Consider the following 72089-nt stretch of genomic DNA (forward strand, 5'->3'; position numbering starts at 1 on the left):
ATATTCATACATTCAATATTTCCTTCATCTTGATGCTTGTCAAAATTTGAGAAACCATGGAGAGGAGCTAAACTGTTATATGACTGGTTTAAATAGCTATTCACAATACTATAGTCCTTAAAAATTTTTAAATGCTGTGAAAATATGAGGTCATTATTCTGCATTATAATATTCCACATGCTAGTGGTATTTTCAACTTTACCTGTGGAGGAGACTGTTCAGATAGAAATGTCAGGCCACATTCCTGAAGCAGCACAACCAGGCTGGGACTTCGGAAAAGCCAATGTCAGCCTCCATGGTGAGGTTTCTCAAACCACACACTATGGACATCTTGGGCTCAGTGAGTTTGGGTTGAAGGGAGAGAAGCCACCCTAGTTCCTAGGATGCTTATAATATCCCTGAATTCCACCTAGTAGATACCAGTGGCATCTCTTCCTCCATGTGACCAACAAAAAAAAATGTCTCCAGATATTTTCAAATGGCCCTGGTTGAGAGCTACTGGCACAGAAAGAAAATGATTGCATAAGCAACTAAACATATGAATATGAATTTATGCTGTTTCACATTTTACCCGTATAATTTCCATTTCTCTGCAGAGTGAATAGGACTGATCTACATTGTTCTATCTATTGGAATAATCCTGCTGATTCCTAAATATATTTTAATATTCCTCTGGTACACATTTTTTAAAGAAAGCCCTGTGTCTACATCATGATATTGCAAATTATTAGCAGTGCAATTTAAAAAAAAAACTGGCAAATGACTCTAGTCTCAAATTTCATGCCCCCAAATATTAAAATATTAAGTAATTATTTGAATTAATAAAAGTGCTATTCTGCCAAAGAGATCCAGCAGATCTTTTACACTCACATTATTTCTGTGAGGTAGGCAGAAGTTTAATGCTATGTATGTACCATCATTTGAGGGGGTGAAGTATAAATTCAAAGATATGCAACTTGACAGCAGCAGCATATATTGACAAACAACCCATGTGGCTTTTCCTCCCATTAAGGTTTGTGACTCAAAATAACTAAGAGTAAAAACACTACTTACTTTATATTACAATATATTAACATTTCAGCCTTTTTCATTCTATTCTAAAATTTAGAAATTAAGATAAATTATTTTAAATTCATAATATCATTTTATTGTCTTCAGAATTTTATCTGGCACTCTTATGTGTTTGTGCAAGTAAAAGTGAAAGTTCCAAATGTCACAAAGATATATTTTGCCATAAGGAAAGTGGACAAGAATGGACGTATTATATTTCTTATTAAGAATATTGCATAACCCCTGCACAGTCAGAGAAAAGAAAAAGTTACTTATATAATCCAATTTTGATTTCCAAAACTGAAGCACTCTACATACATATGCATTTAAAATTCTTAAATAATCATCAAAGTTGCATGAAACAAACAAGATTATGTCTTCTTACTCCTTAAAACATTATAGATTCACAAAGCTTGAAGTTAGCTTTCAAATATAGGAATTTAAAAAGAGTATCTAAATACATAAGAGATTTATAAATGTATAGTTAATTTAAATGTGATATGAACCTCTTTGCTTTAGATAAATGCTACTTCCTATTTTACACATATTTTAATGTCAGCTAGCAACCCTAAATTTACAGGGCATGGCTTCCTAAACAAGATAGATCAGAAAATAATCATGAAATTATTGAGTTAAAAAACATTTGTATGTATCTAAATATTTCTCTCATTTTTTGTAAAAAAAATTGAAAAAAATTAAACTTTTAAACAATATATAATATGGGTAATGTAGAAAAAATAAGTTATTGATGAAATCATGTAACCAGACATAGCAAAATAAACAGCTAAGAAACTTTAAGACCTCTACTTGATATTTTAAAACATAAAGCAAACGACATATTTAGTAAGTCTAGAACTGGATGGATGAGATTCATAGCTTAGAAATGTAGTCATAGTTATCTATAATTTAGCTTTTTAACTATATACTAGAATTTTGAGATTTCTAAGCATATGTGCCTTCGATCAATTTAATTGACTTCAAATCAGTTGATACTCAAAAATTCAAAACTTAATAGCCTGAAGTGTAATTATCTAACTCCACATAATTTAATCATTTTTAAAAATATAATATTCTCAGATTATCAAATCCCAAAGTACCTATGTCAAATGTACTTTAGTCAGTACCAGGTTCATGGGAGTTTATAATTTCTAGGCTAGGACTTTGTGAACTGGGGGCTGGGGTGGCATAATTCTTGTTAGGTGTCTCAAGATAGTCCAAGCCCAGGGCAATAGAGCCAACAGGAATCCAGGAAGGCAGGCACCAGTGACGCTACCAACAAAATCACAGTCAGCGGTTCAGAATCCAAGAGCTATAGTTTAAGAAAAGCAATAGGGAGAAGTAGCCAAAGGCCAGGAATCTCAGAAAGACACCCAAAGGCACAAGAATAGATGCAAGAAGACCTTGATCACTGGGTCCCTGTTCTGTCCCAGACAGGTCACTTCTTGATCACCTTCCTGAGCCAAGATCAGTTCCAAAGCTACTATGAGCTCTGGGCTGCACCAGGATAAAAAGCAAAGATTTAGACAAGACAGATTTATCACTTCATTGCTCTTTACAAATAGAGTGGTAGAAGGGAGAATAGTTCTTTTTCAATATTAATTGCAACTTTGGTGAATACAAAGCTTACATGCTAGCACTAAAGGCATGGAAAATATTTTCAATAATGCCCCAAAAACATGCCTTTGGCCAACAAGTAACACAGGTACATGTGTGTATTAGCCTTCCAGCCTATATGTAGTCATAACTTTCACAACCGTATCTTCATTGAAATAAAAGTGAGAAATGCTGATGCTGAAACTCTTGACTCCAGAGTAGCATCAATGAATCAGTATGGAAAGAGAAGAAAGTTAGAACTTCTCTTTAACAAAAAAGTATTGCCCCATAACATGACAGACAAAAGAAAGACAGATAGATCTAAATCTGATCTAAATATCCTAGAAAACAGAATCGAGGCGTTATTTAAAATTATCTTGCTTTGGAGGTGTTTCACAAGCGAGTCCCATTGACCTTGCCCCTCTGATCTGTGAAGTTCAATTCAATATGGTTGAAGGCAGGATTATCAGTTCCAAGATCCTCCACTGGATGAGATTTATAGCTTATATCATGCTGCTTCTAAAAGAAAATGTGAACATGGTGATTAGGAAAAACAAGAAACTTCGTTTGTTCAATGACAAATCATTGTTACTACAGTTTCTATTTCTGCAAACCAGCTTTGTAATCTACCGAGGGAGAGATGTACAACGGATATAAACCAGCAGATGACAGAATGACACAGACACACATGTAATTGTCAGAGGATAAGATAAATACCTTCCCTGTCCATTTCTGTTAATAAAAAAAAAAGAGGCTGAGGACTAGTGTTCTATTCAGGAGATAAAGCCCAGTTTTCTAATTTAAGGTAAATGAAAGTCAACTTACTTTTTTGAAAATATCAAAATTGGATAAAAAGTCCTGTTTGGTTAGTAAGAATCTGGGGTCTAAGTTCTGTTTTCTTCCCCCTGGAGGGAAAACAAAAAAACATGGTTATATTGTTAAAATGATATTGCTAAAATGATACCTATAACTATATCCCATCATACAGGCATTTAATTTATAAATATATATATATATTCAACTCTGTGGACTCATAAAAAAATGAAGAGAAAAAGAAACTTTCAAACCATGCTAAAGATTTAGCCCACCGTTCCCCTTCAGTCTCTCACTGTGATAAATATGGGCCTCATAAGGTGAGAGAGGGGAAAGAGGGAGAGAGAAAGAAATAGATAACTAGCTCTTAAAATCAAGGCAACTGCTTCAGCTAGTGCTCAACAAGAGAGTCATCTGCTCCTATTCTGACAGAAAAACTGGCTTAAAAGTATCCTTCATGATCCACCAATAAAATATCAAACCATCTGTCTCTGCTTGAGCTAGCAGAGCTGCCTTTCCCCAATTTTATGGCTACAAATACTGATGTGTGAGAAGAAATGCAGGAACAGACTGGGGTTGTGGCTCAGTGGCCCAGCGCTTGCCTAGCATGTGTGAGGCACTGCATTCGATTCTCAGCACCAAGTATCAATAAATAAAAGTCCACTGACAACTACAAAAATATTTTTTTTAAAAAAATCAGGAAATTATGAACTGTTGAATAATTAACTGAAAATTCATATAATTACTGATGTTTGATTTAAATCCTCTTCCCCAAGGTTTTGCTTCATGAAAAATAATTCTTTATTTGGTATTTTATTTATGGCTCAAGAGGATGCGTTTAAAAACTGTCTATGGTTCTCAAATAATCTCTATCCAAATCATCTAGTAGATGTGCTTGGTATGCAGATTTCCAGACTCCAGTCTGGACTGACCAAATTAGAACCCCTGTTGCCAGGGCCACTGAATCCTGATTTCTGCCAAGTTTCCAAGATAATTTTTATGCCCTTTAAAGTGTGCGAACCACCACTTTGGTGTAAGTACTAGACTTTTAATTATGAGAATCTGTATTTTTGGAGATAAGATGAGCTTTAAATTCATCCATTCAACATTACTGAGTACCTACTATGTGATAAGATTCTACTAGCTGCTGCAGAGACAGAGTAAGACAATCACTGCCTTCAGGGTTCATGGGCTATTTACAAAAATATTTGTCCACATTTAACTGATGAACAGTATGTTTTAAAATATATTTCCTAAGGAACTTTAGAATTATATGTTCCCAGGTTTTTCCAAGGTGCTCACTGCTGGTGTTGAGTAGGAATAAGTCATTTATGAAATTAATGAAGGTAATTTTTTTATTATTGGATGTCTGCTCACCTGGATAAAGTTTAGTTTTTAAAATAAAATACATACCTGTGTACAGTTATCAATGTATTTGAGGTGGGGAGGGATTCTGTGTACAGAATCAATGTATTTAAGGTGGGGAGGGAATATTCAAAGGGAGTACTCTGATATTCCATTTCCTTTTTTAAAAGTGAGGGTAGACTAAAGTTCAAGGTCAAGTAGTATAAGAAGAGAAATTATGTTTATTCCAGGTCTGAATAACGGTAATTAGTAAGAAAAGTTTAAAATATGTCTTAATAAATATCAAAAGAGGTAAGGAATAAACCTACTGTGTTGGTGGTTTTTACTTAGAAAATGCACAATACTTTGGGAAAAGAAAGAGAATACTTTAAAAGAATCAAGGAGTAACAAGTAGTAACAAACTTTATAATTAATACAATGTCACAGAAGTTTGAAAGACAGTGCTATCCAGGTGTCAAAAAATAACAGTCGATAGTATGTTTTAAAAAGTGGCACAGCATTGACAGCTTTATAGCATAAAGCAAGCCAAGACATCAGACAGATCTGGACAGAGTATAAGATTTCAGAGTATTTGTAACACCTTGACAAAGAAGGCAGTGCAGGCTTCCCCTAATTTGGGTGCTAAGGATGTATGTGTGGGAGGGGATGTGGGGAATTAAGGAGCCCATCTCTTTCCAACTACTACCCCAGCCAGAGTCACTGGAATGTCTCACCTGGATTACTGCAATAGCCTCCTGCCTGCCTCATTCCCCACAGACTATTCTCAAAACTGGAACAAGTATACCTTTGAGAATTACTGGAAAATTAATTTTAAAAATTCCACAGTGGACCTAAAAGACACAGAGATAGAAAATTGGAGAGAAAAGACAAGAAAATAAGAGGAACTGTCCATCTCAAATATTTGACTAACAGGAGTTTCCAGAAAGAGAAAACAGAAAATGGCAAGAAATTACAAAAGAAATAAGACAAGAAAATACCCCAAACTGGAGGACATGGTTTCCAAAACCTCTTCTATTGTGCTAATTCAACGAAGGAAGTAAATAAGAATTAGAACTAGTGGGATATAAGCACCAGGGAACCCAACATAGGAGGGAAGCCAAGAGAATTCACATAATAAAGATAAAATAAATTTCCAGGATAAAAGCTCTATAGCAATTTATACTTTGTGTATTATCAGTTGGATTTTTTGAAAAAATGTAGATTTTTTAAAATTCTATGAACATTTTTAGAAGCTTTTATACTATGCTTAGGCATAAAGATTATAATTATTATTCCTTCATGTTTATACCTTTTTACAGCTTACAAAGAACTAGTATGGGACAATGAAAAGATTCTGGCATAGGGTTGCTATAAAAATAATGTACAGAATCCTTATCTTTGTAGTAGCTACTATATAGTTTTTTCAAACACCTTAGTTTTCTCTTATAGCAATCTATGAAGTAGCCTGGTTAACTATTATCCTCATTTTGCACATAAGAAAGCTAAGTTTCAAGGTAGTTATGTGACTTGCCTAGGTTCATGCAGCTACTAAGTGAAAGAACCAAGATTCAAACACAAATAGTCTTCTGATTTCAAATCTGGGCTCTCAAATTTCTCATGAGTAAAACAAAATAATTAAACTACTTGTTAGTAAGATCACAATAAGATAACATTAATAGCTATAAAACAGATATGGGAAAAACTGATACCCAGGCAACTACAAGAATACTAATGTTAAGATAATTACCTGTTGATAAACTGATGAGCATCCCCACAAATATCGTTGTCAAAGTTCCAAGAGTGCTGAAGTACAGATATGATAAAGAATACCAATTATCCATTAGTGGAGTCCTAAAAGATAGCAAAAGCATATCTGAGTATTTCATGTAGGGCTGGGGATGCAGCTCAGTTGCAGAGCACTTGCCTAGCATGCACAATGATTTTATGTAATACTAGTAGTACAACCTAGTAGGGTTATGGTTGGATATGAGGTGCCCCCTCAAAAAAACTGTGCTAATGCAGGAATGTTCAGAGGTGAAATGATTCAGTTATGAGAGCTGTAACGAATCAGTCCGTTCCAGTTTGAATGGACTGACTGGGTGGTAACTGTAAGCAGGTAGGCATGGCTGGAGGAGGTAGGTTGCTGGGGGGCGTGCCCTAGAAGGATAGTCTTCTCTGCAGCCCTTTTCTCTTCTTTTTCTCTGCTTCCTTCCTTCACCATGAGCTGAGTAGTTTTCTTTCACTGGGCCCTTACCCCCTGATGTTCTGCCTCATCTCGGGCCCAGGGCAATAGAGTCCACCATCTGTGGACTGAGACCTTCGAAACCATGAGCCCCCAATAAACTTTCCCTCCTCTATATAAAAGTGATTATTATGGTACCAGTCACATATTAAGCCTTGGCTGGTTTATTGGTTTCAGTAATCCAAATAACCATTCTGCCTTAGGCTTTTAAATTAAAGGAGATACTTACAGAATTGGGGAAAATGCCAAGAGAAATTCAGGATGTCCTCTTCTTTAGCTTCCCGTAGTCTCACTCTCTTTCTGACTCTAGTGACTTTCCCAGCCCCTCCCATTAGTGCTCTCATCCTGGTCCAGACTGCCTCCCAAGTTTTTTGCCTCTGTCCACATAGCACCTCATTTTGACAGCCAGATGTGCCCCAGACTCTGGAAATACCTTTTCTCTCTACACTTGAAGAGCTTCCCTGCCTTGAACTCCGCTGGTAGTCCCATTAGCAAGCTTTCTCATAGCTGAATTCCCTCCAAGACAAGAACGGCTTTGCTAATAATGGCTGTGTGGCAACGTTCTTTATTCCAGGAGTGGGTCCATTTTAAGAAGAAGACACTTGATCTAGACACTTAAGCAATGATTCTCTAATGCTGTTATTTTATGCAAGCTGGCACTGTGGCAACACTTTGGGGACAGTGGCCTTATTTTTGCATTCCTCAAAATTATCCACAAGATTTGTGCACTTTAAGCCTGTACTTTTACAAATTCTTGCCCTCACATTGTTGTCTCTTCAAATAAGACACAGATGTATATTATTTCATTAAGTATTCATAGGCTCAAAAATATACTACATACCCAGCGGCTTAGGAGGCTGAGGCAGGAGGATTGCGAGTTCAAAGCCAGCCTCAGCTACCGAAAGGGGCTAAGCAACTCAGTGAGACCTTGTTTCCAAGTAAAATACAAAATAGGGCTCAGGATGTGGCTCACTAGTGCCTCTTAGTTTAATTCCCGGTACCAAAAAAAAAAAAAAAAAAACAATACACACACACACACACACACACACAACTAAAAACTCCAGCAAGAAGGTCACAGCTGTAACTCATTGGTAGTGTTTTAAAGATTCACAATCTTTCTTTAGTAAGTAGATATTTTAGGCAGCATTTTTGCCAGTATGACCAAAAGACCTGATAAAAACAATTAGAAGAAGAAAGGTTTATTTGGTTTCATGGTTTCAGAGGTCTCAGTCCATAGATGGCCAACTTCATTACTCTAAGTCTGAGATAAGGCAGGATATCCTGGTGGAAGTGTGTGGCAGAGGAAAGCAGCTCAGAACATCTTATAAGGAAGCAGAGAAAGACTTCTGCCCTCACCAGGGACAAAATATATACCCCAAAGGCACACTCCAATGACCCACCTTCTCCAGCCGCATCCTACCTGCCTACAGTTACCACCCAGTTAAATCCCTATCAGAGGATTAATGTTCTGATTGGTTAAAACTCTCATAACTCAATCATTTCACCTCTAAACTTTATTGCACATGAGCTTTTGGGGGGCAACTATCTAAACCACAGCAGTAAAGGATCTATTTCAAAGATGTATAAACAATATTTTTTTTATAATTGAGTTTTTCATTGTAAAGTTTTTCAAAGAGAGAGAATTCTTTAAGCAGATAGAGCTGGTGTTTGGTAGAGTTTATCCATAATAGAATTTTTAAATTAATATTCAAGTCTGGGGCTGAGGTGGTAGCTCAGTGGTAGAGTGCTTGCCTCATATGTATGAGGCACTGGGTTTGACCTTCAGCACCAAATTAAAAAAAATAAACAAAATAAAGTTATTAAAAATATATTCAAGTCTCCTTTAGATCTTTCGATAAGACAGAAATTGTTGTACAAATTAAGAAAATACCGATTTTTCTTTTGCGATTGCTGAATAAGATGTTACATTACAGCCAGAAAGCGACATGGGCTATACCCATTTCAGAATCAGAAAAAACACAGTGTTACAGTCTAGACAAAAAGCAACTGGAGTTCTCTATTTGTCATATAAATTTTAAAGACAGATTTTAGAACTTAGTACCTTTCAGTGTTGTGTACTTGAAAAGCACTAGTAGAAAATGGCATTGCAGTGGCTGTCACCAAATCTGTCCTATTGTACGTGCTGTTGCAGCCATAGGTTTCCAGAGGTAATGGCAGAGTTCTCTCAGGAAGGGGAGGATAAAGTTGAGCTCCAATTCCAACCCATAAGGAAATGGCAAATCCAGCCAAAAGGCCCAAAAGTGCTCCCTAGAGAAAGAAAATGCTTTTGAAAGAAAAATACAGAGTGCTTTGAAATGGGAATTAACATTAAGAAGTTACGTTCAACATGATCCAAAGCCCAATTCACCAGCTCCCTTTCTAAAACTCAACTTCCTCACAGGATTGCTGCCTTTTGTCATGGGTACCATTGGCCCCTGGTCCCTCAGTCCAGACCCTTGTAGACTCTGTAACCCCATTCCCTTTTCCATATCACTTTTAACCAATCATGAATTCCTACCCATTTTTCTTTTCAAATGTCACATACTTTCATTTTTTCCACTATTCCCATGGCTAGTACTCTTCTCTGGCCTTCTCTTTTTCTCATATTCAAAAAATGAAAATAGTCACATAATTGACTGCAAGGTAATTGTCACCTGCATTTCATTTAATCTGAGCAAATGGCACTCTACATGTGCAAAAAAGCATATCAGGTTTATCCTTACATTTAACAACATGCATGAGTGTAACTGAGCTGTAGGACAACTAGGGAGAAACTAGCAAACAGTTTTTACAAATAATTGTGATAGTACCTTCAACAAAACCAAGACTTTCTAAAGGTAAATGGAGACAGAGAGGGGAGAATTTGGTCAGCTCTTCCCTCTGAAGTTATAAGACTCAGGTACCCCCTTTTCACCGGAAATCCAGTGGTTCTGTTAGCTCTTGAATGATTTAAGCCCTGGTTCCAAATGACAGGGACAAAATTAAACCCTGAGCTGGAAAGACCTTCCCTCTGTAGTAAAATTTAGGAATCATGATCAGTGAGGGTGGCCTGAGCCTTAGGCGCTTCATGGAGAGGAAAGGCAGGAGCATCTGAAGTTAGGGGGAAAACAAAAGTGAAATCACAGTGTAGGAGATAGAATGGTGTGTGGATAGGAGAGTGGGAGGGTTGTTGATCAGATCAGGAGATTCATGTTGAGGGCAAGGATTTTCATAAGGTCTTTCTTTAATAAGATGAGATTAGCATAGTTAGTGGCCATCTGTGGACAGGCCAGACTTAGCTTACTCTTAGTGGGATACATGGCTTGATGTTATATTTTGGGTATGAGGTGTCCCCCAAAAGCACCTGTATTAATGCAGGAATATTCAGAGGTGAGATAATTAGATTATGAGAAATATAACCTAATTAGTCCACTCCAGTTTGAATGAATTAAATGAGTGATTAGGCAGGTAGGCCTTGCCTAGGGGAAGTAGGTGTGCTCCAGAAAAGTTTAAATGCCCTACAATCCCTTCCTGTTCTGCTTCCTGGCCGCCATGAACAGAGTGGCTCTTCTGCCACACATTTCTCCCTTGGAACTTTGCCTCACCTTGGGCCCAGAGGAATGGAATCAGCCATCCGTGGACTGAACCCCTGAAACTGTGAGCCAAAATAGACCTTTCATCCTCTAAGTTATTTTTGTCAGACACTTTGTTCACAGCAATGAATAGCTAACACCCTTGATCAAGGATCCACAAAATTATAAAACTCATGAGGGAGAAATACCCAGAGCTCTACTCCCGAGACAGTGTTCAGCCCATTAATATTCACTGAATGAGCGAGGGGGCTGGAAGAGAGAGAGAGAGAGAGAGGAATAAAGCCTCTCCAAAAAAGGAAGGCGGATAACCTATGGTAAGAAGAGATACTTCTGTAGGAAGAAAAATAGTATGTTATTCTCCCCACCTCCTCCTCAAAAAAGGCAAATAGGACCTAGTCATCTACAGCTCTTTTGGAGGACATTTGTCAAGAACAAATGTCAAGAACCAAAAGCTGATCTTTCTTTTTTTCTCAGACACTCAACAAACCATTATGCATTTCATAATGCAAAGACTTATAAAGCTTCAACTTTCTGAGACAAAATACACTTTAAGTGTGTGAATTTCTACCAAACTAGCTTTTTCATGACACTTCATTGAGAATTTTATTAAAATTAATAATAGCCCTTAATAATATCTGCCAATTGCCCATGCCTTATAAGGAAAATATAATTCTGTATGTTGAGTCATAGTCCAATAATCACTCTATAAATATCTGCAATAACTACACATACATTATTATTTTTTCTTGAACTTCATCATATAGCAGAACTGAACCAATGAACTTTCTCCTCTCAGAGAAGTAGCTTTAAAAGAAATAATGTGTATTTTATTTATTCCAAATAAAATTTAGATTTTCTAAGCCCAGATATGACTATGTAGGAGAACAGAGATATTACCTCTTTCTGGATAATATTCCTAATTATAATCACCTCTTATGAGCTAGATACCAAGTTTTGATGGTAGTTTTAAATATCAGGTGTACAATCTTCATGGTAAAAGTGGTGAAAATCTTATTACTTCTCTTTCCTGTATTATGGCTACTCATAGGTATCCTCAGTTTTATTGTCCTTAAAACTCTCATGTCTAAGCCTACTGATTTCCTTCCTTAAATCCTGGTCATTAATTCTTAAGAAGGGCAAGAAAATAAATGCATGAAAACTCTTTCTTCTTTAGCTACATCATGGATACTTAAATTTTCACTGTATGATTCTTGAAGTTTCCATTCAGCTTTATACACACAAGGTCCCAATGCATAGCCCTTCATTGTACCCTCCTTCAAAGCATCAAAGTCAAGTGAGCAATTTCAGTCACCAAGACAAGTAACAAATGACAGATCTCAAAGCAACCATATATTTACAACAGGGGTCAGGTAGAATGGGATGTAAAACTACTTCTTTAGTTGGAAGAGTAAACTTTTCACATATTAATTTTTTATACTTACAATTGAGTTGGCAAAGGGAACCAAAATGCCCAAAGAAAACAAGCCCAACAGTGGTCCACCAACCATGCCGAATATGCTGAGTGCTGCCTACAAAAATAATATAAAGTTAGCAATTAGCAGTTTCAAATCCAAACAAAAATGTTGCAAAGGAATTTCATTATGATGAGGATTTGAAGTATTCGATCCCTCCTGAAAATCAGAATCGGATTCACGGCAGCCTTATCATTGGCAAAAGGTCACTGGGACTTGGAAACTTCTGCTTCTCAATTCAGTTGTCCACCTCTTCCTTCAGACATCCTCCAAAAAGGCAACAAAAAGCAAGAAGACAGAGTCACGAGAGAGTGGGAGCCCTCCAACGGATGCCCAAGTCACAGATTATCCTGTCGTAACTGGCTTCATCAGAACACGATGTTCTGATGGCGGGCAGCGCTCGCTTTGCTCTGATAGTCTCAAAACACTCCTCAAAGCAACACTGTGGATAAGCACTGCTGTTGAGCAGTGACGGGGAGGAAACTCATGTGCCATTCCTCATCTGGTTCCCTAGGGATGGGACTAGAATGAAAAATATGACTAAAACAAAGATGAACCAAATGAGGCAGAAATATATTTAAAATCTAGTTGGATAACTGTAACATTTCCTTTGATGTAGAGATGCTAAAACCACGAGAGTGAAAAAGCTTGACAATGTGAAGCATGACGACATGCAAATAACTGAAGCTTCCAAGACATGCATGTCCTCAATAGTGTTTCTGAGTAGGGGGGAGGGGAAGATAAGGAAAGGTTGGTCAGTAAGCACCAAATTAGAGTTTTATAGGAAAAATAACTTCTAGCATCCTGTGGCACAGAAAAAGAATGACTATCGATAATGATATGACAATGAACTGTATATTTCCAAAAAGCTTAGAAGAAATGGTAAATACTTGAAAGGATAAATATACTTACCCTCATTTGAACATTACATAATGTGTACATGTATTGAAACCCCATAAGTATATACAACTTTACATATTAATTAGAAATAAAGAATAAACAAGACCATAAAAGGAAGAACTGAGGACATTTTGGTTTGTCTATAGGAAAGGAGAATAAAAAAAAAAAAGACTAAATCAAAGAGAGAAAATACCAAGTCAAAGAAATGCTAAAAATGTATGGACTGTAGTCTTTGATTAAAGCAAATTTTAAAGACTGTCTTGTGAGGTAGAGAAAGAAGGGTGGGAACTAATGAGAGAGAAGTGGTGTTTGCGGGGATATGGACTCAAGGAAGCAATCAGGAGTGGGTTCACAGCAGAATCCATTAGGCTGTGAGACAGACTCCACTGAAGATGCAAAAGATAATCACACAACCCACGAAGCCAGTTATGACAGTATAAAGGCTGATATTTAAATAAGAATGTGATAGAGGAATAAGATGGTGGTTTGCAATGAATTCAGGAAGAACTGGCTTGGGGTTATAATGGTTCTGCCACAACATCTCACTGCATACAATCAGGACAGAGCCAAAAGTACTGGAAAAAATGGGCAACGCAATAAGAGCTAACAGCAGTAATGCTGGAGAAAAGCACACTCAGAATCAGTTTATTTCATTATGGTTAGGTGTGCTTATAGGCCTGGAACTTCTGTACCAATTCATTTTCTCATATAATAAGGGACAAAATCAAACTATTTTGACAACTTGTATGCTCAAAGCAGCAACCAATCAGAACAGACCCAAGCCTGAGGATTGAAGCAAGATTCTGGAGGGCTCCAATTTGCTCAGCATTAACCTTTGTTTCTAGATCATAAAGAGGTGCAAAAGTCCCAGAGGAGGAGCCCACAGAGTCAAAAAGTACCCAAGGTGATCAGAAAAGTGGGTATTTATGTGCCAATAGCTAAATAGGTACATTCAAGCTGAATTTGCTAACTGCCTACTTTTTCCTGGGCACTGCAGTAGGCACCAGATGTCCCATACAATGGTGAATAACAATGATATAATCCTCCCTCTCATGAAATTACAGACCACTTAGTAAAACAAACGTCAAACACATACCTGCAATAAAGCATGATAATGGAGATGATAAAGGAATTGCTAGCACTCTGGTCACATTTAGCATAAGCAAACTTAAACTTAGCTGGGTAACAGAAAAGGTCTGTTTGAATAAATAACGTTTAAGTTGAAGGATAAATAAAACTTAAGCAGTTGAGATAGAAAGGAAGGTTACTCTAGGCAGAGCAGGGGGCCAGTGCTGGGGCACATGTGCTAAAGATGTCAAAATGCACACCAAGTTCACACACACACACACACAAAAAAAAAAAAAAAAAACATTTCAAAGATCAGCTATCTTCTCCATCCCAACAACGCCCCAGAAGCAGGAGGGAACTTTACAACCCAAAATAATTCTCCATAAGAATAAAGTTAACAAGGTTGGACACAGTGGTGCATGCCTATAATCCTAGTAGCTCCAGAAGCTGAGGCAGGAGGATTTTGAGTTCAAAGCCAGCCTCATCAAAAGCAAGGTGCTAAGCAACTCAGTGAGGCTCTGTCTCTAAATAAAATATAAAATAGGGCTGAGGATGTGGCTCAGTGGTTGAGTGTCCCTGAGTTTAATCCCTGGTACCCCCTCCCTGCAAAAAATAAAGGTAACAAATGCTGCAGGAGGGGAGGGACCCTTAGGTTAAAACAAAACAACAACAACAACGAATATAGGTCTTTTCACTTCCAAGAAGATAGAGTAGACATATTCTTTTCTATTCGACTTGCTAATAAAGCTAAAAATCCTGGACATTACACATAAACTGAACATAAGAAGAAGAACATGAAAGGAATCTGAAAGGTGAGGGAAGGAGACAGGCTACCTCAGGGCCTGACAAGCAACCTGGTGAATTCTCTGGGTTTTCTTTTTGCTTTATATACCCAGTCTTAGGGCTAAGGAAATCAGCCAACCCAGAAAGAGCTCTAGGTACAGGAAAAACAAAACCCAAAAAAAAAAAAAACCAACTCCAACAAAATCCTGCCCTCTGTAAACATAAGACAAGAAAAGGAATAGCCTAGAAAGAGAAAACTTAGACACCAAGGGCTGCTTTCCATCCAACACCACAGAATAAACTGTCACCCACTCACAACCATACCAGTAAAATCCAAGTAGATTGCCTATAACAGGGTGCTCCTATGTTAAAGAATATCACAGAAAGCCTAGTGGAGAATCAGGACTTTCACCAGTGTCAGCAGGAAAAAAGCTAACTCCGTCATGGTTTCAGTGGACACTACCCTACCCTATCATGTTTTGGGGTGTTGGATGGTCCTAGTTCACCAGCTTCCCTGAGGTTGACTGCATTATACATTAAAGATGAGGTTCGGGAGGCTGAGACAGGAGGATTGCAAGTTCAAAGCCAGCCTCAGCAATGCGAGGTGCTAAGCAACTCAGTGAGACCCTGTCTCTAAATAAAATACAAAATAGGGCTGGTGGTATTGCTCAGTGGTGAAGTGCCCCTGAGCTCAATCCCTGGTACCCCTCCTCCCACCAAAAAAAAAGAAAAAAAAAAAAGATGAGTCTTAGAAACCACCTCAAGCCTTCATTCCAGCTGCATTCTTACAAGTTAGGTAATGGGAGCAGGTTGGTATTATGGGACAGAAATATTTAGGGGGTCAGATGATTAAATGACCTAAAGGTTCTCTATCCTGAGACCATTTTCAGAATCTGGGGGATTCTTCTCTCTTTCTTATACAAAATGCATTCAGTATAGTTACTAGGTATTTCACAGAGGAAGTTGAAGCTATTCTTGCAACAGTAACCTTTGTTCTAGGGTTTATAAAAGTTGTATTTGCTGAGGGGATTTTGTTTCTTGGAAATCCCCAGGCCAGGTTGCATCATAGTGCTAAGTGACACATAGTATTAATCCTGCAAGACACTTGAGTGGGCTTATGGTTGTTATTAAGCCACGATAAGTCTCATAGTGTACTACATTCCACCTCCTGACCCTGAAGAGGTCTATAACTTAGAAAGTACCTGAACTTGAAAGTACACTCCATGGCCATTCAAATCTCAAACATATCTGCTGTTAGCACACTGAGGAGGAGTCAGTGGCATCCTCAGAATAATCTGGTAGGAACCAAACTGCATGATCAGCAGAGGGCATAGAGTAGGTCCAGTGTCCAGCTGAACAATTAAGATAAGGAGAGGGGAGTTCAGCTGTAGACCTAGGGCAGACTCTCCAATGGTGAGGGAAGTTTGTGGTTCAAAAGTAGTTTCAGGGTGTTCATGAGTGGCAGAAGGTCAGTGAAGTCACATCCAGCAAGCTGAAAGGTTGGCCCCTGGTAGGTGACCAAAATGACCCATGGCGGAGGATGACGATAACTTCAATTCCAAGTGATCAATGAACAGTCTGGGAAGGCACAATTAGATGTGAAACATCAGACTGCCTGGAACTGGAAAAGGCAGTGGGCACACTGGGGCTTGGAAAAATGGCCACATGAGGATGTAGAAGGAGTTGAACAGACCTAGTAGTAGCAGGCTTGGAACTGCTTCATTACAAAGCAATGGCATGTGGAAATGAGTCAGGAGGATTAAGAGGACTTGAAACCAAGCAATAGGCTCTGGAGATACTGTGTGTGCTAGGGGGTGATATCAAAGATGCTTGATCTTGGGTAAGGTCCAACCAAGCCAAAGTTTGAGCCTTGTCCATCTCAAATGGCTGCCAGTCTCAACAGCTGTCTATTAGGAGTTGGAGGCTATGCAAACAGTGGTGGAGGAGGCTCAAGAGACTACTGGGCAAATACACCAGTAAAGGCCTTACCAGGTGGCAATGTAGTCAGGGTTGATGGGTTGGTCTGTGCAACCCTCCCAGGTATAAGGCAGCAATGTTATCTGTGAAGTCATCTTCTAGTAGATGGGAAAATTGGTGCTCAGGTGTGTGGGTCGGTGGGTGGATGGGCCCTGTCTGCTTAAGTATAATCAGGAAGAATTCATGAGGTCTGTTGGAGATGAGCCAATCTGTCCTTATTTCCCATGGCTGGATGGGTCTCATTCCATGGGCAATGGGCCTGGGGAGGCTGGAGAGTGGACCCTGGTGTTATAACTCCAGCTTCAAGACATCCTTCCGGCATAAATACCATCCTCCTCTTTGGAGACTATCTGCCCTTACTAGGGCCAGAGTGGTCTTAGTAACAACAGTGGCAGGTTTTGCCTGGTGGCACTTCCACAGCAAAGGCATGCACAGGCGGCAGCAACAGACCAGAAAGCAGAATAAAAATCACTCACTGTGAACGTTCCACAGGGTTTCACAGATGTCTTGATCAGAGACAGTACCTAGCTACTCTCTCTCGATTCTCCCATAGAAATGAGTGTTAGTACTCACCTGCTCACTTAGTTATTCCATCCTAATTGCCAGGGGGTAGTCCTAGTTAACCCACTTCTTCTATTCAATTTGCCTTAAAGATGGGTCTTAGGTACTCTCTTACAGTGCTATTTTTTTTTTCTTTTGAGGACTTTATTACTAATAATGAAATTCACCATAATACACATTTCCTATTTACACAGTCTAATTCTTTTTCATGTATAAATACTAAATTTGAAGTTTGGGCCCTTTTTTTAACCCTGTTAGGTAGATAAAATGAAATATGTCACTTACACTATTTTTCAATTGAGATTCTATTGAATAAGAATGTTAAGAATGCACAACTTGATCCCCATGATCTCTTGTTTGTGACTTAAATAGTAAAAAGACAAGGTATAGGTGATGAAGGGTTTTACAGTGCTCTTACAAGATAGCAGGGAAAAAAAAAAAAAAAAGATAGCAAAAGCCAGCCAGCGGCATGGGCCAAATACACTCAGGGGTCAGACCAATTAGGAGAGTGTCCATCCAGAGACCCTTCTCCCCCTTCTTATATCTGTCTTCAGTCTGGATCATTTACTGGGTGTTTCTTTTGCGAAGGGAGTCTAAGCTATTCTTGCAAGGGTAAATTTTTTTTCTAAGGTTTAGGAGAGTTGCATCTGTGCTGAGGTAGCCTTGCCTGCTGGAAGTCCCTGAGCCAGGACTGGAAACTCCCAGGAACAGGTTGTCTTACACTGTTAAGTGACACATAGTATCCACCCTGCAAGACACTTAAGTGCCTATGGCCTACCTTTAATCTTAATGCCACCACATGCGTATGCTTTATGGAGCATACACACCAGCATATCAACGAGCTCCTCCCTGAAGAGCTAACAGGCCAAGTGGGGAACCTGGACTTCTACCTCCAAGTGGCAATGATGCAGTACTCTCCCTCGTGCTACTGAAGTGATATCAGAGAAAGACAGCTGAGACAGATGTTGCAAGATCCAAAGTCACATCACATAGTACAAAAATTTCCAGGTTTCTATCAACATTCACTTTTAAGACCAAGAACAAGGAAGACCTCAAGAGGATTACAGACAATACGATTTAATTTATACAACATTCTTGACCTAACAAAATTATAGCACTGGAGAACAGAATGGCGATTACTAAAGGTCAAGGAGGGAGTGAGACCCCAGAGAAGTAGGTGTGGCTGTGAAGGTGACCCCTGTTGGAGGGTCCTTGTGGTGATGGAATTGTTCTGTATCTTCACTGCACCATTGTCACCATCCTGGCTGTGATGTGGTCCAATCAAGAAGTTCTCATTGCAAGATGTTTGTGCAAGATATGACCATTGAGGGAAACCCAGTGAAAGATATACGCAATCTCTCTGAATTATTTATTATAATTATATGTGGATCTGCAGTTATCTCAAAATAAAAAGTTCAATTGCAATTTTTTTTATAAAATAATTTAGTCATCTCTATCCCTTGATACATCCATGTGTAGATATATATTTGGAGAAAAGTCTGGAAGGATGATCATATGAACATTAAAAAAAAATAGGAATTTAGTGATTAAGACTTTAACCTTTGGGGGTCAGCTCTTACCTGTAACAAAGTTCCCATGAGTGACGCCAGAGCAGCCATTCCAATACACAGAGCTCCATACAGCACACCTAGATGCATGATTTAAGAGGCAGGGGTAAAATTTCGACCCAGATAACTTGAATTGTCAATAGAATAGGCTACTGCATTTCTGAATCAAAGTGAATAATATGACTAAGGAAAGATGGGCCACACGCCTTGGAGCCAGCAAAACAAGGAAAGAGGTATTTTCCTACAAGATCAGCAGGGTACAAACAGGACAAATAAAGCCCTTCTATTGTGTCTCAGGATTAGTTATATCAGTAGATTACATAAGGAAAGAATCCCTAGAATTAACTACAGGGATTTTAAAACTAAGAACTATTGTGTTATTAATTTAATCCTCCATAAACATTTGTCTATAAAGGAAGGCTCAAGTTTCTGTGTTCAGCCTGCCAGATCTCTGATCCGGACAATAAGGCAGGAGAGGAGACTCATAAAACATCAGAAATTGGACTCTGCCTACCTTCAGCATTCATTTTTCCTGGGAAGGGGCAATCCACACCAGGGGATTGAAATCTTAGACCCTCATAATCTCCATTAGCATCCCCAAGATTTTCTTGTTAAACTTGCAAAGCAAGGTCACTTCAAGAAAAATATATTTCCTCTTCTACCAACTTATTTTATCTAAATTTCTTTATGGAAATTCTCCAGCCACCACCAGTTGTGTCAGGCTGTGCAGGCCATGGGATTTTTTTTTTCTTATTTTGATTTTTGGTATTTTCCATATTTTCTCCAGGTACATCTGTTGCTTTTAGAACTAGGAAACTATTATTCCCTCAAACTTTCTTATTTTGAAAAACTCCATCCAGCAAAAATTACCTGAAATTACCATATAATTTCCCATGCTCAAATTCAAAATATAGAAAAAAAATGAATGGGAAATTTCTTATCATGTAAAATTAATACATTCCTTATGTTTTGTTATCCTATCTTATTTATACTAGTACCCACTACTTTGCTAAGTACATTAATTATTTGAAAAGAGTTTCTATTGCAATGATTTTTCAGTGCCTCTCAGTCCTGATATAAATAGTGTTTCCAATATGTTTAGCTTGATTCTTCTCCATTTATAGGTTATGAACAGTCACCATTATGGTCAAAATTATTGAAAAAACATTCAAATTATCTGTCCTGTTCTTGTTTATGATGTTCTTAAAGCTTATTACCAACATAATGAGTTCATAAAACCATTAAAATTGAATGAAAAAAAAGAATGAAAATCGGACATATGTTAGCAAGTTGATTTGTTATTAATCATCATCAAGGACAGCCAAATAGATCCCTGGGAATTGTTCTGGATGATCCACCAACAATTAAACCTTTGAAATATCTCCCAAATCTTGGTTACAAATATGGTCATGTCTGCATTAAGCCATAGGAAATACACACACACACACACACACACACACACACATACACACTCAGAGGTACTATATTTCTTCAGATGAAAAGAATTTCTAGTACCTCAAAAAAGTAATCTCTGAGCTAAAATGGAATTGTGAATATAAAAACTTACTCATTCCTTGGGAAATCCAAGACAGAGACCTTTCTGAGAGTGACCGGAAGCGAGGCTTGATCAGATCTTCCACAGTTACAGCTGCTAAGGCATTAATGCTGGAAGACACTGTGCTGAAAGGGGAAAACACAATTTTAAGTCATAATATTTTAATTTTGAAAAATACTTTTGGGGGGAATAAAAAAGAAGGAAGCAAATTGACACTTCGAAAATGTAACCAGATTGCCAAATTATCTTCAGTGATCACAGCATCCTCTTTCTGGAAGCTGTTACCATCCAAGAATGATTCAAACAACAACCACAGGCTAAATAGTAAAAGAAAAAGGGTAAGTTAATGTTTCCTCTACTTTCCAGTTAACCCTCTGTCTATAAAAAGAATCTACATATATTACTCAGTTTTATCTTGTAACAATATTAAAATATGTTTTTTGTACATAGAAAAGACTGTCCTCAATCCTCAGTAATATATGCCCTAAATATCAATCTTATTAATTTATTAACATATACTGTACATGTTGATGATAACAATCCCCTGGAGCAAACATAAGAAGAAAGTGCAATTAGTAAGTTCAATAACAAAACACAAGACTATATATACAGTGAATATTATTCAACATGTGAATAAGAAATCTAATTCTAATTTGTCAGTTGACTATGCTTCAGCCACATGCATGCTTTAAACATGACTATAGGCACCCATATTTGATGATCAGTGAAAGGAACCTTCAAGTGATCATTTCTGTGACCCTATAGGATATGCTATGGTATATTAGAGATCAGAAGCCAGGTTGAAAGTGGGGTTTGACGACAAAGGGTGCTACTCCATAAAGATAAGAGAGTCAGACCAACAAGAGAGGATACATGGAGAAGTTTGCCTGTTTGGTATCATCTGTTTCATGTCTAGAATGCAGCTTTTTCACCCAAAGTAACCGACAAGAAAAGAAAGATGCCTATAGGAAATAACATGCTCACAGGGTCATATTTCATACCTCAGTGTTCCACTGTAAGCACAGGCCACAAAAAGTCCAGGAACTCCTGGATAATCTTGCAGAATATCCAGTACCAGATAAGGCATGAGCTGAAAAATTCCAAAATTTATGCCTAAAAATTATTTGTTATTAAATAAAATCAATGAATAGATCTAATGTATCTGTGTTTTTTTCATAAATAGGAGCCACTTCACATAACTAAAATTTTCAAACACATAAAACTTTAATAGCTTTAATTGCTAACACTTAAAGAAACAAAAAGACAATAGCTAAGTACATAAGCTGTGGAGTCAGATAGATATGGTTTTGGTTACTTAATTTCTCCAAACCTAGGTTCCCCCATCTCTAAAAAGGGTAATAAAATAATAACTCATAGAGATACCATAAAAGGGAAGTTAAATAATCTAGGTAGATCTTTGAGAACAGAACATGGAATATAATAAATGCTCAATAAAAGCAGCTCTTAGTTTATTAAATAGTAAGAGCCATTCTTAAGGAAACATTTTACACATATCTGTGTTTAAGAAAGTAGCATCCTCTTTGTTTGATACCTCAAAGCTATTTAATGAACTTCAGTCACTGCTCAAGACTAAAGACCAAATTTAACTTGCACATAGTGATAGGTAGAGTGTGACCTCAGGAAATCTCTGAAATGTGCTCTTTTCAGAAAGTTATTGATATCAAGTGCTTTCTGATAATGTAAATGTTTAAAATAAAGATTAAATAAGGATGGGCAGGTATGTGACTTTAGACTATATTTATTACTTGGCCATCTTTCTGAAAAATTACTTTTTGAATCAAAAGAGTCCTGATTGGACAATTTGATAAAAAGTATGCTTCATTTGCATTGAGCCTTTATTGATTACTTGTCCCACAGTGAAGAATAGAAGTCATGCTCTATCTTATCAGCTTCTATAGCCTCTATGGTTTCTTTTAGCAACAGTGTATGGATGGGAAATGGAAGACCTTTCTCCACTATTGAAAAGATCTCTGTTATTTTAGAAATACTTCCTTCACCTTCTCCGAAGCTTATAAATTCTTTACTCTCAAAAAAAAAAAAAAAGAAAGAAAAAAGATATAACTTCTTCCCAAATGAAATCAAGACCCAATTTTCCCAAGATACTTTTAAAAGTTTAAATAGTATTCCATCATTAGCAAAAGTAAAATATCTATCATTAGTATCATAATGAGTCCAAAATTTTTTACCTTATATCAATTTCCCCCAAAAAATAACCAGTATGAAGGAATCATACTCTGAATGACTCCCTCAGATATAAGTAGAATCAATTAGATAAGGTTGCTAGGCAAGAAAATAGTAAAATTATATCTAGCACTAGCTGTGCTAGCCCAGGCTTTGTACCATCAGTGTAGTGGAGACATATCTTTGCACTTTTGAGGATAACATTCGATCTAATCATCCACTGACTCTGTCTAATTTAGTATTGTGTCCTCAGTGAATGTCCTAGTTGAATTCATTCTTAACTAACAACACAGTGCTAGAAGCATCTATTGTGGTGGTAGTGGTGGGAGGGGTGGTCTCAGCAAGAATTCTCTAGATGCAAGAAGCAAGATGCTTTGAATATAGTGTATAACAAGGAGTCTCAAAGGTAAGATGTGCTGGAGTTTTTTTGTTTGTTTGTTTTGTTTTGTTTTATTTTGTTTCTTGCCCCAGGGTAAGGGAAATACATATTGAAAACATTCTTTAAATCCTTTAAATCCTTGATGATAAATACTTACAAAAATCAAAAAGTTCTTGATTTGAAAGAATATAACAAAAAAGTGCCTCCATCTTCAGGGTATATGAGAACTTCAGAGGCAATGTTTATCAAACAGGTCACGTTAAAATGGGGTTGAGACATGCAGCTTCAAAAGACTGTCATTTAATCATCCCACAAAGATGCATTTTTCTTGAAGTAAATAATGCATTTGCATCCACATAAAATTGAGTCTGTTTTCATCCTATGAGGCCCCTGGATGCTGGATGTAAAGCAAGTCTTAGTAATTTTGGCAAGAACACAGGCTTTTTGGAGTCAGGTACTCTTGAATTTGAATTCTAGCTACACTTTTTGAAAGACAATGCATAGCACAGAGGTTCTCAGGACTCCAGTGGCAGCCTGTCTGGGTTTGAATCCTGGCTCCAGATTTATGAGCTAGTTACTTTAACTCCTCTCTACCTTAGTTTCCTCATCTTTGAAAGGGAGATAATCATAGTCCCTAACTCAGAGCACAGCTGTGAAAATAAAAAAAAAAATAAAATTTATATAAAGCACCCATGATGGTACCTGGCCCATGGTATCTGCTAAGCACTCCTAGTTATTCTTATTTATTAGCCTCTCTGAAATTCATTTTATCATCTATAAAATTAGGATTACAGGCTTGTGAGAATTAAATGAAGCATGAAAAACTCTGGACACAGAATCTCATTAAATAGTTAGTATTCAACCCGTGTTTACTTACGAGATCTGTTTCTCTTTGATTTAAAAACCAGAAGATAAATTGTTTATAAGTGAGCAATCTAACATCACCCACCAAATGTTCCACAGGACCACAGTGGTGTATAGACTTTTTTTCAACTATGTTTACATTTCTACTCCTAGCCCTGAGTTATTTCTATTTAACACCTGGCCTGAAATTTTTCCGGTATTTAAACATTTTAATGTTAGATACAGCACTCTTCATTCTTGCTCTATCTGCTAAAATACATTTTGGCCAAATGCTTTTGAAATATGGTAAAATTGTGCCCATTTGCTCTTTCCTATGAAGACAAGAACTCTTCCTCCCCCTGACAGATATGCTTTTATAGTGTTTCTAATGCATGTGTGAGGAAGACATGGCGTCAAACCTGGTCTGCTGCAGACACTTTCTTGGCTGTCCAAGGGTCACAGTCATGGTACCTGGAATACAGGGCAAGCCCACAAAATACTGAGCAGACGAGGATTATCCAGAGTCCCACAAGATTGATGTAGAGAGACCTAAAGAAGGGAAAAAATGCCTCAATTTGAAATTGTAATTTCTATTCCCAAGATTAAGAAAACTATTGCTCTAACAGGAGAGAGCTTCAAGATAATATTCAACAAATGTACATTATTTTTTGGTTAACGAATTACTACTTTTAAAATCTAGTCTAATCTTCTGCTTCAACATATATCTGGAAATATTTATAACAGTTGGTGTTTTCCACTGAATGAGACTTGCCTCTTGGTTGGAATTCCATGGGCATTGGTAGCTTTATAATGATATCTAATTATACTAGCCTGGGTCCTCATGTCATGAAGTAAGTATTTTAATAGGCAACAGAGCAGTAGATGTTACTCATTTTCCCTTTAAAAGTAATGTAATTATAAACTAATAAGTATGGTTAGCATTTATATAGCTACTCACCAAACTTGTTTCAATGTAGTTCACAAGACCACCCATTTAAGTATGAAAGAAAACCTTGTGTTCCCTGAACAGGTTTTTCCCAAGTCAAGTTCAGCATTATAACTTTTACTGCGTGCTCCAGGAGAGTTTATACTCAGCCCTGAGCATACATACTGGCTCTGCATATGGGATCTTGAACAAGTAATCTAGACTCTGTGATCCTTAGTTTCTTCCCTTACATCTAGAGATACACTGCCCCTGTCAGAGAGCTATAAGATTAAACAAAACAGTATACTTCATATAGCACAATACTTGGCATATAATAAATACTTGTTAAATGATAGTTATGGCTATTATTGATGTAAATGTCATTGAATGCTGTGTCTTATAATCAGTTGACTAGTAAGCATTTCTCTCCTCAAATGTTATCTTTCTATGGGTCTGGAATGGAAAATATTATGAACTACCTTAGCCTGAAAATAGGTATGTGCCTCAAAGTCATGCCTCCTTCTCTTAAGGAAGTCTGTACCCAATAACTAGAGGATTCAGAGGTTTAAAGGCCCAGTCCCCTTACTCTTAACTTGGGACCAGTCTGAAGTCCCCAGGTTCAGAGCTCCCCTTGTGGCCTCTACTGAGACTACATTACAGTCTACCCTCTCCCTCTGGCCAATCCTGCTTCCTGCCTTCCCTTATATAAGTTGTGGCTCCCTAATAAACTCTTGCATGTTAATTTTCATCTCAGAGTCTGCTTCCTAGAGAACCTGCTGCAATAGGTACCAAGCAACAGATTGTAGCTTTTTCCCTTAAATTCACTAGTTTCACCATTTTTCTTTTTTGTCTAAAAAGTGCAAGTAACTGTATCTTATCTCCAAATCATCAAAATTATACTCACTCTAATGTTCAAACACCTCCCTCACTCATATCTGAGTTCAATGCTGCTAGAATAAATTGTTTTATTAAACTTTAATAGTATTCAAATAGGCTTGATTATCCACGTTATTGTCCCTTATCAGTCAATAGCAGTAGGCCTAGGCAGCAGCATTAGAAATCAGTGGAAACGGGTCTCCTGGGATCAGATAGTCTTCTTGTTTAGGAGACTTATTGGGTTATCTGAAGGAACTTGATTCAGTTATAAAATTGGTTTCATATTCTAAAAGAAACCAAAGAGGAAAAACTTCCTTGGCTGTCCAAGAAAGTGGACATTTATACTTAATAATTGACATAAATAATTGATACAATTACTTTAGGAGCAACCTTGGCTTTCACACAGATTAGAAGTCCAACAGACTATCATATCTATATATAAATTACATTATTTCAAGACTTAAAATGCCAGAATTCCTAAGCTCATCTTTGAGGAATTCCATATCCCGTTATTAAATCCACATTCACATAGACCTTTCATTGTGGAGTTTTCCAAAGACTTAGATAATTTCTAAACCAATTTACTCTGAAAAATTGACTCCTTTGAATATAAATAGAATTGCCAGGGGTTTTTTTCCCACTACCCCAACTATCCTGTGCTTTTAATCTATTTTGAATTTTTAGGTCCCTAAATGCATGTAAGCAAGTCAATCTTATTTGCCAACATGGGGAATGGGGATCATCAACCTGATATGAGGCCAGCTACCATCTTATAGTCTTTGCTCTAGCCAAGAACTGCTTAAGAGACTCTAGCCCTGCTGGCCTTACTACCCTGTGCTTTTGCCCAAATCCCCCCATCTACCTGTAACACCTTCCCACTCTTCTCCACCTTCCCAGATTATGATCATCCACTCTGCCAAGTCAACAGGACTCTCCACCCACCCTCTGCCTTCACATTAAAACAGCTGAAGTAGAAAAAGGAATTAACACTTACTAGACCCCACCATACGTGTGCCAAGCACAGTATTTTTAAAAACTTTCCATGAGAAGTATAGTATTTCTTACACTCATTTCGTAAAATTAGAAACTGAGACTCAGAGAGAATAAGTAATTTGTCCAGGATCATTCAAGCAGCCAACAATTCAAGAAGGGTTATAAAGTCATGGCTGAGCTTGAAAATAAAATATAAGTTACTATATATATACTTTGGAACATTTCTTCTGTTATATTGTTTTATGGAACTATTATATCTCTCTAGTATTATTTCATTTTTATATACTTGATATTATGTTCCCTTATGACAAGGGCCATGTATTTATATTTTATCCCCTAAATATCCTTATAGAAATGGATGCATAAGAACTGCTTATTTATTTGATAAAGTTTGTTTTACTTAATAATTGACATAAATACTTTCAAATATCTAATTTTAAACCTACAGTACCACTTTGTTCTGCTTGGTCCTTTTGTAATCAAGTATATATATATAACTTATCTCTTGGAATTTCATGACACTAAAGATTTAAACTTGAGTTAAACTTGACTTATGGAATGAATTCCCACAAAGACAATTAATAGTTACTAATGAGTCATACACCATAATTTGGCTTACAGCTTTGCCTGCAATCTGCTTTTACAGGAAATGTATCTCTGTACTTGTGACTGGTTGGTACCGTAGATGCTGGTCCATGTGAAAGTCCCTCCTATAATAATTGTCCAGAACGTGTGTCTTTGCAGAGGGTTAGGATTAAAGCTAAAAGAAAAGAAGCAGAAAACAAAGCTGAACTATTGACAAAGGACTAAAGAAAATCTTTCTAGATTATTTTTGGATACATATATCTCTAGACATACACAAGGATGTACAAATTTATTAAGTAATATAAAAGATGGAAATATTTCTAACTTAAATTCCATGAAATAAAAATTGTTGTTTTAAGAGATTTGGAAATTCAAGATAGGATTATAGATAAATGAATGTTCTGATCATTCTGAGCATTTAGATAAGTTTTTCTCCCATGGTCTTAGTAAACTATTGTAAATGAAGTCTGCCATACTGCAATCACAGGAGAGAGACAGAGACACAGAGAGAGGTATTCCTAAGTGCACCACAGCAATAAATATAGTACTGAAGTAAACACAAAACTAACAGATTTTGCGCATATAATTCCTCTTTTAGTACATGTACAGTCATAGTTTTAGTTTATATTCATGCTCAAGAAATAGTTTAAAGATTTTCACTTGCTAAAAGTAACATATATCATTATAATCATATTTTATTAAACTATTGTGTGCACAAGCTAAATATTAATAGTTTAGAACTACTTAATGACATGTACATCCGTCCAAAATGTTGTTATAAAAAAAGCTTAACCTGGGGCTGTGGTTTTGGTTCAGTGGTAGAGTACTTGCCTAGCATGTATGGGGCACTAAGTTCTATACTCAGCATCACATATAAATAAATAAAGGTCCACCACCAACTAATAAATTATTTTTTTTAAAAAAAAGAAAGCTTAACTTCTTTGTTTGAAATATCTCTTAAACCTTTTTAATATATTAGCATGGAGGGATTCTGTTCATTTGTGACATATAATATAAATTTTAAAACTTTCTTCGAAATTAGCTTTTATGGATACTTCATGAAAATTATAAAATTCTGCAAATCTATTTCAAATCAGTTGAGTAAAGCATAGTGACTTTATACATATTTGAGCATTTCTTTGGAAATTGAGAGCCTCTATCCTGTTGTCTAACATTTAATATCAAACTCTAAGAACATTGGCCCTTTCTCCCACAGACCAGCTACAATATTAGCTAATTGAAGTCAGTACTCAAAAGGAGTCAATGAGCTATCTGAGTTCCCTCAAGATTTCCAACACCCAATTCTGTGATTTTCATCCTTTTCTTCATTCATCTCAGAGTGACATTTTGTCCACCATATTCTCAAGACAATTCAGAATAAGAAGGAAAACACTTGAGAATTCTGAATTACAATAGGGCTTTTCATTATTACTTAATGGTTGGCAATCTTCCAAGTTAAGGTCACAAAAACACCTAATTTTATTTTTTAAAATCTCATATTGAGGGCTGGTGCTGTGTGGCTTAGTGGTAGTGCACTTGCCTGGTATGTGTGAGGCACTGGGTTTGAGTCTCAGCACCTATATAAATAAATAAAAGTCTATCAACAACTAAAAAAATATTTTTAAAAAATCTCGTATTGATGTATAAACTATCACTTCAATGGCAGAGATGTGTATTCTTTGCATAAAGTGACATTTATCTTGCAGAAAATGATTGGTTTCAGCCTGGCCTTCTAGGAAGAGATTCAGGAATAATCAAATCTCCTAAGTTGCATTGTTTCCAGCTCCTGACCTCCATTCCCCCCTCTTCTGGTGAGCACAACCCAGGTTTACTTTGGGGAAACTCTCATTTCTCCATTGTAATCTAAATGGCTATCTATCAGTCAAAATGGCCATGTTTTGATTTCATTTGGGTTGAAATATCTTAATTTTCCATGATTTTTATTCATGTGTGTATATGTGCTTCTGGGGATCAAACCTAGGGCCTTGCACATGCTATGCAACCATTCTGCCACTGAGCTATAATCAACCCTTTAAAAATATCTCTGAAACAAAGTCTCACAAAGTTGTCCAAGATGTCCTTAATTTGCAACCCTCTTGCCTCAGTCGGCCAGGTAACTAGGATTATAGGCATGTGCCACTGCACCTGGCTTCCACTTTTTTTTTTTAAACAGCACAGCTGTTTAAGACATATTATATCCTGTGCTACACTGTCACTTGAGGTATCAGCCAAAACTTTTCTAATCAATTTTCAGAAATAATATACAGGGGTGCTGTGAGCCATAGCCAAGTAGGAATGATGCATGGCAATTTCCTTGTCAGCCTACCCAATGTTGCTTAGAGGGAGGACTCTCCATTGTGGAAATGGGCTTGCCTTGGACCCAGGTCATTTGCAGTGACATTGCATGAAAAAGTAACCCTGCTCAAGGACCAGGGCGGATCCGGGTTTAGGGCGGTTCCAGTTTTAGGGTGTGGATCCTGCTGGGAATAGGGCGTATCCTGCTGCCTCAGGTGCCTGCTCCTTGAGTTCCCGTTGAGTTCTTGTGGGATTCAGAGAGTATTTGGGATGCAGAGCCCGGTGGAGGTGGATTTTTCCCCAGAACGTGCATGTAGAGTGCAGGTGACAGTTCGAGAATAAAGAGTTGCTGTTTGAATCTACAAGGTGTGTGGTGGCTTGGTTATTTTGTGCCCAGCCAGACTGCGACATTTGGTGGCCTGTACAGGCAACGTCTGAAGCTTAGAGGTAAGTAAATTGCTCGCCCCTTAGGAAAGGCGAGAGAATGGGTGACCATTTCATAAAACTATGTGTTCTTGTTTTGATTTATTTTGTTTTTGTTTCAAGCTAACTATCCCTAGAAGTTTCTCAGGCAAACTGGGAAAAATGGTTGGGTCAAGGTTTGAAGTTTGTTGACCCCAAGGAAGAGAAAATTGATACAACGATTTTTTATTCCATTTTTGTTTCATTCATTTTCGGTTTTGTTTTGTGTTATCTTATTGGGTTGCGTTATCTTTATAGTAGATTAGAAATTAGTAAAAAACAAACTGAAAGAGTGTTAAGTAAATTGTTAGAGGTTCAGACCATGGAGAAAGACATTTTAGATCAAGCAAAAGAGAAGGTCTCTGGAGCTAGTCAGACAGAGGAAGAAAATTTAAAGGAAAAGGGGCTATTAGGAAAAAGGCTATAACAGGAGGCTTCTACTAACTCCGCTCTATCACCAGAGAGCGTAATTCAACCAACAGCTCCACCTATGGAGACAGCTGAGTGGCCCAAAAACCCCGTAGCTGATAAATGGGATCCTGAGACAGGACCTCAAAGATTAGCATGCCCTGTACTTGAACAGGTAGGAGGGCAGCGAATTCCCCGTGCTTTAGATTTCAAAACAGTGAAGCAGTTAAAGGAGGCTGTAACAACCTATGGTCCCCAAGCACCCTTCACGGTAAGCATGGTTGAATCCATTACCAACTTGGACATGACGCCAGCAGATTGGGCTAGCATATGTAAATCTGTGCTAAATGGAGGACAATATTTGTTATGGAAGGTTGCCAATGAGGAATTTTGCGTGGAGACAGCTAGGCGAAATGCAGCAGCCGGTTACCCTCAAAGAAATCTAGATATGTTGTTAGGAAAAGGACCTTATGAAGGTCAACGTCAACAAATTGAATATGATCCTGCTATATATGCACAATTGCTGCAGACACAGTTAGGGCATGGAAGACTTTACAAGGACATGGAGATTTACAAGGTCAGCTATCTAAGGTAATACAGAGAGCTAATGAACCTTACGCTGAATTTGTAGATAGGCTTATTCAAATAGCTGCCAGAATTTTGGGGGATACAGAAAAAACAATGCCATTAATAAAACAACTGGCTTATGACCAAGCAAATCATTGCTGCAGAGAGGTTATTAGACCATGGAAACATGAAGATTTAAACACATATATTAATATGTAGAGACATTAATGAAAAAGGGCAAGTCTTGGCAGCTTCAGTTCAACAGGCTTTAGATGCCAGGCCAAAAACTTGCTACAATTGTGAACAAACAGGACATTTTAAAAGGAATTGCCCCATAGGAAAAGGGTTTAACAAAACTAGGTATCAAAGGAATAGAATACCGGGTATTTGCCCGCGATGCCATAGAGGGAGACATTGGGCTAATGAATGCCGTTCTCAAACCACCATAGAGGGTACTCCCTTATAAAAAAAACAGACAAGGACCAGGTATTTACCCACGATATCGTGGAGAAAGGCATCAGGCTCCCTTGCCAAAAAATGGACTGGGGGACCCAATGCTCCGGGGCCCACAACCACAAATATACGGGGCAGTGGAGGAACCCAGCAACACCATCAGGGTAGTGCCCAGGACACATTGTCCATTAAATCCCTCATCAGACAAACCAGAGGGAGCGCAGGGTTGGACATCTGCACCTCTGCCAGAGCAGTACTAACTCCAGAGATGGGAGTTCAAATCATTCCCACAGGGGTAAAAGGACCTCTTCCCCAAGGAACAGTAGGCTTATTATTGGGATGCAGTTCTTCTACACTAAAAGGATTTATGATAAGTCCCGGGGTAATTGATCCCGATTATGTAGGTGAAATAAAAATTATAGCTAGTTCTCCAAGAGGTATATCAGTAATTTTACCAAGAGATAGAATAGCACAGTTGTTAATAATACCCAGCCTACATGATAAATTTTCTAGTCATAGTGTAGAAAGAGGTTCCAGGGGATTAGGCTCCACAGGTATAGATTGGGCTATGCTATCTTTAAATTTAGATTCTCGCCCAATGCTAAAACTAAATATTCAAGGACATGAATTTAATGGGCTGCAGGACACAGGTGCTGACCTTAGCATCATATCTCATCAAGAATGGCCAAAACATTGGCCATTACAACAAGCCAATCAAACGCTTCGAGGCCTAGGAGTGGTGACTAATCCCCATAGAAGTGCAATGGTATTAGATTGGAAGGATCCTGAAGGATGTGAAGGAACTATACAGCCATATGTATTGGATCATCTTCCTATAAATTTATGGGGACGAGATGTCCTAGATCAATTAGGTTTAACGTTAACAAATAACATCAATTCTAATGCACCCACTACTAGGGCTAGACAAAGTTTTAGGAAAGAAAAAATATTAGGAGAACAAGAACAAGGTATAGCAGCACCAATTCAAATAGATCAAGGAATAAATAGATATGGATTGGGTTTTCAGAAAGAGCCACTGAGACAATCAAAATTACTTGGAAATCAGAAAGACCAGTGTGGGTTCCTCAGTGGCCCTTGACTAAAGAAAAGATACAAGTAGCCCATGACCTGGTCAAACAACAATTAGCAGAAGGACATATACAACCTTCCATATCTCCCCATAATACTCCCATTTTTGTCATCAAAAAGAAATCTGGTAAATGGAGATTATTGCAAGATTTAAGAGCCATTAATAATGAGATGGTTATTATAGGACCTGCTCAATCAGGGATTCCTCAATTGTCTGCTTTGCCAAAAACCTGGCATATTTTAGCTATAGATATTAAAGATTTTTTTTTTCAATTCCAATTCATCCTGAGGATAGTCCATGTTTTGCATTTACTATCCCTGCACTAAATCATGAAGGTCCTGATCAGAGATATGAATGGAAAGTATTCCCTCAAGGGATGGCTAATAGTCCAACTATGTGTCAAATCTATGTTAACAAAGCAATCCAGCCACTTAGAAATAAAAATCCTGAACTACAAATATTTCACTATATGGATGATGTATTATTAGCACAGAAAGATAAAAACACATTGCTGGAATGTTATGCCACACAAACTTATTAAAAAATTATAATCTAGAGATAGCAATAGATAAAGTACAATTAAATTTTCCAATTAATTATTTAGGAGTTCTATTATCCTCAACCATGGTCCATCCACCAAAAATTCAAATATGAGTAGATCAACTCAAATCACTTAATGACTTTCAAAAGTTATTGGGAGACATAAATTGGATAAGGCCTTGTCTAGGCATACCAACAGGAGAGTTGGGACCTTTATTTGATATTCTAAAAGGTCCATCAGATCCAAATTCACCCCGCATGTTAACTCCTAAAGCAAGAAAGGCATTAAAAATTATTGAAACATATATAGAAAATATGCATTTGGATAGAATTGATATAAGTTTGCCTTTATTATTTATTGTATTACCAACAAAAAATATTCCTATAGGAGTATTTTGGCAAGAAGGTCCATTATTGTGGATACATTGATCTTATTCTCCTAACACTATTCTTACTAGGTATCCTGAGGATGTAGGACAATTAATACTCAAAGGAATAAAAGCAGCGAAGGGAGTGTTTGGAATTTCTCCCAATAAAATTATTACTCCATATACTATGGATCAAATTGATGAGTTAGCTAATGAGTTAAATACTTGGGCAATAATCATGTGTAAATCTAATGTTTCATTTGATAATCACTTACCATCTAATCCTTTGTTGTCTTTTTGGTCTAAGCAACCTGTAGTTTTTCCAAAAATGACAAGAAAAACCCCTATCATGAATGCTCCAAATATATTCACTGATGGGTCAAATAATGGTACAGCAGCAGTAGTTACCCCTGATCAAACTTTTACATTTTTAGTACCCAAATAATCAGCTCAAAAGGTAGAGCTTAATGCAGTATTACAAGCTTTTGTGATGTTTAAAGATTCTGAACATAATTTATTTTCTGATAGTAAGTATATAGGTAATGCTATAGTATCCCTTGAAGATGCTGGTAGGATTTCTCCTTCCTCTACTGTTTTATCTTTGTTTTCCACTATACAAAGTCTAATCTGGGACAGAAAAGATCCATTCTTTATAGGACTTATCAGGGCACATACAGGATTGCCTGGAGCCCTTAGTTTGGGCAATGATTTAGCAGATAAAACTACACATGACATACATATTTTCTCTACACTAGAAGAAGCTACAAATTTTCATAAAAGGTTCCATGTTAATGCTAATACTTTACAAAAGCATTTTAAAATAACTAAGGAACAAGCCAGACATATAATAAAACAATGTCAAAATTGTCTGACCTTTTTACCACAAGTTAATCTTGGAGTCATTCCTAGAGGACTGATACCTAACCATATTTGGCAGATGGACGTCACACACTTGCCAGAATTTGGAAAATTAAAATATTTGCATATTATAGTTGATACTTCTTCGGGATTTTTGATGGGCTCCGTTCATGCCAGAGAAAAAACTAAAGATGTTATAGTTCACTGCTTACAAAATTTTGCCACTGTGGGCATTCCAAAACAGTTAAAAACAGATAATGGTCCTGGTTATACTTCTACCTCTTTTAAACAATTTTGCTCATCATTTGGCATTACTCGTATAACAGGAATCCCATACAATCCACAGGGACAAAGCATAGTTGAAAGAGCTCATCAAACTATTAAAACGTACTTATTAAAGCAAAAGGAGGGAATTGGAAAGGGGTATACATTCCCCCAAAGATAAATTTAAAATAACCCTTTTTACTCTAAACTTTTAAAATTTGGATTCATCAGGACTTAGTGCTGCGGAAAGGCATATATATCCAAAAAATGTACATAAGCCTAAGGTACTTTGGAAAGATATTCTAACAGGATAATGGAAAGGTTCTGACCCAATGATTGTCTGGAGTCGGGGTTCTGTTTGTGGGTTTCCACAGGGAGAAGAGCAGCCGATTTGGATTCCAGAGAGACTAACCAAAGCAATTTCTACAGACCAAAAAGAAGATGATTTGACTCAAATCCATAACAGCTGATATCCAGAGCTCCAGCTTGGCTATTCTTACATCTGCGACAGTGATTAACCAGGATGCTTTTTTCAATATCTATTTTATTATTGCCTTTTCCCACATCATAAAGTTCTATTTTATTTTTTGAGCTCATACAAACCTAGGTTAATGTTTTTCTGATCAGTTTTATTTTTTGACTGTGGAGTTTTTAAACATTGCAATGGAGATTTCACCTATGTAAAGCTACAAGGCCTTTACTATTGTCTTATGTGTTGTACATTTGTGTGCACACTTGTGTTTTGTGTTGTACGTCTGTGTGTGCATATGTCCATATATCATATATGAGGAGCGCTCATGAAAAAATGGATCCGAATTATTATTTTTTTATTCACGTGATTTAAATGGTTTAATTTAAATTAGGTAAACAGCTGTTAAGATTGTTTTTAAACAATTGTTTATTTAATTTCACCTTTCCTTTTCATTATATTTAATAATTCTGTTCAGGATAATGTAAATTGTTCAGAAAATTGTTTTCTTAGTACCTGTTGGAATGTTACATAATTTCTTTTTAGCATCATTGCCAGAATTCCTATCTTCATCCCAGTGCCGGTGAAGACAAAGATAAAATCAAACTACAGCTTCTATGATAGCTATTTCAGTAAACTGTATAAACTGATGCATCAATGAATAATAACTCAACAAGCAATGCTCAATCAAGGAGTTGATTTACTTTGGGAGGAAATGGACATATTGATAGATTCCTTCACTTTGAACTGCTTGCAGAACTTGCCTGGACTATGTATCACTTGTATGCATTGTGAACTATCATTTGGTGCAGTGAATTGTGGTAGTGCTGGCATATCTTTGCTGATGGTGTCACCAGTGATGCAATTTTTCCAAAGGAGCCGTCAATTGGCTTGGTGTCATGGCATTTCTGTATCCTCCTCCCTTCTACTAGTGATGGTCTAAATTTGGGGGCCAACAGAGATGAGGCAAAGAACCTCACCCCCCCACACTGGTGCATAGGCCTATCCACAAGTATGGCTGTATGCTGGACGGTAGTCAGTGACAGGTATGATCCAATTGCAGTGGTATCAACCTAAAACAGGAGGCTGACGCCTAGAGGTCAGTTCATCTAATGACGGGTAAGGACCATATGTTGAATTGGACAACCTAACAGGCACCGTCCCTAAGCCACATTGCTTGTTGTTTAATTAATCAGAAGTGGGGAGATGCTGAGAGCCATAGCCAAGTAGGAATGGCGCATGGCAATTTCCTTGTCACCCTACCCAATGTTGCTTAGAGGGAGGACTCTCCATTGTGGAAATGGGCTTGCCTTGGACCCAGGTCATTTGCAGTGACATTGCATGAATGTTTGAGAAAGGTAACCCTGCTCAAGGACCAGGGCGGATCCGGGTTTAGGGCGGTTCCAGGTTTAGGGTGTGGATTCTGCTGGGAATAGAGCGTTTCCAGGTTTAAGGTGGATCCTTCTGGGACTAGGGCATATCCTGCTGCCTCAGGCGCCCGCTCCTTGAGTTCCCGTTGAGTTCTCGCGGGATTCAGAGAGTATTTGGGATGCAGAGCCCGGTGGAGGTGGATTTTTTCCCCAGAACGTGCGTGTAGAGTGCCGGTGACAGTTCAAGAATAAAGAGTTGCTGTTTGAATCTACAAGGTGTGTGGTGGCTCGGTTATTTTGTGCCCAGCCAGACTGCGACCCAGGGGCACATACCTAAAATAATAATGTATAGTGATAATATGTCATATTAACATACTACATATTGCCAAGATAATTCAAAAGAGAAATCCTTGGCAATGTGTGGAATGAAGAATGATCAAAAAGGAATCACTGCCTTTTAATATTTGTCTCCCAAGAGACATTCTTTTCTTATTTTTCCAATATCTTTTCCCTTATCACCTTATTTCACTTTTCAACCTGTTCCAGACTTTGTTTGTCTGCAAGAAAATAATTTCTTTTTTCTTTTCAGGAGGAAGTATTATCCTAACACCAGGCAACTAAGAACCATATGACTACTTTAGCCACCTATAAAGCTGGTGGGATTCTCACACATTTACTCACCAGTTTCAACTTGCTGCATCAAATCATTAGTTGTTTGTTAGCTTGCTTTCTAACATAAACCTACTATTTCAATAAAGGGAAAACAAAAGGTATATTCTGTTAACTGTTATCCAAGAGGTAAATAGCAACTTACTTCCAGAAGTTTAATCTTCCACCATTATAGGCATCATTTAAAATCCCATTGATGCCACCTTGAATCACTGCAGACTGTATAATCACAGATGAAAATCCAGCTATCATGATTCCAACTTGAAAAACATCTGTCCAGATAACTGCTTTAAGACCACCCTTCAAGGAAAAAGTGTATTGGGATTAATGCTTCTGTAAAATATCATTAAGTGTCTACATACTTATACACTGTGCTGTACAAAAGTGAAGCAAACATGGATCATGAACAAGAAATGCACTCAAGAGAGATGATCAGGTTGGGAGAATTTTTAAAATTCCAGAGCTATTTAAGCCAAGCTTTCAGGCATAAGCACAGGCAAAGATAGAAAGTTCTCCCAGTACAGAAAATAGCTTGGGCAAAAGCATAGACTGGTCATACTACATGGCCTGTGAATGTGGGGAGATATGTATTTTAGAGTGAAGTGAAGTGGCCTGGGCAGATGCCTAGGAAGCAAATTCAGAGTTGAATTGCATAAGTCAACATTGTGGAATTTATCCTATAAATAGGGCTGATTTCCAATCAGTATGCACCCATATTGGTTGTTGAAATACTAAAATCCTTTTTTCACAAGCCTTTCTAGCTCCTATGACCTGAGCATCATAAGTCCCTGCCTGAGGACCACATCTTCTACAATATCCAACAACTAAAGGGTTGATACCTAGAATACCAAGATCCCATAAGATTTGCACCAGTGCTAAGGATCAGCACCTGTGCTAATACCAGTGTCCTACCATAAAGTATTTTTTACATATTTTGTCACTCTTCCCCCTATGGACAATGGTAAGTTATCATAGTTTTCTGTGCTGAGAAAAGCTATAATTTAATAGCAGTAAGGAAAATCAGGAGATAATAGGAACCAATGCCACAGGTCATATGAAAGAAAAAATTTCAGTTTAATCCATGTTCTATAAAGAATCAAATTTTACCCCAAGCCAATGTTTCTTACCAAAGTTAGACTGTGGTACTCAGGAACAAAAGAGTAAGTCTGAACAACCAGATTGCAGTACACAACTACTAGAAATTTCAATTTTGCAAATCAAGTAAGTAGATTAAAAGGGGAAATAATATATTTGACATACCAGCGTGCAGTAGAATGTGCAGACCACCCCAGTTGCCACTACCGCGCCCCACAGATCAAATCCTGTGACTGTAGAAGAAAAGAGCATGCATACATAACTAAAATATGCATAACAACACTTGTCAAAAATTATCATGGAGGAACATGATCTCACTGACTGAGCACCTACCTCTATACCCACTTGCCTAAAACTAGAAAAAAAAATCTCATGTCACACAAATTATATTTGATGAGTTAATGGACATGGTTGTAAATTCTACTCTCAGACACCATACCCAGATTCAACATTTGCTAAATTTAATATGTAGAAAAGCATGTATGTTGTATCTAATCTAAGAAAGTGATACTGTGAAGTAGCTGTTCAGACTGAAAGGGTCAAGATATTTACTATCTTTCCCCAGTAGACGTGGTTCAGATAGACATATGATTTTGCCAATCCTTGAAAGATACATGCTTATTAAAATGGGACTTAAATGGAGAAAAGTATATATAGTTTGATCCTATTTATCTGAGAAGTGAAGTCATTTGTTACATTTTTGAAATGGAAGGATAAATCTAAAACAAACAGAAAAATTAGCTACCAATGAGAGAGGAAAGAAACTGGGTAGAGTCGTCAGGAATATAAATAAATTCGACTTCTCGGAACATATTTTGGTGTGTAGGCATAACTTTAGAACCACATATATATTCTATATAATTATCAAAAAATAAAATTAAAAAATAAACTCTTTCAAAGTGAGAACAAAATGAAATAAATTGAACCTAGTTATATATCAAGTTTGTGACATAAACACACAGAGAACACTATGTCACAAGACTTTAAAACAGTAATTTTTATAAATCCTTACTGGGACACACTCTAAGGAAAAAAGAACTACAAAGAACAAAATTTTACCATTTTTTCCATCATATTATTAGTTACAATATTGGAATTTCTATTCATCCTCAATAGTTCTCAACTTTGCACAATAAAATCACCGGAGGAAACTTGTAAATCCCAATGACTGGGTCACTCGATAGGCCAATTAACTCAGAATTCTGGGGTTAGAGACCCAGGAATAAATATTTTTAAAAGCTCCCCAAGAGTGTGCCCAATGCACAATCAAGGTTGAGAAATCAAGAGACAACCTGAAGAGGCCTCTGCTAAAAAAATTGGGACAATATCAGCATCAATAATAATACCAATCCATAATGGTATGAAATAACATCCAATCTTTAAGTCATAAATTCATAATGATGATATTTTTTAAATCTAAGCCCTTAGGAGGATAGCAGGAAACCAATTTATTGTATTTTATTTATTTGGGGATGTTGGGATTGAACCCAGGACCTTGTACAGGCTAAGTATGTGTTCTGCCATTGAGCTATACCCTCAGCCCTGAAGCTTATTAATTTTAAAATTGATAAGCAAGTAATAAGACATTTTTCTGCCTTTCCTGTACAAAGTATTTTTCAGAATAACCCAATAAAAAACAAGATAAAGTTTCTCTTTAGAGAAGTGTTTCTTTTAATTAATAAAGAAGAAATAATAGAATTAGAATGTCCCATTTTATAAGCCCCAATTAACTAATAAAACTATAGTTTATATACATCACCTAGGAAATATTTTCAAAAGGTTGCACTGCAATCTAAAATGCAGCCTGAAATCTAGCTACTACTATTTACAAGAAAAGCCAAGGACTTGAGAAACATTAAACCTGATGTGTGAGCAATCAGTAAAATAAAAATCCTGGAAAACTTGATAGAACAAATAACATAGTTTCTGCAAAAGATAAATATCAAGGGGATAAAAAAGATGAAGTAGGTTATTAATTAGAGAGACTTGAAAAAGAGCTTCATACTCTATTCAGTAAAAACTGACAGAATGAGAAAAATGCAAAAATCAGTAGCTATATTTCTAAATTTGAAGTGATTGACAGAACAAGTTTTCAAAAATCTGCCCAAGATACAGAATATTTGAAAAACATTATTAACCAACAATCACACAATATACATATTCTTTTCAGGAGCACGTGGAATGACAGAAAGAGAAACCGTATCTTGGGCCATAAAGCAAATTTCAATACATTCCAAAGGAATAAAATCATAATAGTTCTCTCACTAAAACAGCATTAATTTAGAAATCCATAACAAAATAATACATTATAAAATTTCCAAGTATTTGAAAATCAAGCAACACATTTCTTAATAATTCATTGATAAATTGTAAGAGGAATTAGAAAATACTTTTAACTGAATGATACAATAAGAATGTAAGCCTTAAAAATCTGTGGGATGCAGACAAAGCACTGCTTTAAAAGAATGCAAACTTTAAATTGTTCACATTATAAAATAGGAAAATTTTAAAATCAGTCACATAAATTTCTACCTTAAGAAGCTAGAAAAGCTAAACTTGAAATAAGCAAAAGAAAAAAGAAAAAATATATTCATAAAAATGATTTAAAATGTATCTTAACAGTCACAGGAATAATTAGAATGGCCATTACTAAATATATAAGCAAGGATAAAAAGAGGATATTCCAGATAATTTAGTGACAACTAAGTTGGTAAATTAGAAAGATGAATGAATTTTCTAAAAAACACAATTTATCAAACTTTATTCCTAAGAATTAGGAAGCATTAATAACTATATTTAATAAAGAAATCGAATCCATAAATCAAAATCTTTCCACAGAAACCAATAAACATCAGGCCCAGATGCCTTCTCTGTAAACTCTATGAAGCATTTAAGAAAGAAATACCCAACTTTATACAAATTCATTCAAAAAATATAGGAAGGAGCCAGTCATGGAGGTGCATGCCTGTAATCCCATTGGCTTGGGAGGCTGAGGCAGAAGTTCAAAGCCAATCTCAGCAAAAGTGAGGCATTAAGCAACTCAGCAAGACCCCATTTCTAAATAAAAATACAAAATAGAGTTGGGGGTGTGGCTCAGTGGTTGAGTTCCTCTGAGTTCAATACCTGGTACCATCCCCAAAAGATATATAAGAGGGAACACTTCCCAACTCATTTATGAAGCTAATATAGCTGATACAAAAATCTGACAAAGAGGGCCGGGGTTGTGGCTCAGCAGTAGACTGCTTGCCTAGTAAGTGCAAAGCCCTGGGTTCGATCCTCAGCACCACATAAAGATAAATTGTATTGTGTCCAACTACAACTAAACAAACAAACAAAAATCTGACAAAGACATTATGGGAAAAGGAAACTTCAGAGTTCCCATGAACTCTAAAAATCATTAACAAAATATTAGCAAATTGAATTCAGTAATATGTAAAAGGGATAATACCTTATGATCAAGTGTGGTTTATCCCAAGAAGGCAAAACTGATTCAACAATAAAAAGTTAATCAATGTAACTTCCAACATTAACAGTGCAGTAAAAGAAAGGAAGAGAACTACGAGGCAGAAAGATTAGAAAATAAGTAAAAGTGTCTCTATACATGAACAACATAAAAATCCTAAGAGATCCCAAGAGCTTGGAAGGCTGGAGAGAAGTATTTGAAGTTTAGATCCAGCCTCAGCAATTTAGCAAGGCCCTAAGCCACTTAGTGAGACCCTGTCTCAAAAATCAGAAAATTTTTAAAAGGGCTGAGGATGTGTCTCAGTGGTTAAGCACCCCTGAGTTTCATTCCCTGGTATCAAAGGAAAAAAAAAAGAAAGAAAAAGAAAAAGAAAGAAAGAAACAGCAGCAAAAGAAATCCTAAGGGATCTCCACAGATGAACTTGAATTTAAAAGTAAATTTAGCAAGTTCTTATGATAGACCATAAAAGTCAACTGCCTTTTTATATAATTGCAATAAATAGTTGAAAATTATATTATGAAGCATACTATTTGTAATAGTATAAGAATCAGTTACCTAGGAATAAATCTGAAAACTATGCCCAAGACCTAAATATCAAAAACTACAAAACATTACTGCAAGAAATTTTAAAAGACCTAAGTAAATTGTTGGACCACCATATAACCTATTGAAAGAATGTCTGCTTCTGTCAAGTGTCAGTTCAAGTTTTCTGTCCATCTTTTACTAGATTATTTGTCATTTTAAATTCATGAGCCAATAAGCTCAACAACAGTAGTCATCAGGAAAAATACAAATTAAAACTACAATACAATAACATATAATACCTACTAGAATGGCTAAAATGAAAAAAATTAATTCCAAATGTTTGCAAGTAGGCTGAATGACTGAAATTTTCACATAGTGTGGAATGGGATGTAAAATGGTACAAACATTTGGAAAGCTATTTGTCAGTTTCTCCTAAATTTCATACATATACCTAACCTGAGTTGGTCAGAATAGATGTATGTTTAACTTTACACCACTTTCACGAATTTCTTTTCCAATAGGAATGAAAATAGATGTCTAAAAACAAAACAAAACACACACACACACACACACACACACACACACTCACAAGCACACGCCCCACTCATGGTGCCAGAATGTTCTTGGCATCCTTAAAACTGGAAATAATCAGGTGTCATCAGTGGGGGAGTAAATAAACAGATTTTGGTAGATGAAATACCACTAGCAATGAAAAGGAATGAACTATCAATACATGAAGCAACATGAATTAATTTCAAAACATTGTGCTAACTGAAGAAAACAGATACAAAAGGGTTCTATATACTTCTACTTAGATAAAATCTAATACCAGGGAAAACTAATTTATGGTCATAAAAATTAGAGAGTAGTTGCTTAGTGAGGTTTATTAGAAAGAGGCAAGAGCAAAATTTCTGGGATTCAATGATGAAAATATTTTAGATCTTGAGCTGGATGGTAGTTATGGGACTGTGCACAACTGTTAAAATTCACCCAAATGTATACTTGTGCCCTATACATTTTATTACATATAAACTATACCTCAATAAAAAACTGGTTTTCAATTTTAGAAAAAAGATATATTCAACAGATATATCAATTAATTGCAATTATACAAGCTTATTTGGATCATGATTCTAATAAACACTGAAAAAAAATCAGGGAAATCTAAACACTGACTTAATATGAAATTAAGAAATTAATTTTAATGTTTTACTTATGAATATGGTACAGCTCTCTTTTAAAAACAAGCCCTTGTTTTTAAAAGACATACTGAAGTATAAATGAAATAAGATTTCCATTTACAGCAAAATAATCTAATGAGGGAAATAGAGAGTGAATTAAAATTGACCATGAGTTGATAATTATTAGTGTAGGGTGGTGGGTACATTAGGATTCAATGCACTATTCTCCCTATTTTTTTAAAGCTTTCCATAACACCAAAAGAACATTAAAAAAGGTTTCACCTAGAGAATACTGAATTTCAATTCAGTTAAATGATTTTTTACTTAGCTTCTGTTGCACACCAAATACTGTGACTATGTCTTTAAAACTCTAACATCTTTAATTACACTTAAAATCAATAGGTAACTTATAAAGTTTATAGCTCAGTTCTTGACATTGGAAATAATCCATTCCTGATGTGGGTAATATTGACACTGAACATACCTGGCATTCAGAGTTCAAGAGCACATTCTATAATGGAACTCTTCTTTTATAATGACACTGCTGCACTTTGTAAGTGTAGGTGATAATAACTATCAGATTCATCATAAAACAAGGAAAACAAAATAGGGACTTAGTAGGTTTCCTCTATATTATATTAACTCCAGGAATTGCACCACATTCTTAACCATCACAGGGTCCACTTGTCCATTTCACAAGGAAGTTTTAGAGATAAACTCACTTCCAACTGATAAGAATTCAAAGGACATGGGGTTTCCCCAAAGCCTTTTGAAAATATGAACTTTTGCTTTAATAAACTCTCCCAATCTCTCTGTTTTTGTCAACTCAAATCTAGAGTCTAGGGAATCTGTTGATCAATATGATCTTCATAGGTATTTTATGATAATTTTATGATAATTTTATGTCTTCTTGTCACTAGGAACCCGATATTTCAAACCACAGAGCTTTCTTTTCCAATATGGACCATATTATGAGTAGAAAAGCTGCTCTCCCTGCCAGATTTTACCATGGACCTGAGCAGTACACTCTTGGAAATGGACGCCAGGTAATAGACACAAAAGAGAGAGTTCAGTCATTCATGATGTAACCTATAGGGGGCATTTGTTCTGAAGAAATGGCTGCTGGACACATCCCAGAGTGACACCACCCAGTGCCAGGCTTCCCTATTACTAATTAAAGACATTCTGGAGATATTCATCCATAAACCCAAAGAAGCTAGTATAGACACTAAACCACCCTACTCTTCTCATAAAGCTAATATGGGTAACTGGAAATATTTCTTCATCTCTCCATCTTCCCAAAGAGAAATTAGGGCTTACTGAAAATGAATCCTAAACTGGGAGTTATGTGACTGGGTGATCTAAAATGTACCTTGATTCAAAGCCAGGGCAGGAGCATAAATAACAATTCCAGTATAAAGGATCTAAAAGGGAAAAAAAAAGAAACTCAAATGAATTACATATTAACTACAAAATAAACTATTGATTATTCCTGTAAAGTCAATTATGAATTAAAACAGCAGTTTCAATATATCTAATAAAATTCAAATAACTTGAAAAATGTTAAGTAAGTTTAATTGTTCTTTGGTGGTATAGTCACACAAAAATCAATTATGAGCAGATTTTTATAAAAATACAATTTTTAATGTGGTGATTTGTGCAAATGTTCACTGACCCATCAACTCAAACTTGAAATAAATTTCCCTGATTTAAAACAATTAATAACGAAGAAAAACCATAACTTTAGAAGAGAACACTCTTACTCTCCAAACTATTGCTAATCACGATCTAATTGATGTTTTAAAAAGTAACATTTTTAAAAAGTAACATTTTTAAAAGTATCCAGTTTAAAGTTTTAAGTTTGTGTGTACATTAATTAGACCAAGTGTAAATTTGCACTAAAAACTCTGAAAGCCAACAAAAGCCACAATCCATCTTTTTTATATTATTTTTCATTCATGCATCCAACTTATATTTATTGACCTGTGTACACTTGTTGGATGAATTCAGTCTTTCTCAAAATATCAGTTTCATTGCATTGATCTTTTAAATATATCACACACAGGCTAATTCCAAGAGTATTCCATAAAAACACATTATGGTAAAAATATATTATGTACCATCTGAATGTTTGATCATACTGCATGGGTAAGTATACGGAAATAAGTCCTTTAAGTGGAAAGTGATAAATATCTCTTCTTTTTGCAAGACTGAGCAAGCTTTCCAAAGTCATTATTCTGTCCAAGCTGAAGATATGAATGAGACAGGCTGCCTTCCTAACAATGGTTCCCACTTCTTATTTCTGTTGACGTTTTTAACATAAATACATAGAAGGTTTCAGCAGTTGACAAATGCAAGCTATCAGCCTTCAGCTCTGTATTAAAATCCCTGCTAGATCCTAAAAAGCACCTTTCTTTTACTCTGCAAGTATTAAGAATGGATAAATTTTAAGTGACATAATTTGCAAAGATATAAAATGGAATAGAGTTAAATAACTTAGAAAGGCACTCTGAACTGCTGGAGCAAATGCTTCAGAAACTTTTGACTGGAGAAAGAGTATTGTTATTAGGAATAAGAATGAAAACTCCTTCCTCAACCTGGATGGGCGAACTCAGGCTTTAAAGTGCTTAACTGCCAAGAGGAAGGTGGATGTAAATGATGAGACAATGACTATGAAAATCCTCCAGCAACCGGATGTAGAGTAGGAAGTAAAAACATATCACTGACTGCATGGCAAATCCTTGCTTTCCATTTGTGTCAGCCAGTAAATCTATACTTGCATAGTCTTGAATTACTGGATTGTGTATCTGTCTTTAAAAACTCCTCCAGAGCTCGTGATTCTACTGCTTTGCACTCTGAGGGACTGCTTCAGTTGGATCTTATAGAACAATATTTTAAAGAGCACTGATCCTTTTCTAAAGTATGCTTTCAAACAAATAAAATTGTTTCCTAATGTCTTACTATCAGTTTTTTTCATATTTATTGCACAACATGTTGAAAAAAAAAATACTGTGAGACATAAAACTTGTTTTCCCTTTGTTAGAATTCCTGTTGTCACTGACCACAGCTCCCTCAAATATCTTTGCCATCTAGTAATGCCCTTACTGTCAGCTTGGTTGAGCAGGAAAGGGGAAGCACGTTTTCCTAAAGCAATATAGCTGTTGCTTGATCAACACAATATTTAAATTCACTTAAATCACTCCCATTTTCCACAAAGTAAAGTATTTGCTGCAACACCGTTTAATAACTTTTAGGTTTAATATTGTATACTAGTAAAGTTTTTTCTTTTTCATTTTCTCATATTTTCAACATCTCTTTATTCTCATGTTTCCTAGTAAGACACACTCAAATGCCATGGATAAAAATATTTTGTATGACAAGAGAGAAAATAAATTAATGGAGAGCTACTTACTGTTTGAACAATGAAGAGGACTGTTCCACAAAGTCGAACACATCTGTTAAATCGAAGTTCTAAATACTATTGCCAGAAAAAGAAAAAATAGTTATTATGTGAATCTTCTGAACACTTTTTTTTAAATCAGCAGCTTAAGAGGTAAAGAGTTAGAAATCTGAAGCAAATTTATGATGACTGATTTGTATTCTGTGTTTTTATTTTATTTAATATTCTTTTCATGAAGCAAAATTAACTCTTGGTTTAGAGTACAATTCAATGGTTTTTAACACATACATATTTGTGTAATCTCCATCATAATTGGAATAAAAATAGCTCTATCACCCCCAGAAAACTCCCTCATGCTGCTCTTTTGTGGTTAAGACCTTCCCAACTCCCTAAATTCTATTAATCATTGACCTGTTCTCCATCCCTAGTTTAGCCTGGAAAGATTAGAAAAACTGTCACTAAATGAAATTATATTCTGATGTTTTGTTTTGTTTTGTTTTGTTTTAAGAGTAAGGAATCTTGTTCTCTCCTTTCTCTTAGCATCCGCTCTGTACATTTCCTTTGATTCACTTGGGGAATCAGCCCTTTCCTATAGTAGATAACTGTGATGGATCTGTCAATTAAGGTTCCCAGCCTTTTTTGAGCAAGAAGAAGCCACATGATGCCACTACAGGTAATCAGATTCTCCTCCCAATGGAAGAAGAGAGATACAAAGACTGAAAGTGATTGGAGCAGACTGATCCTAAGGGTGGGATGGGGCCAATGGCAGAAGGAACCTTCTGTTTCTGTCCTTACCAAGACCTACTTACTCTTGTTTTTTATTCTGTTTAATGAACTACCCTCATGTCCTTGCGCATACACAAACACCCACACACACCTTTTTTTTTTTACTTATAGCACCTGTCAGATTCTGTTCAGAGCCAACAACCCTGCCAATTTCTCCTACCCTCCTTGAAATCTGCTTTATCTTATAACATAATCTGCTTATTTCCTATACTATGTAGTATATTACAGTGTTAGACTACAGAGCTGAATAACATATATTTAACCTAAATAACATGACTACACACAGAGACAAGTTTAAGGCTGACAACAGTCTTATCATATACTGAGGGCAAAAAGAGAAAGGAAAACTAGCATTAGATAATAATCAGAAGAAAGACGTCTGAGATTTTTACTCTGTAATCACAGCTAACACTACAGAGACTTGCTGTGTACATTTTCTTCCCAATAACTCTCTGAGGCAGGAACTATGTATAAGCCCATGTTAGAGGGGAGGACACTGGGGCTCAGAAAGGACACCAAGACTGCAACCTAATTATTGACAGGACCAATGCACAAATTTATAGTCCTCAGTGTTGGGATAACCACACTAAGTAAGCAATCTGACCGGGTGTTTAAGACTTCTAGGTAAATAGGTGACACTGACACATAATAGGACCTTTTAAAAGGTAACAAATACACACCTCATGTGCAAGGACTTTGGGAACAGAGTTCCAGCTACTGATCCAGTCCAACTCCTAACTCATGAGCTTGAGGCAAGCACTCTCCAAATCTCTGGTTCTTTCTCTTGAAAATGAGGATTATAGTAACTCTTCTTTCCTTTCTTAGTTTGTGGGGTTTTGGTGACTATCCAATGATATAAATGGATGGTGAAATAACTGTGCATTTGAAAATAGTATGTTAAGAAGCTAGTGGAATCTAAATCCATGAACCTTATCACTTCATGTATCAAATTCATTCAAGGACTTTTTAGAAGACATTTTAGAGACTGGAAACAGGGCAGCATTGTTTCTTCAGAATTCTTTTAGTAAATCTCTTATGTGTGAGTGTGTGTGTGTGCGCACACAATATATATATATATATATATATATATATATATATATATATATATGATATAATTTTTCCTTAAAATCAGCTGATCCAGGAAAATCAATGTGCTTAAGCCCATATAAGACCAACTCAAGCTGAGCATGGTGGTGCACACCTGTAATCCCAACAGTTCAGGAGGCTAAGGCAGAGGATCCCAAGTTCAAAGCCAGCCTCAGCAACTTAGTGAGACCCTGTCTCAAAATAAAAAATAAAAGGTACGAGAGATGTGACTCAGTGACCAACTCAAAACAGAACCAAGAAGTCCATCAACAGACTTGGTCAGCCACCAGGAGGTTACTAGACTGCAGAGGAAATACCTGGAGACCCAACCAGGAGACCAAGTCATTATGCAGTAGGCTTAGAGAATAGCTCTAGGGTTTCCAGACTAACTTTGGACACTATGACTTCTTCTTTTTCTTTTCTTTCTTTCTTTCTTCTTTTTTTTTTTTTTTTTTGTACTGAACATTGAACTCAGGGGCACTCAACCACTAAACCACATCCCCAGCCTTATTTTGTATTTTATTTAGAGTCAGGGTCTCACTGAGTTGCTTAGCACCTCACCATTGCTGAAGCTGGCTTTGAACTTATGATCCTTCTGCCTCAGTCTCCTGAGCTGCTGAGATTACAGGCGTGTGCTACCATGCCTGGCCAATCTGTTTTAGTAGAAATAAATGATTAAAAAACAAAATAGAATCTAGGACACTCAGATTTAGCTAGATCCCAAAAGATACTAAAGAAGTGATCAATTGAATTAGATTCCTTAAATGTACTTCTTGTTTGTCTATGGTTCTGGAAGTTGCTAAACACCTATCAGGTATATATATTTTGAAGGTAGTGATAAAATAGAGATGAGAAATGCTTAGTAACAACTAATTTTATCTATAGAAATGTAAATAGGGAATGATTTCATATCTGAGCAAGAATGCCAAGGTAACCATCACTCAATGTTACACTGCACATTCTGTATAAGTAACTCCACCTCTCAGCATTAAACTAAAAAGTATTCCACAGGAAACCTATGATGTGATCAATTGATAGGAGCACAGCATTTTGTCTAACTTACCTGTCCCTGATTGCCTAGTAGTGTGGACACTCACAATGTACTCACTAGTTCATGTGTCTTGTATTGCTGCCCGGGTTCTCTCTGCACTGGTATAAACCCTGCTCAGAGTTATAACAGACCAACTAGAGCCTGCAGAAACAGCCAGTAAGTATGCTACTAGATGTGTGTCCACTTTGTTTCATACTCTCTTACTAGCTTAACTTACTCTGGATCTCTGTCTGCAAAACAGGGATCTGAGAGTACCTCCCTTGTAAGGATTTTTGGAGTGTTGAATCAGAGAATGTATATAAAATGTGTAGCCTAGTGCCTGGCATGAATTAAATATTCAATAAAAGTTAGTTTTGTCATTTTTAAGCTGGAATCCCTGCTCACTTAGCTTCTATCATTAGAAATGTGTGGGAAATCTGTTTCTGGTTGAGTTAATGTTGTAGCCCCAAAGAGGCATGGGTCAGTGATTATGAGAGCAGCATCCATCTGCCAAGACAGAAATCCTCTTGCCAGATTATTCAAACCCTTTCCAAGTTTTCAAGTTGGTTAACTACAGGTCAGAGCTCACAGATTTGAATGTGAAAAGGTACCATCAGGCAATACACATGAGTGACATAGGCCAATTTTTCATAAGCTTAACGTTCCAGAATATCCTTACATCTTGAAGAAATAATGCACTTTCATGACTCTATTTTAAAACAATACCTTTGTCATTTTCTCTTTTTAGATTTTTGATAAAGACATAAATGCAGATAAGAATTTCTCTACTATAAGAAAATAACTGTGCAAACACAAAAAGGCCTCAGTATAGAGAATTAAGAGAATTAGAGCAACGGCTGCACACTGGAGTTCTTGTGGCCATAGGGAAGGTCGAGCAAGCATTATCAGTCTTCTGAAATTTCAAAAGAATTCAGAATCTGGAATTTTATTTGAATTCTCCTTCATCATTAAATGCTAAACTAATTTTTAAAACAATATATACACAAACAGAGGGCTGAATTTGTCCCGAGGCTGCCAGTTTGTCACTTCCCAGCAAAACAGAAAGTCCACCCTGCTCTCTTCTGGGATGATGACTGAGCCCTTTCAGCTCTTACAAACACAGTGACCACAGAGAGTAGGCTATGCTCTCCTGGGATGCTTCAATCTGGATGGCATCCCTAGAGCTCAGGCAGAATTTGTCACCAACACTTCTTGTGCCATTGGGGCCCAGTCCCAACACCAGTTGAACCAGCCTCACTGAGAAGTCACCTTCCAGAAATTCCAGGTTGGAGCAAACACTTCATAGATTCTAAGACAGTAGAGGCCACTGAGAAGAGCTACCAAGCTCTTTGGATAATGGCTTAGCAGAGAAGAAACTTCAGCCTTGTCCATGGCACTGAGGGTCAGTGCTTGGGTGAAGGAAACCACTGAAGGTACTGAACTGGGTCCCACCATTCCCTTGAGATTTTATCCCACCTTCCATTTAGCTCTCTAACATAAACCAACATTCATCTTTTTGCAAAACCCTTTCCTATAGACAATTTAAGAAAACCTATACCCAGGGGGTCTGTGAAATAGAAAAAATGGTTTTCCTTAATCACTTTTCCATAGAGAGAGATGGCAAAGCTGTTTAAAACTCTTCCAGCTGTATTTTTTCCCATGATCCCATGAAAACTACCTCCACCACTACCAGCACCACAACAATTATGGCCAACATCTCCCCAGCACTTACTCTCCTCTAGGTATTATTCTGAATGCTACACTTTGCATCATCTTATTTAATCCTTCCAACAACTGAATGAAGTGGATAGTATTATTTTCTTTTTGAGATGAAGAAATAGTTATAAGAGGCTAATTAAATAAGTGGCCCAAGGTCACCGGGCTAGTAAGTGGTAAAATTTGGTCTCCTTGCAGGTACTTGGACAAGAGTTAACAGGACCTTAACAATTTGAGTACCTGCCTCTCTGACTTGGTGCAAATTCTCTACCAGTCATCCTGGAAAAGTGAATGGGGGCTGAACGAGGATTTGGAACTAGGAGACTTATTTGAACATGGAGGAGCTGAGACTTTACCAACTTAATCTCCCCAACCTCCCCCCCCCACCCCACCCGGCCCCAAAGAGTTTTAAAATCTTTCCCCTTGACTGAGAATCAAAGACGTTAAAGGTAAAGAAGGACCCTAGGGAGCAACAAGTCCAATCATTCCGCTTACTTTGGAAGGCTCTTTTTTCATTGAGCTCAGGAGAATAAATCCCAAGGTTTTATAGTCATTACAACACTTTTCCCTCAAGGGAAAGGTGACAGGTGATGAGACAAGGAAAGATTCTGATGTGATAGTGACCATTCATCCCCAAGAAAATTCCTCCAGGAGCCTGAAAAGTCCCCCACCTTCCCCTTTACCTCGTAGGTGCTGGTAATCCCCAGTTTGTAGAACACTGGCAGGAAGACCTCTGCGCTGATGACCACCACAAAGAAATAGGTGATGGCGAAGATGCAGTACATGATCCCAAAACGGTAGATCTCGGCGGGGGTGCCCAGGACCGTGACGGCTGACATGAAACTGGCGGAGAGAGACAGCGCCACGGGCACGGCGGTCATTCTGCGGCCGCCCATCAGAAAGTCCTTGGAGGTCTGCTGGCCGCCCCCCGCGAAGGCGTAGTAGATGCCGATGGCGGCAGAGATGAGCAGCATGCCGGCGAAGACCACGTAGTCCCACACCACGAAGGTGCCAATGTCCCGCTGCGCGCCCATGGTTTGGCGGTGGCCAGCGCTCTGCGCGGAAACTGGTGGCCCCGCGACGCGCAGCCCGCGCCCAGCGTTTTAGCTCAGCTGCCGGCGGCGCTTGCTTCTATTTCCTGGGCGCCGCGGGCGTGGTGCCCTAGAGCGGTTAGAGGCGTCCTCCAGGTGTCTCCAGCAGTCCGGAGCCTTCGCGCAGATAAGAAGGTAAGCGGAGGTACCAGTGGTAATGGTCCCAGCACTCTCCACTGCCAGCTGCACCCTGAAGTCTGGGACTTGGGGAATCTGCCCACCGCGCTGAGCGCTTTCCAGGTGCCCGACCGGGTGGCCAGGACAGCCGACGCACCAGGGAACTCGGGCAGGTGAGAACTGGAGGCTCCTGCCCTGCCGCGTCCAGCGAATCCACAAGGAGCGCTCAGCACAAATTTTATCAAGTGACACCTGAAGGGACGCACCATTTAAATAAGCAGGGGACGGGTCGAAGGGCAATTGTCACGCCTTTAGGTTTAGCTTTCCAGTTCAACAGTCCAGATCCTTACTGGAAAGTATGCCTGGAGTTTTTAGATTGTCTTACTTGACAGGTTAATGGGTGATGCGGTCGACAACTGCAGTGCGTGAGCTGAGATCATAGTCCTTGGACAGGTAAGCAATTATAAAGGACAGGAAGAAGTCTGTGAGATGGGTCACCTGCGTTTTTATTCAACAAACACTTCCCATCTCCGTGCAGCCTATGATGGAAATGGTAATTTCTGCATCATTAATAATAACAGCTGTTTAATGAGACTTAGGATATGACACATGCACGCCTGAAACCTTTTCCATTAACAAGTGTAATTTTTACTATTACCCTTGAGATAGGGATTATCTCCACTTTTCAAAGGAGGAAAACTGCTTTAGAAAGGTGAAGTCACTTGCCCAAGGAAATGGTGGAGATAAAGATTCTTAATGCAGGTTGGATTTCAAAACTTGTTCTCTTAATCACAATGCTATACTTTGTACAAAGTCTGCATGTAAATATAAGTTAAAGGTAGGCACAAATGTGCACATTAAATGAAGACATCTGAAAGCATATGGAAGAAAATATTTGTTTGGGTACCAACACTTGGAACATATTTTAAGTGTCTTGCCTTGAAAAATTGTTAGCATCACATATGTTAGATCATAAAGTAATATGACAGATTTTCCTCCTATAATAGGCCCTCCAGCCAAATGTGCCCAGTCATTGATCTATTTCAGACAGTCCTTGTCCATTTTCATACATCTTTATAATTTAACATTGAAAATCAAAACTACTCTAAGATTTCATTTCACTCCAGTCAGAATGGCTGGATTGATCAACAATCACAGAATGCCTTTAGCCTAATGTAATATGTAAAGAAATCTGTATCAAATTCTAATTTTTAATAAACTGGCATTTTTTTCTATATGATTTTCAGAAGGAAATAAAGAGGGAAATAGAAACTAAATCCAAGTAATCCAATCATTTAAACAAATATGTGGCTTGGAATTATGTCCCATCTGTGTGAAATTCACTATACCTTTAAATATTTACTCTGTGTGTGGGTAAGAACCTGTAAGAGTAATACACAGAGAAGTCCAGCTCAACCCTTATAGAAACTGAATCTGGTTCTGAAAAATTCTTTAAAGCCAATAGTCCTGGGTTGGAGCAAATATTTTATATACTGTTGGACACCAAGCTTTCTGGATAAGGCCTAGTGGAGAAGAAGCTCCATGACACTGAGGGTCAGTGCTTGGATAAGGGAGAACCTGGTCCCACCATTCCCTTGAGCTTTTATCCCAATTTCCCATTTAGCTCTCTAACATAAACCAACATTCACCATCTTTGCAAAACCCTTTTCTTCAGGCAACCTATATCCAGGAGATCTGTGAAATAGAAGAAACAAAATTTATCTTCTTTTGGACACCTAGCACTAAGAGCAGAGCCTCACACAGCTAATGACCAATACACTCTCTGATCATTAGAGGCCAACTAGCTTAAGGTTAAACCTAACACCCTGGTTTTGCTACCTATTAGCCATATTTTGAGCAAATGCTTACCTCTATTTCTTGGTTTCTCTTATCTAAAATGGAGGTACTGATTCTCATCTCACAGAGCTGTAGAAGGTTAAATAAGATGATATGTATGTAGCCCCTGACACTGTTGAGTGCTGGCATTGCATATTTAGCTGATTTTCCAATTTGTTGAGAATGGGGTTGGTATAACTTATAGCTTGGAAGTACTGATGTTAAACACAGCCTGTGATTTCCCTAATTATTTTCCCTTTGATTCAAACTAAAAAGCTGCATCTCAGCAAAAGAAACAATCAGTGAGGTAAATAGAGAACCTATACTTTGGGTACAAATTTTTACCATATGCACATCAGACAGAGCACTGATCTCTAGGATATATAAAGAATTAAAAAAGTTTAAAACATAAAACCAAATAAACCAATTAATAAATGGGCCAAGGAACTGAATAGATATAGAATAGATGCTTCTCAGAAGATGATATACCATCAACCAACAAATATAATAAAAAAAGTTCAACATCTCTAGCAATTAGAGAAGTGCAAATCAAAACTACTCTAAGATTTCATTTCATTCCAGTCAGAATGGCAGCTATTAAGAATACAAACAATACAAACTTATTAAAGTGTTGGCGAGGATGTGGGGGAAAAGGCATACTCATCCTTTGTGGGTGGGACTGCAAGTTGATTCAGCCAATATAGAAAGCAGTATGGAGAATTCTTGGAAAACTGGGAATGGAACCACCATTTGATCCAGCTATCCCATTCCTCAGTCTATACCCAAAGGACTTAAAAACAGCGTACACCAGGGACACAGCTACATCGATGTTTATAGCAGCACAATTCACAATAGCTGAACTTTGGAATCAACCTAGATGCCCTTCAGTAGATGAATGGATAAAGAAAATGTGGTATATATACACAATGGAATATTACTCAGCATTTTGAATATGGCATTTACAGGTAAATGGATGGAGTTGGAGAATAAAATGCTAAGTGAAGTTAGCCAATCCCCCCCCAAAAAACCAATGCTGAATGTTTTCTCTGATATAAAAGGATTTGATTCATGATGGGGTTGAAGTGGGAGCATTGGAGGATTAGGCAAGCACTATATAGGGCAAAGGCACTAGAGGGGAAATGGTGGTAGGAAAGACAGTGGAATGAGATGGACATCATTACTCTAAGTACATGTATGAAGACACGAATGGTGTGACTCTACTTTGTGTACAATCAGAGATATGAAAAATTGTGCTCTATATGTGTAATAAGAATTAGAATGCATTCTGCTTTCCTATATAACAAATTAGAATAAAAAATTCAAAAAGTAAAAACAAAAAGAAACATGGCTAGTATCTGTTCCTGATACAGAAAATGTTACAATTATACCTATTATAAAGGGATTATAAGCATGTTGAAAAGTGAAAGAAGGACAAGATTTTGAGATTATAGAAGTTCTAAATGCCAGGATATAATAAAAATTGGTTTGGGAGTAATTAGTATTTCAAAATGTTAATAAATCAACAGCTAAATGAGTAACATGAGCTGCCTTCAAAAGTAAAATTTCATTGACTTGCTATCTAAAATTATTATACTATAAAAACTACATCTTCTCTCAATAAGGTAGATTATATTAGCTATAAGGTATAAATGCTCACTTTTTTGTTTCTCTCCAGAACTTTTCCACTGAGTTTAGCTTTATTCCTCTTACTAATCAATGTACTTATAAACATATATAACAACATCATATGCCTATTTATGTAATACCTTCTAAATGCATAGTTCTCCTAAGTTTCAGATATATTCACATTTAATATTATATGAAAAATGTCAAATTAAACCAAATTTTTTGTTCAAGTATCATGTTTTGGTATGTTTTTAAAGTTTGTCAAAACATCTTTTCTCCCAGAAAAAAGTAATCTGGGGCCCTTTGCTACATCTGAAAGTCAAGATACAGACATCGAAAAGGCCAACAGAGCCAAACAAGTTTTCCTGGAGTGAAATTAGGTTTGCATTTTCTATTAATCAAGTCTCATTAGTTGGAAATATGTATTTACCACTTTTCCCATAATAAGAAAATAGGGATGAAGTTTACATAGAAAATTACAGCATTGTAATTTTATATATTATTATTTTATGTTTTATATATTATTATTACTATAAATTATTTCATGTTATTTTGGAAGAGATTTTATTTGTAGAAATACAGGACTTTTTATGGTAGTTGGTGATAACTATTTCCAAGTGGAAAATGGACTAGGTTGTGTTGATTTGTGCCATAGCTCATGCAAGGATAGGATCTGTCTTAAGAGCTCTTACTTTTTCACCAGAAAACATCCATCTTCACTAATTATATTATTCTCCCCAATATTGTTTTTAAATTAATGTTCTTAACCTTTCATGTAAGATAGATTCAATTGTTAAAATTTTTCACAAATACTTTACTATCCCTAATCCCACCTGCTGCACAACCAGATGTACTCTCTCCCCGGACTCTTTGAGTCCCCTTAGCATGTTTATAGTCATTTATTGGCCTTGATAGTGGGATAGTATTACAGTTGTTTTAGAGCTGAAAATGTAGCTCAGTGGTAGAGTGCTTGCCTAGCGTACCCTAGACCTTGGGCTAGATCCCCAACACTGGGGGGGAAAATATCCTTTAAAAGTACTTGTTGGTCATCATTATACAAAGTACACATATGAAGATTTGAGTTGGATGTCAACATACTTTATATATAAACAGAAATACAAAAAGTGTGGTATTTATATGTATTAAGAATTGTAATGCAAAAAAAATTAAATAAATAACATTTAGGTAGAAGGAAGTGAAAGGAGGGGAAGGCAAGGGATGTGAGGATAAGAAAGATAGTAGAATGAAACAGACATTATTACTGTATGTATGTATGTGACTGTAGGACCAATGTGATTCTACAATACGTACACTCAGAAAAATGAGAAATTATATCCCATGTATGTATGATACATCAAAGTATATAAGTGCATTCTACTGTCATGTATAACTAATTAAAACAAATAAAAAGTAAAATAAAAGTACTTGTTTGAAGACTCTTCATGTGGGATTAACTCATGGATCTCTGAGGCCAAAAGCAGAACTTGAGAGCCACTCTGAATGCCTGCTTCATCCTTCCCTCTGGCTTTCCAGATGGGTTTTCTCTCCATTAAAATTGATATATGGACAGAAATGTCCAAGTCAGTGCTTATGTTTTTAATTCAGTGGACAGCAGAAGCTGATTATCACTTTAGAGTTTAACTCTAAATCCTTTGGAGAAGAAATCTGGTTTCTTGATTTGGTTTAAGTCACATGAAGTCACATGTTCATGGACCACTAATCAAATTAGCAGTGGCCAGAAGGAGAGAGCTCTCACTGTGGCTGTCCAGATTGACTGTGAGGGTGGGGAAGGGGATGAGGTATCCAGATAGGAGGGCGATGAGCTGGCAAGACACTGAGAGTGTCTCTATTAATCACTGGTATCATTTTATCATCTCCTGTGATTGATGAGAAACTCACTGGGAAAGGGGACTGATGCTTGCTCATCCTTTTAAATCCCCACATAGCAGCAGTGTGTGTTGCCACAACCTATGAAATTGAGAAATTCCCAAAGTTTCTAAAAGCAAAATTTGGAAATCTGAGAGTGATCTTATTGAGTTCTATATCTAGGCTTTTTTGTGCTTTCCTCTAAGAAAAAATAAGTAAATAAATAAAAAGCCTCTTTTGTCTCACTTTGAGAGGAAAATTAAAGAAAACATACTCCCAAAATAACCCCCTATTGTCACATGCCTCACCTAGAAATCATGATCATAGGTATCTATATATGATTGGTACATGGTCAGAAATGTCCAGGCTATTGTTTATATATCCTTAATTCAGTGGACAGAAGAGCATATAAAAACATAGGATTGTGATATCTCTCTTTCTCTCTCTGTGTGTGTGTGTGTGTGTGTGTGTGTGTGTGTGCAGGATTTGGCACAAAGTATGCATAAGGCTTACTAATAGTATTGATTCTTCCTCTTCTCTCACATATCACACGTAACTCAAAGCAGACCATATTGGCTTTATATTCAAAGTACAACTGCGACATTACTATTTCTCTCTGCACCACCGTAACCCTGACTCAAGCTATCTTCTGTCAGTTGAATGATAGTCTCCTAATTTATTTCCCTGATCTACAGTCTGTTTTTGCATATGAATCCGTGTCACTCCTTGCTCGAAATATTCTACTTCCTTCCAAAGTACTCAGGTCTTGAGCATAACAACCAAGGTCCTCTGTAATCTAGCACCTGGCCACCAGGCAAGCTTCACCTTCTTCCATTTTGTCCTTCCTCACTGGGCCTTCTCACACCAAAATTCTTGCCATTACTTGAGCAATCCAGCAAGTTCTGTCACAGGGCCTTTGTACTTACTGTTCTCTTCCTAGAATGCTTTCTTTCAGATAATTCCAGTGGCTTCCTCTCTCATTCACAGCTGTCCTGAGTATGTCTCAGGTCTTTCTTTTCTCTGATTATTCTGTATAAGATATGCCTGTCCTCATTTTACCCCATCTTCTTTTTCTGATTAATCTTCCTACCACTGTCTTAATTTTCCTTTACACTATTCACATTTGCTCTGGTAGGAGTGTGTGTGGTGGTGGGCGGGGAGCGGGTTAAGTGATACAAGAATTTTGTCAAATCAGTTGACTTCATACCTCAACCTAATTCATGAGGTATTCTTCACATTTCAGAGGAAGGAGTTGGACTTCCTGGGCTCAGGAGGCCATGGAGCACATTCGGTATATGTCACCATGCATACTAATAGAATATGGTTGCTCTGGGAATAAAGACGTAGATCCTTTGGTAACTACAGACCTATGAGGTGATTTTCACTCTTTTAATGTGGTTGATGTTGTTTCAGGATACATGGGTGTTGATATGAAGGCTTGAGAAGAAAAAAAATATATTTTTCCTGTCAAAATTAATGTTAGGTACATTTTTAGCCTATGATAATTCCCCCCACAGGGGCCTTTATTCAGGAACAAATTATCCTCATTAATGGGACAGCATTATTGATTACATCTTTATATATCCTCTGTGTACTCCACAAGAATATTAGTTCTGTAAGGATAGTGACACTGTTTTATTTGAAAATATTTGGTGCATGTAGATGTTCAACAAATAAATATGGATGAACATTAAGAATTTACTTAAATTGTCAGTGAGAAAAACAACTTTTGTTTACAAACCAAACAGAAATGTATGGTTAATGATCATAGTTAAGCTAAATGTATGAAAAAAAATAAATGTTAGAGGGAAAAATATAAAAAATAATAATAGTTATTGGAAGGTGGTACATATTTGATTTTGCTAAAATTTTTTATTTAAAAAAATAATTGCATTGTTTCATTTTTTAATTTATTTACTAAGTAGCTGAGCATGGTAGCACATGCTTATAATTCCAGCTACTCAAGAGGCTGAAGGAGGAGCAAAAGTTCAAGGCCAGCCTTGGTAACTTAGTGAGACCTTTTCCAAAAATAAAATATTTTTTTAAAATAATTGGGGATGTAGTTCAGGGGTAAAATGCCCCTGGGTTAAAACCCCTGTATCAAGAGAGAGGGGGGAAAAAAAGTAAAGCCATAAATAAAAGCATGTTGAACCAGAAGTCAAAACCTGGATTCTCAATAGTGCCTGTTGAATGACCCAAGGTAAGTTTCTGAACCTTTATTTAAGCCTCTGTGGCCTCTTTCATAAATATCAGGTCACTGGACTCTTCAGCTCTAAAATACTTATTCTCCTTTCCTGGCAACATCAGTTGCTAATAATCCTTCCCTCTGTGGTTTCTCCTCTTCCCTCTGACATTCTAGAATGTCAGCAGGCCAATCTAAATAGGAGGGACTGTTTACATTGCCTGCAGATTTTATGATTATTTTCTTTAAAGCAATAGATTCTGTTGTAGTTGCAGTGACTGTTCTCTTTACTGGTTGTGGTGGTGGGACCTGTTCTCCAGATTTAATTTGTTCTGGATTTCAGGGACAGGTCAGGAAGCCCCAAGTCCAGCTCGTGGGAGAAAGAACAACATATTCCATCACACTGGCCTCCTGCTCTTCTGGTTTGGGTGGGGTGATGGGTGGCCCTGAGTTGGTGCTGACTTTTCTTTGCTTTCCTTATGTGTGACTTTTGTTTCCCTGGAACAATAAAGAATACCAGACGGGGTAAGCCAGCTTCTGCTGCCCATCTGATGGGAAAATCTACAGAGCTAAACCACCAACCCCATAAAACTTGTATGTCACAGGCTGTATTTCACTTTCAATAGAGCCATTCCAAGTTTGCATGTGGGATCACTCTGTGCTTTATAAGATGATTTTGTTAGGCAGGAGGTACTTTGAGAATTCCCATCTAATGAGCAAGTTTTTTTCATGTCACACAGGCAGTGGCCTCTCAGTTTCAAAATCTCTAATCAGAAAAAAAGAGTTTCTTTAGTTCCTCTGCACCTCATGTGTGATACATACAATTCCCAATTTTGTGATAAAGGCACCACACCTTTGTGCCAATGTATCAAGTATTTCCTGGATGTATTTCAAATGAACATACAAGTGTTACTGCACCATTCTGACTAGGGTCATAGAGTAAGTATGTCAATCTGCTTGCACAAAATCAATAAATAACCAGGTGTCTGAACACAGGATGAGTTTTGTGGGACAATGTTCACATATCTGTGACTAGAAAAAGACATTTTAGGTTGAAATGAGCTAACATGTATCAGTTGCTTAAAGCAATTCCCGGTATATAGTAAGTGCTTGATAAAAGTTAGCTTTTCTTGTTTTATTAATTACTATTATTATATTTAAATGCATATGAGGCTCCTTTTCCCTCTATCAATGGAGAGTATTGCTCAGGATAGAGATTTTCACCCTGCCTAATCACTGTAGAAAACTTATAAGTATACCCTAAGTTAAACCCAGGTTTCTGTTATATATATTCATTTTATTATATATAAACAGAGGAAGGTATTTATAAATGTCATCAACATGCACTATATATCAAATACTATGTATAAGTTCTGGGATAGAAACTGAGATAAAAGAAATATATCACACAAACAATTCTTGACTTTGAGGATCTTATATTCTAGATATAGAGACAGGACTTATGAGGTAAGTTAAAAAAATCTATATTAGCAGAAAAATCATCCATAAGAGTAATTATCTTGTTGTTTTGGTTTGTCTTTTGTTTTAGTTAGCATATATACTCAGTCCTTGAATTTTTGTTCTTTATGATACACATCTGAAAAAAATGTATTGTATATTAAATTTTTAACATTCTACTTTTTAAAATCAGTGTGTGTCGGGAGCCACTCTGGACAGGAGCTATGTATATGGTGAGCCAGCCATGGGCTGTGGGTGACCGATAAACATTGAGCACACAAAGTGGACTGCACTGACATTGCCTCTCTGTTTGGGCTGGCAACCTATGTGTCCTTTTCGCTCGCTCTGCCTATGATCCCCACACAGCACATGAGATGGGCATGGCCTTCCAAGATGTCAGTCAATCTGCTGACAGCAAGACATCAGGAAGCTAGACTCAACCCCCTGAAACCTGACCCCTTGCCTCATTTGAATGGCTTCCCCCCCCCTCTTTCTTGCCTGCCTTGCCACCTTGTGGGAGCTGCAGCTGAGGAGTAGTCACTGAACCCCTGTGTTCATGTTTTTATTTAGTCCCCAAATTCACTTGGAGGGACCCTGACCGGTTTAGTCGTGTGTCATGTGGATACACCCAATGCCAGGACCCACCAAGCTGCACTCATGCAGGCACATACCAAAGTCTGGCCATATTCATCCCACTGTTCTTCGCTTTCCCCATCCCTTCTTTCTCCTCCTCAATCCCCTTCCTCTACTGTCCTGATCTTTCCTCTATTTTGATAAGATTCCCTCTTTCTTTTTTTCCTCTTTTTATCACTCTAATAGTTTAAGAGGTTTTGTAATGAAGCCTTGTAAGATTCCTTACCTGTTCTTTAATTTAATTCGTGATTCAATTTCTGCATTTCAGGTGTAAGGTAAGTTGTGCTTCTACAGCACTTAAGACTAAGAAATGCCTGAGGGAGTTGTCCTATCAGGGCAACACCAGAGCAGCAAGGATGTGCTTGATTCTTGAGCTCTACATGGCGTAGGAAGCTGTCTTTGGAGATTCTGGCAAGGGTCCAGTCCAATCCTCTCTGTGACAAAACTAACACGGAGCTAACTTTCTACTGCAGCAAATGGGCTCAGAACTTCTAAAATGAGAAGGCCAACAGCAGAGAATGAACACTCAGAATTTCCTTTTCTCTAGCAGTGCAAGAGAAAGAGCGTCTCCCCTCACAGTAGGAGCTGTGCTCACTGGCACAGTGGGTGTCTCTTCTGCCCTTTTTGTCTCCTGAGGGAAGCCACCCAGACCAGGTGTCTGTTGGAACTTTCACTGACTAATGGGCATTTGATGCCAAAGGATAATTGACTCCATGTACAAACCTGGAGCAGCACAAATGGAACAAATGCTCCCAGATCTGCCCAGGTTGCTTTTCAAATTCTAGCATTTGGAGGGATTTTGCTACCCAAGTGGAAAGCAGAGACAGGCTGAACTGAAATCAGTAGACTTAGAATTTTCTTTTCTCCCAAAATATGAAGCTTTTGGCTTGACTGAAGAATTCAGAAAATTTGTAACATTAGATTATGCCAAGTCTATTGTCAATTTTATTTATCTTCCATGGCACCCTGTCTGCTTAATCTGGCAAATCTCTCCCCAGTACATTACAAGCCTCTCACCTTCTTGAAAGGAACAGTCCAAAGAAAAGAAGGAAGTTTGAAGTTCCGTAGGAAAGGGCCCAAGAGGCCTTAGTTCCCATGGTTATCTCTAGGAAAATTGAGCTAGATAGATCTAGAAATGTCAGCTCTGTAAAGGCCAGAGCTTTAAAGTGATCTAAGAGGCAATGCAGTTCACTCAAACATGTAATGGGAAAGAGCTGAACAATGAGGTAAGATGGGAAAGTGAGGCTATGCTAGGATCCTAAGGCAGATATCATACCATTATTGAATATGAAATACAGAAAGTCCCATCCTTTACAAACAAGTTATGTTCCTAAAGTATACTCACTTAAATACTTATATGAAACTAAAAATATAAACCAAACCCTGCCCCCAACTAATTACCTTTTGCTTTATTATTATTATTATTATTATTATTATTATTATTATTATTATTATTATTTAAATGTGATAGTTTTGGAGTGATCTTAGTTTTGGGGGACTTATGATTTTATGAAAATTTTAGTTATATTAAGATAATACATGTACATGAATTTAAAAGCCCATTCATTGAAACTGTAAGACTTTTAGATAACACAATAGTGTCCTCACCTCTGATTTCTACTTCCCAGTGAAAATACTATATTCTTTTAGCTATTTCTTCTAGTATTGACCTCCATGTTTCTAACTAGCTACTCTTGATGTTTTAAAGTTTAGGTGTTTTCTTTTTATATTTTTATTTTTTAATTATTATTTTAATTGTGTAAATGTATGAATGCCATGTAAAAATCCAATACATATATATAGTGAGCAATAATCAAGTTGAGGTAGTTAACCTAGCTCCTTAAACATTTAAAAAATTTTAATTAACACATAATAATCACACATATTTATGGGGTTCCGTGTGCTATTTCAATACAAGTATGCAACATGAACTGATCAAAACACAGCAATTAACTTTTCCATCTCCTTATCACTTTGCATTTGGTGTCTTTGAGCCCCTAAACATTTAGATATTGTTCATTAACTTCCTACTAGTATAACTAAGAATTTAGATCTCCTACCCAGCACCCTAATTTTCCTACCTTCACACATACGTATACACTTCCCATTCCCAATATCCTCAATAGAGATTTTTTTGTTATTGTTGGAGAAAATTTCTGCATGTATTTCATTTTGATTGCAGAAATATTACTCACAGTTAAGTCACAGAGTGTTCTAAGAAGAAATTAACTTTCTTAACCTTTTGCTTTTCTTAGAGTTAATAATTCTTTCTCTTTTCTTTTTCATTTGCTTGTATTCTTTGAACCTCTTAGCAAGTCTTTCATTTTTAATGTCCTAATTATCCTCAACCCACAGGCCAAGACTCAGATTTGCCAAAGCAATAACAATTCTCAACTTTCTTTCAAGTTTAAAAACCTCACTTTTTACTCATCGAAATAAAATTTCTGTTGTTGGGAGAGGGGGAGAATGGTTACTCAAAGAAAGCCTAAGTATTGAAGAAAAAAAAAAAACAACAACTTTGTTGACAGAAAGAGAAAAGGTTCTTTTTGGTCAAAATTCTTCCATTGATATTCTTTTAAGGAAAAGTAACTTTTCCATATTTAAAATAAAACTGGAGATTACTGAAAACACAAAGAAAAATGAATTTCAGGGAAATTCATGTTTCTTACAGAAGGTCTATTGTGGCCAGGAAAACACTGAGTAAATAATGAGCTTTACTAAGAATACTTGAAATGAAAAAACCTGTTCTCATGCATTATAGCCTCAACTTTCTCAATTCTATAAACCATGTGTGTGTGTGTCGCTGGTATTTTACTGCTTGGTTTATAATGTAAAGACCGGTTGTCCTTGCTAGATAATGGTTAAACAACAAAGCCATGAGGAACTAAGGCACTGCCCTGAAAAAATCTCATGCCTTTTCACCACTGTAGCCAGAGGAAACAAAGTTAGGGCCAGAGCCTCATAAACCAGTCTTCAGTGGGGGAATTTCCCTTTTCACTTGTGGTAATAGAATCTTTCTATTTTTTCCTCATTATGTTCCTTATGGTATTTGAATAAATACCATAGTTCATCCAACTAAAAAAAAAAAAACATTAAAAAAAATAGTTGATCTGGCTCATATTAAATAAGTATAAGTTAATGTTCAAAAGTTTCCAAGGAACGGTTTCCTTGCTAACTTAAAAGACTGGAGTCAATATGCAATAAATAATGAATGCTGAGGAAATCCACATACTTTTTATGCTTCTTACCTGTAATTGCATGCTTTTTCTTGCCGATCATGTTATTAAACTGACAATAAGATAATGTGAAGTCTTTTTAAAAAAAAAAAAAAAAGAACCTCATAATTTAGATGTGTGAATGAGGGCTATCGCCTTCAAGATAGTAGAGACTGTATTCTAATTCAGTTGTGCTCATGATTCAAAGTGGTTTCAGAACCTGACTACTGCAGAAGAAATTTCTAGAATTATGCTCAGAACCAGACAAAATACAGGTGCTCAGTGAAATGGGAATTTAGTATAAGCCTGGGAAATACTCATCCTAAAAAAAATATTTGTTGTTGATTCTGAAATTCAAATTTAACTGGATATTCTTGTTTTGTTGTTGTTGTTGTTGTTCTTGTTCTTACTGGCAACCCTATACCCAGGCACTTCTGAATAAACAACTTGAATGATGTCAATTTTGTTTAGAAGGTGGTTGTGATTTTAGACACACTTTAAAACCTTTCAAAATGAAGTCTGATGCCAAGAAGGGTAGAGTCACTTTGGGTTAAAAATAACATTATAAAGTAAGCAGACAGGTTTTCTGATGGGTCTTGTGAACTGGTGCTGACAGAAGTGCTTCCAGAGTTTTCCAAGATAGTTTTAATCAGTGGCAGGATTTGAAGGAGTATTTAGTCTCTCATAATAGTGAAAAAGATACTCAGATTCTGAGCAAAAACTAACAAAAGAGAGCCATAAATTTGTACGTTGTACAAAATGTGTCACATTAAAGACTGACATTCAGCAAGGGAACCTTTTACATATTTGGCTCTGCTTCCTGGCTTGGTTCTATCATTTGCATATAACCTTACAAAGCCTTTTGCAGTGCTTCGGAAGAAATGCATAAGAAAGGAAACTTCTCCAGAGATAACCAATTAATTTATTCCCTAGTGAATTAATTTTCTCTCCAGAGAAAGTTTTGATCATTTGTGACACTTTTCCTGTCACCTCTGATAGGCAGTACACCTCAAGATTCTGTTTCATACTCATTTTTATTTGCCAATGTTCTTGGCAGTGGGCTACTCTATAGAGTACTGGGCCATCATGGGCACTGTATCATCTCATTGTTATTATTGCTGGCATTGTTTGCCTAACAGCACCATGATATTGGCATGGCAGGGATTATTCTCCAATTGCTGCAGATGCATTTATAGTGGATCAGAGTGAGGGATTTGCCATTAAACAGCATTAAATATAGGCCCATTATATTAAATGGATGTTTCATTCTTTAGGCTAAGCTGTCTCTGGAAAAAAAAAGTTTGGGGGAAAAAAATTTTGAGTTTCTTCTAAACAGGGGAGTTGAAGTGACTCCAAAAAAAGAATAAGACAAGGCACATTTGTTGATTATTGAGTTCTACCCAGAAATGAGAAAACCAAGACTCCTACTGAAGAAACGAAAATACTAACTTGAGAAGTCACCTGGACATATGTCACCAAAATATCACCGAGGTATGATGAAAGATCACTGGAATTAAGTTTTCAATGGTTTCTTAAACAGAATACACACACACACACACACACACACACGGTCCCATTAAACATAAAATGAAAAAAACAATTAACAGATGATGTTAAAATCAAGAACTCTGTTCATCAAAAGACATAAGTATAAGTGAAAAAGCAACCATAAAGTTGAAGAATGATTTTCAATTATATTAGATAAATCTCTCCTACCCAGAATATATGAAGAACAACTACAAATCAAAAAGAAAAAAGGGGGAAAAAAGATGAATAAAAAAAAGGAAAAAAAAAAATAAGAAAAAAGTACTTAATAGAATGATGGTCAAAAGACAAAAAAAATCAAATAGCTAACTAGTTTATCAAAAAAGGATTCCTCTTCTTCAGTCATCTGGGAATTACAAATTAAAACCACAATGTGATATTAATACTTAGCTAAGAGGGCTGGGATTGTGGCTCAGAGGTAGAGCACTTGCTTACCATGCATGAGGCACTGGGTTCGATCCTCGGCACCACATAAAAATAAAGATATGGTGTCCACCTATAACTAAAAAAATATATATTTAAAAAAATATTTAAAAAATATTATTTTACTTAGCTAAGAGAATGACTGAAAATATATAAAAAATATTATCTTAACTAAGAGAATGACTAATGAAAAAGATGGAAAATATTAAGTCTTGACAAGGATATACAGTAACCAGAATCCAAATACACCACTTATGGAATTGATAGAATCCCCTGGAAAGCAGTTTGGCAGTATCCACTAAAGTTTAACATATACGATGCTCAAGGCCCAGCAATGCTGTTTCTAGATAAACACCCAACAGAAATATGCACACATGTGTTCAATGAAAGACAAACACCACCATGTTTCTAGCAGAACTCTAAATAATAGCCCCAAAGCAAATTTCCCAGGTGCCCACCCACAGTAGACTGGATCTACACAACGAATGCTATGTAAAAGTGCAACCAACATATAACAACAACAACATGGATGCACCTTAGAAATGTGATATTGGACAAAGAAGCCAAACACCAAAGAGAGCATGGGGTATTGTTCTCTTTGTGTAAAATATATAAATAGGCAAAACTAATCAACCCTGGACCATATCTATCCTTGATAGAGGTAGAGAATGTGGATAATGACTGAAAACGAGTGCAAAGCAGAGCTTTTGAGATGTTCTTAGTGTTTCTTGACCTGCTGATTATAAGGTACAATTTAGTTAATAAAATTTACCCACTGTACTCTTATAGGCAACATTATAATAGTAAATAGAATTGATTTACTTACTGTAGTAATAAAATTTTAAGTCACTGGAATTATAAAGAAATCTATATTCTGCATTTATCAAAATTTCTCTTGGATAGAACTGTGCACACAGTTGGAAGTAAGATGAGATTCTGGGAAGAAAGTAGTATAATAGACAGCTGTTGTTTTGCCTTCCCTGTATACCATCTTGCTCTTTTGAAGACAAAATACCAATTTTTGTTTGGATAGCTCTCTATTATATGATGAAGCTTACAAATGTAATATTCTTTCTCCTTCCCCACTATATGGGTAGGCATGCATCTTAAGTCAATCATTTGGAGAAACCTTAGCATTGGACCTAATATTTGCAGGTATCCCAGAAAGCGTTGAAGAGAATTCTTTTTAGTAGAACTGAGATTGGGGGTGCTTATTACACTATTAATCTTTCAAGTAGACAAATCAATAAATCTTGTTTTTATTTAAAGTAGTGTGAGTGGGTTTCTTTCACTTGAGCTTAAAGAATATACACTAGAGAATACTACTCAACCATAAAGAAGAATGACTTTATGATATCAGCCAGTAAATGGATGGATCTGGAGATTATCATGCTAAGTGAAATAAGCAAATCCCAAAAAAAAAAAAAAAACAGGTCAAATGCTTTTCTGATTTGTGGAAGCTAAGCCACAATAAAGAGGGGAAGGAGAAGAAGAGAAGTTCAGTAGATTAGACAAAGGGGGACAAGGAGAAGGGAGAGGGGAATAGGAAAGACAGTAGAATAAACGTAACATAATTTTTCTATGTACACATATGAAAATACCTAAGTGAATCCCACCATTGTGTACCCTCAGAAGAATGGGGTCCTAATTAGAATAATGTATATTCCTTGCTTGTATAATTTTATCAAAATAGATTCTACTTTCATCTATAACTAAGAAGAACCAATAAAAAAGTGGATTGAAAGCCTTATTGATTTAACAATATAGCTGATACCTTGCCTGACACTTCAAAGAATAATCATATTTGTAATGAGATTATACCTTCTTTGTATGTATAGTAATTCATAGTTTTCTTATATTTCATTTTAAATTAATATTAATTAAAAATTGGTATTATGAAACTTATCCGTGTCATTATACTGGATAACTTCTTGACATGATTTGACTTATTCTTATCTTAGCATGTTCTTGTGAAAAATAAAACTGAATTGGACTGTTAAAAAAAAAGAATTCTAACTGTACAGATGGTGAGGTCTCTGATGGGTATGTTCAGCTATCACAGTTGATAGCCAAATTATCTTTTAAGGTAGGTAGTTCTAGTTGTCTTAGTCTGTTTTCTGTTACTATAACATAAAACCACAGACTGGGTAATTTGCAAAGAAAACAACTTCATTAAGCTCATGATTCTGGATGCCAAGAACCCCAGGGCATAGCAACATCATCTGCTGAGGACTTTGTGCAGCATTATATCATGGTAGAAAAGCAGAAGGATAAGCAGGTACATGCAAAGAGGCAAAGTACAAGGGGCAGAGCTGTTTTACAACACACAATAACAACATTAATTCATTCATGAGGGCTCTACCCCCATGACCCAATTCCTTCTCATTAGGCCCCTACCTATCAATACCAACCACCATATTGCAAATCAAGCTTCCAACACATGAATGTTGGGGACACATCTAAACCATAGTACTAGTTAACAGCAAAGCTTTGGCTGGGTACTGCATGCAGCCCTGCCCCATCCATACCTGTATTTATCTATCATTGTGTGGCAAATTACCACAAATGTAATAGCTTAAAACAACATATACTTATTACCTCCCAGTTTCTATGAGTCAGGAATCCAGGCGGGGCTTATCATGCACTTGTGTTATAAGGGCTTTCACAAGACAGAATCAAGTGTCAGCGGGGGGCTGGGAGTCTTACTTGAAGACTTGCTGGGGGAAGGACCTGCTTCTAAGCTCACATGCTCAATTCCCAGCTGGATGTTGGCTGGAGGCCACCCTCATTTCCTTGCCATGTGGGCTTCCCTAACACATCTACTTATTTCATCAAAGTGCACAAACTGAGAAAGCATCGAGAATGTCTGTTAGTAAGACCACAATAAAAATTTTATGTAACATAGAAATGACATCCCATCCGTTTGCCATATTATAGTGGTTAGAAGTAAGTAAGCCAGCCCACATTCAAGGAGAGGGAATTGCAGGAGACGGGATATCTTCTTGACTATCAGGAGATATGGATCATTGGGGACCATCCTAGAGTCTGTTCCACAATGTTCAACTGTTTAATTCAAATTTAAACAATAATACTTCAAAGGGGCAGCAACTTATTAGCCTACCTGGGCCTTGTTTTTTGACCTAGTACATATTGACAGCTGGCAAAAATATCCATTAATGTTGGTAGGAGTTCCAGAAGGTCAAGGAGCTTGTAAATATTAAATTAAATTAAACCTCTTTACTAATGAGGAAAAGCATTCTGTAATAAAATATTCCTGTTCTCTGAAACCTTGAGAAATCACTGTAAATTTTATAGGAGTTTTGCTATGACAACAGTGTCAAACAATTTATTAGCAGTAAATTTTCTTTGCATTAGTCACTTATTTGGATTCCCCCCGTCAATTTCTATTCATGCATCAGAAAAGGCAAGGCAAACTAGTTAAGCTCACAAGTTCTTATACCACAATCTAAAAACTTGAAAAGAAAGAAAACTATGCATATAATACACATAATTATGTTATTTATGAAATAATTCATATATTTCCACAGAAATATATTGCATATTCTATATAAATTATATAGAAATATATAAAATTACATTTTATGCACAATGTACATAAATTATAATATATATATATGTATATAATATATATATAAAGGAAAGAAAACTTCAGACCAATATCTCTGATGAACACAGATGCAAAAATTATCAATAAAATTTTGGCAAATAGCCAAAACACAAAAACATATTAAAAAGATAGTTCACCATGATTAAGTGGGGTTCATCCCAGGATTCAAAGTTAATTCAACATACAGAAATCAATAAACATAATTTATCACATCAATAGACTTAAAACAAGAATCATATGTTCATCTCAATAGATACAGAAAAAACATTTGACAAATACAGCACCACTTCATGTTCAAAACACTAAAATAACTAGGGATAGTAGGAACATAGCTCAACATTGTAAAAGCTATATTTGCTAAATCCAAGGCCAACATCATTCTAGCTGGAGGAAAGTTGAAAGCATTCTCTCTAAAAACTGGAACAAGACAAGGATGTCCTCTTTCACCTCTTCTATTCAACATAGTCCTTGAAATTCAAGACACAGCAATTAGAAGCAGAAAGAAATTAAAGGGATCCGAATAGGAAAAGAAGAACTCAAACTATCATTATTTGCCAATGACATGATTCTATATTTAGAAGATCCAAAAAAAATTCCATCAGAAAACTTGTAGAACTCATAAATGAATTCAGCAAAGTAGCAGGATATAAATTCAACATCCATAAATCAAATGCATTCCTATGTATCAGCAATGAATCCACTGAAAGAGAAATTAGGAAAAATACCCCATTCCCAATCCTGGACCTCAACTCATCGATTGAATTAGAATCACAATAGACTAAAACAGAAATAAAATACTTGGGAATCAATCTAACAAAAGAGGTGAAAGATCTCTGCAATGAAAACTACAGAACACTAAAGAAAGAAATTGAAGAAGACCTTAGAAGATGGAAAGACCTCCCATGCTCCTGGACAGGCAGAATTCATATTATCAAAATGGCCATACTATCAAAAGTGTAATACAGACTTAATGCAATTCCTATTAAGGTTCTGATGACGTTCTTCATAGAACTAGAAAAAGCAGTCATTAAATTTATTTGGAAAAATAAGAGGCCCAGAATAGCCAAAACAAT

The 72089-nt window shown here is 36.8% G+C and overlaps 1 protein-coding gene across 1 annotated transcript; it reads right to left on the reverse strand.

The window, feature by feature from the left end:
- Positions 1-3036: 3036 nt before the first annotated feature.
- Positions 3037-52430, reverse strand: Slc5a8 (solute carrier family 5 member 8). Its single transcript, XM_076853234.2, has 15 exons — positions 52080-52430; positions 46791-46856; positions 44751-44802; positions 38375-38442; positions 37260-37414; positions 27336-27476; positions 24342-24471; positions 21500-21588; positions 20511-20623; positions 18956-19023; positions 12057-12143; positions 9105-9310; positions 6548-6651; positions 3469-3548; positions 3037-3162 (listed from the first exon to the last, which is right to left on the reverse strand). The coding sequence occupies exons 1-15, from the start codon at positions 52428-52430 to the stop codon at positions 3037-3039; spliced, it is 1836 nt and encodes a 611-aa protein (XP_076709349.2).
- Between the last annotated feature and the right edge of the window lie 19659 nt (positions 52431-72089).

Source organism: Callospermophilus lateralis, chromosome 4 (assembly GCF_048772815.1).
Source record: "Callospermophilus lateralis isolate mCalLat2 chromosome 4, mCalLat2.hap1, whole genome shotgun sequence".
In the NCBI taxonomy this organism is placed as follows: domain Eukaryota; kingdom Metazoa; phylum Chordata; class Mammalia; order Rodentia; family Sciuridae; genus Callospermophilus; species Callospermophilus lateralis.

Excerpts from the sequence above, each read along its gene's own strand:
- Slc5a8 (XM_076853234.2), bottom strand. The coding sequence starts at position 52,430 with ATGGGCGCGCAGCGGGACATTGGCACCTTCGTGGTGTGGGACTACGTG. Across the intron at positions 46,857-52,079 it reads GGATTACCAGCACCTACGAG|TATTTAGAACTTCGATTTAA; the intron begins GTAAAGGGGAAG and ends TTCTGGCAATAG. Across the intron at positions 20,624-21,499 it reads GCTTACAGTGGAACACTGAG|CACAGTGTCTTCCAGCATTA; the intron begins GTATGAAATATG and ends TTCCCCTTTCAG.